Below are 55,243 nucleotides of genomic sequence, written 5' to 3'. Positions count from 1 at the left end.
GGACACTGAGTTAGTTTCTCTCCAGTTGTTGAAGGCCAGTTAATTTGGGATGAAGTGGTCCTCTCAGCGCCGCTGGATACCGTTGCTGGGGCGCTAACCCCGCACCTTGACAACCGAACAGCTCCCCCCCAGGGCCCGAGGCCGAGGGCCCGGCAGGAACAGGAGGCACCGTTCCACCCTCACTAATATGAAAAGCCAAGGGAAAGATCAAACCTGAATGAAGTCAAAGCTGCCGAACGCCCGCCTCGCCTCGCCTCAGGATCAAATCCCGCCCACCGGCGACTAGGCCGCCCACCCGCCACTGACTGACAGCCCCCTCGGCCAATAGGGAGCGCCGAACAGGATCGGTGACCAATCAGCCATGGGGGGAGGTGGGACCGCAAAGCCCCGCCCCTCAGGTCCGCTGTGAGAGACGTCCACGCCGACCAATGGACTACCGATCTTCCTGAACACCGACCAATTACCGTTGGGAAGAGGCGGGATTCCAAGTTCCGCACCTCATGCCCGCTGTGAGTGACGTCCACTCTGACCAATGGAACGCCGACGATCCTGAACAGTGACCAATCAACGTGAGGAGAGGCGGAACTCCAAGTCCCGCCCCTCACACCTGCTGTGAGTGGCGTCCACCTTGCCCAATGAATGACCGAAGATCTGAAGGGGGAACCAATCAGCATCAAAGAAGGCAGGACTTGAAGCACCGCCCCTCAAGCCTCCTTTAAGTAGCATCACCTCTGACCAATGAGATGTCGACGGGACAGAAAATTGGCCAATCGACGCCAGAGGAGGGCGGGACCACAACTCCGCCCCAGGCCCTCTCTGAGTGGCATCCAGACCAGCCAATGACGGATCGAGGTGCTGGCGGGGTAGCCAATGGGATGCTGCTAAGGGCGGGACATCCGGCGGTTGCTGGGGCCCCGGATTCTGTGCCTGACAACGGCCGGAGCGGCGGCGGCAACGGCAACGGCAACAGCAGCAGGGCCTAAGCCCAGGTGAGTCCATCCCGGATCTAGCTTGGCACCGGGCCTGAAGGAGAGACGGCGGGCCTCGGGGTCTCCAGTTCTCTCCAGTCATGGGGGTGGATGGATATGAGAGGAGTTGCATTTGTGTAGCGCCTAGCAGCCTTCTCAGGACATCCCAGTAAAGCCCCTTTGGGGTACGATGTGTGGCCGCTGCTGTAATGTAGGAAACAGCAGCCAGGGTATGCACAGCAAGATCCCACACACAACCATGGGAGAATGACTGGACAGCCTGGTTAATGCTGAGGGAGGGAGGGAGGAAGGAGGTCATTCATAGGGGGCACGGTGCCCAGCTCGGCTCCAGGACCCGACACATCCAGCCGCCTCCCACCCTCCTCAATGTACACCGAGGACAAGACAATGCAAGACCAGTGGTTAATTGGTGGGGCACAGTGGTTAGCATTGCTGCCTCACAGGGCCAGGGACCCAGATTCCATTCCCGGCTTGGGCCACTGTCTGTGTGGAGTCAGTGTTCTCCCTGTGTCTGCGTGGGTTTCCTGCGGGTGCCCTGGTTTCCTCCCACAGTCAGGAAGCCGTGCTGGTTACGGTGCATCGGATGTGCTAAATTCTCCCTTAGTGTACCCGAACAGGCGCTGGATTGTGGCAACAAGGGGATTTTCACAGTAACTTCATTGCAGTGTTAATCTAAGCCTACTTGTGACACTAATAAATAAAAACTTAAACAGTATTCAACCGATGTCAAGTCTTGAAGACTGGATGCAATGTGGTTAACATTGTTATCTCACGGTGCCAGAATGTGGGTTCAGTTCCTGGCTTGGGTCACCATCTGTGTGGAGTCTGTATGTTCTCCACGTGTCTGCATAGGTTTCTGCCGGGTGCTCCGGTTTCCTCCCACGCTCTAAAGATGTGCGAATTAGTTATTTTGGTATTGCTAAATTGCCCCTTAGTGTCCAAAGATTTGTGGGTTTGATGGATTAACCATGCTAAATTTGTGGGGTTACGGGAATAGGGAAAGACCTAGGTAACATGTTCTTGTCAGAAAGTCGATGGGCCGACTGGCCTTTCAGAGGTGTGTCTTCATGTGATGCTCCTTTCCTGATGGCTGAAGACGGCAATCTTTGAGAGGCAGGTTCTGCCACATGAATTTGCCAAGCAATGTTGTGGTTGTTGATAAGTTGGCATCTGTTGCCAAGACACTGTAACCACAGACCATCATGTTGGTGCACACCAACCCACACCAAGCGTCTCCATTTTTCTCTGGCATTGGCTCATGACTCCCATCTCGTGATAATTTAAAAAAAATTTACTCCTCTCTTAAAGTTACAAAGCCAATACTCAGAATGGACTGAGCGGACCCAAGTCCATTCCTTGCTTAATCCAAAAACTGCATTCAAATTCCAACTGAATCCAATTCAAGGTCCCCACAAGCGAGACATACAAGTTCCAAGCTGACAAGATAAGGCATTGCATCTCGCCTCGGGCTTGATCTGATGATTGATCTTGGCCATAACGTCTAGGGCTTGGGATTTGCGCATTCCACAGTCAATTGGCTATAACTACCTCACCCTACAGAAAGTCCTTGGGTATGTGACCATCTTTCATCCTGCAAACAATAGTTAGCACTGCTGCCTCAGAGCACCAGGGGCCTGGGTTCAATTCCAGCCTTGGGTGACTTTGCAGAGTCTGCATGTTTTCCCCGTATCTGTGCGAGTTTCCTCTGGGTGCTTCGGTTTCCCCTCTCAGTCCAATAATGTGCTGGTTAGGTAGATTTGCCATGCTAAATTGCCCCTTGTTGTCCAAAGATATTCAGCTTTGGTGGATTGGCGGGTAAATATGTGGGGTTATGGGAATAGGGTGAGGGAATTGGCCAGGATAAGATGCTTAGTCAGGGAGTTGGTTCGGACTCAATGGGCCAAATGGCCTCCTTCTGCACTGTAGGAATTCTATGAAACCATGAAGTATAGGAAATGTGGCAGTGAGTTTGCGTACAGCAAAATGCTACAGTTAGCAAGGTGATAATGACCAGATCATATATTTTAGTGGTTAGAAGGATATATATTTATTCTGGGGTAAATAAGGAGGAACGGAACCTGAGGACACAGATTGAAAGTAATTAGTAAAAGAAGGAGAGGGTTAAACTTTATTTATTAGTCACAAGTGGGCATACGTCCACAGTTCAAAGATGTGCAGGTTAGGTGCATTGGCCATGCTAAATTGCCCCCTAGTGTCAGGGGAACAAGCTAGAATGAATGCCTGCCGTTATGTCTGGGTGTGGTCAGTGCAGACTCAATGGGCTGAATGGCCTCCTTCTGCACTGTAGGGATTCTATGATTCTGTATTCACCTCCAGCCCCAGATCCGCATGTAAATTCACGCTGCTGTAATTCTGGTCTCTTGAATGTTCCCGATCTTAAATGCCCCACTATTGGTAGCTATGATGTCTGCTCCCTGAATTCGAAACTTTGGAATTCCCTCCTTAAGCCTCTTCAGCTCTCAACCTCTCTGTCTTCCGCGGCGACACTTTGCAAAGCTTTCCCCTCTGACTAAACTGATGCCTGGTGTCTGATTTTAGTTGGTGTCGCTTCTGGGAAGCACCCTGGCATGTTTAGTTACATTAAAGGTGCTATATCAATGCAACTTGTTGGGTTGAGGGAAGTGGAAAAATCAGCCATGGTTTCTCTGACCACTGGGCGGTGATGTGATGCGTCGCCTGGCGGTTTTGGTTCTGGCTCTGAGTGCTGTCGTATCTTTCGTCAACTGTTTCAGTTCCCACTGAGAGCTTGTGAAGAGGGTAGCCTAGAATGAGGTAGCAAACTATCTGATGTGTGCTGTTATGTTTGGATGCAATAGATCAGTAACATATGCTGCATTCTCTCCGATAGAATTGAGCGAGATTTCTTTAGGAAAGGAAGTTAATTCTGCTTTTTATTTGGTTTGAAATCAATCACTTTGTTTCGACTGGAAGGGCTGAACCGGGGGAAAGGTGTAATGTGGAAACCAACTTCTTCCATAGTTCAGTGGGTAGATGTAATAATACGTGATGTGATACTGAATCTTTTAAACCACAACAATCCTCCTTACTCTGAAAATAATTTTTAAAAATTTCATGGGATGTGGCTGTCACTGGCTGGGCCCAGCAGTTAGTGCCCATCCCTAATTGCCCCTTGAGAAGGTGGTGGTGAGCTGCCTTCTTGAACCCACTGCAGTCCCTGTGGTGTGGGTAGACCCACAGCACTGTTAGGGAGAGTTCTAGGATTTTGACCCAGTGACAGTGAAGGAACGGCCGATATATTTCTAAGTCAGGATGGTGTGTGGCTTGGAGAGGAGTGTGCAGGTGATGGTGTTCCCAGGCACCTTGTCCTTCTGGATGGTAATATCGAGCATTGGATTATGGACGGTTTGCAAATTCTGCCGGAATGCACCTCGATCATTTTATGGCTTCAGATTTTGACATTCCCATAATTTTATTATCCATTCATGGGACATGGGTGTCACTGGCTGGGCCAGCATTTATTGCCCATCCCTAGTTGCCTGAGGGCAGTTGAGAGTCACCCACATTGCTGTGACTCTGAAGTCGCATGTAGGCCAGACCGGGTAAGGATGGCAGATTCCCTTCTCTAAAGGGCATTAGCGAACCAGATGGGTTTTTCCAACAATCGACAATGGTTTCATGGTCATCAGTAGATTCTTAATTCCAGATATTTTTAATTGAATTCAATTCCGCCGCTTGCTGTGGTGGAATTTGAACCCGGTCCTCAGAACATTAGCTGAGTTTCTGGAGTAATAGTCTAGCGATAATACCAGCAGGCCATCAGCTCCCCCTAAATCCAGTGCTGCCTTAATTTTATAAGTTTTGAACAAATGACACACAGCATGTATACCAGGGAGAAAAGTCCACAGGGTTAGGAATGAGATTTGACTAATTTCTGGTTTAATAATGTTGTTTTGTGGGTTACGGGCCACAGTATATCAATCACCTGTAGGTCTTGGTGAACCTCATAGACTTTGTCATATCACAGGCAGGCTCATGAGTTTTGGAGAATATTTTAGCTTCGTTGCTAGGGTTATCGATGCTTGGTATCTTTCTGAAGCTAACCCAAGTGGTTGTCGTGAGTCTGACTGTGGCAAACAGTACAATTTGTTTAGACTTTTTTGGGCAAATCAAATGAATGAGCAAAGGGACAATTTGTTAATATCCTTACATGGGTTTCATTGGAGGCAATATTCCACGTAAATGACTCAGATCTTCTTCACCCACAAGGGGAGTGTGCGATTAAACGGATTGAGAAAGTCTCCCTTGTTATAGTTTAAGTGATAAACATGGAATAAAAACAGGAAATGCTGGAAAGAATCAGCAGGTTTGGCAGCATCTGTGGAGAGAGAAAGAGAGTTAATGTTTAGAATCCATACAAGTATCCTGTTTTTATTTCAGATTTTAATTTTGTTTTTATTTTATTGCCAGCATCCACAATATTTTGATTTTCTATAATTTTCAGACTTTCTGAAATGGAGATATTAACAACCTTTGCTTTCCTGAAAGGAATCGAGTTTATGCAGAATGGCAGAACCCGAGGTAAAGAAGGAAGATGCAGATTCCAGGCGAGTTCAAACCTTCCCAATCGTCAGGGTGAGTTTCTCTTTAAGCTGCATGAACCCCCTTCCCAGCTGAGAGAGAGGAATTCAACGGCCTATCCAACACATGGTCGAAGCCAGACGCTGCCTCTGATTGTGGAGCTGGTCCCCAACAATTTGGTGCTTAACTGTTCCTGTCTAACTGTTAACTGTCGAATGCAAGGAATCCTGTCTTGATAAATGAAACTTATCAAGACAGGTGCATTAGACGGACGCACGCTCGATATGAGTTAACCTCTTGTCAATCTCACCAAGGTCAGGTCACAGGCAGTAACTGTAATGTTCATTAATTAATTAACTGGTGCTCTCATGCTAAAAAATAATAATTTAACTTTCATTTTCAGCTTGAAGAAGTGACTTGTCCTGCCAGTTTGGGATGTTGTTCTGATTGAAGGCAGAGGGGTAAAGTGGACTAAATAAAATCATTCACTTTCAGCTACTGCCACAACATGCGAGAGGATTATCAGTAAATGGCGTTAATTGTGGTGGTGAACTTTTGTCTCACTCGCACACACATCCCTGCTGGATGTTCAGTCATTGGTTAAGCAATCCTTGAATGGCTAGTTGTCCGAAAAGAACTCTGTGGCCAGATTTTAAGTGACCCTAAAAAGTCTCACCTCTTCAATCCAACAAAGTATTTTCCTGCAGGAATTTTACATTCACTGCCATCCTCTCGTTAACAAGCTCCTGGCGAGCTTTGTCAGATGTAGCCTATGTCACTTTGTGACTCTGATCTTGTGAGGAATTATTAATCCAAATTATGGAGCCTGTGGAGGGGGGATTCCTGTGCAAGTGTCTTTGGAACGTTGCGATCCATTTTAAAATGGATATCCACCACAGTGTGAGTTGCCTCTAATCTCACTCAAAAAGGCAACCTCTTTCAGGAGATTCGGGAAGTTAAGATTTATTTATTAATCACAAGTAGACTTGTATCCTGTTTGGGTACACTGAAGGAGAATTTAGCACGGCCAGTGCTCCTAACCAGCATGTCTTTTGGACTGTGGGAGGAAACTGGAGCACCCAGAGGAAACCCACGCAGACACAGCAAGAACGTGCAGACTCCATGCTGACAGTGACCCAAGCTGGGAGTCGAACCCAGGTCCCTGGCGCTGTGAAGCAGCAGTGCTAACCACCGTGCCGCCCATGGAAAATGGGGGAATTTTCACATGAATGCACACGAATGACTGTGCTGAAGAATGTTGTTGGGACAAAGCATACGGAGCTTAACTGCATACTGTGCGAGGGTGTTGGATTCAGGAATTCTCCAGCCGTACACGCCACCGCTATAAGTGAGAATGGAGAATTTGGTGCTCAGCCAAATCTCCAATCACTGCAGTGGGACTGGAGAATCCGCCAGCTTGGACAGCTGGAAAATTCCTCACACGATGTCCAAAATTGCAAAGTTATTCCATAAACCTATACCCACATCCTTCAGATTAAATTCAGTTTGTGTAAATTACTCCTGTGTATTACGGGAAAATGTCCTCATTAACTGTAACTTCTGTAGCTCAATTTGAATACAAGTGGCATGCACAGTTCTTCATTCAGTGAAAGCTGAAAGTGTACCTTCTGTTTTCAGTATTGCGATATGCCAGAGGAAATGAAAGTGGAAACTATGGAATTGTGTGCCACAGCTTGTGAGAAATTTTCTGCAAACAATGAGGTGAGGGCATTTTGCTGAGATTATATGTCCAGCTAGTTTGTGGATGGGAGGCTGGTTGGAGATGTCTTGATCTGTGTGTGTGCGTGCGTGTGCCAAGACTGTTTCTGCACAAGTTCAATATTCTCCTTAACCTGCGTGGGTACAGTGCCATCGAACAATCCACTCACCTGATGAAGGAGCAGCGCTCCGAAAGCTCGTGATTCCAAATAAACCTGTTGGACTTTAACCTGGTATTGTGAGACTTTCTTACTGTGCCCACCCCAGTCCAACGCCGGCACCTCCACATCATGACAAAATAATCTGGAAGGGACAGCAGAAGGCAACACAGACCATCTACAACACAGGAATTGGAGGCAGTATTGAATGCAGCACAAAACTGTATAGCTCAGGAAACTAATAGGTTTCTGCTCTGTGATAGCCAGCATTCTTGTTCCTGATTAATATCTGGATATTCTGTTAGAATATATGTGTCTTTGTGTCTGTTTCGATCTTACCGAGATGCCCTTCATGATCCAATTCCTTGCCAATGCTCAGTCTCTTTAGTCTCTCAGCGGGGACAGCTATGTGTGTGAACTCAAAGAACTTCTGCCCAACAAAACCAGCCTCTTTCTGAAGAGGAGAGTGGTAATAAACAGAATTTTTTAGTGGAGTGGCTAGAGGTATGAACCTTTGTGTTCACGTACCTCTGCTGTGAAAGTCCACTTGATAACTCTTCCTGGATTCTGTGAAAAGGGAACATAGTCACTTCCTGTAATGCAACACCGCTTTACGCCTCTCAAACCTACTCCACCCTCGTGCTGTCTTTGTCTCTGTTCCTCTTCCTCTTGATAGTGGACGTGATCAGTGTTCTCTGGATGCAGGGGAAGATAACAAGGCTGAAGTAGTTGCCCATCTCCAGCTGCCTGGAAAAATACCGATGAGTCTTTTCTTTGAAGGGCTCCAGTCCTTGTGTGAAGGAGTCTTTTTCCAGAGTGTTGCGGGGTGGGAGGAGAGGTGTCCCGGTTTAACTATGAGAGTGTGGCCTGTGTGATAACACCGTAGTCTCTCGGATTTACTGTCTGCTCCTTCTGTTCCATTCAGTGGAGTAAGTAGCTTGGGGAGGAATGCATAAAGAAAAGGTACAATGTGATTGATTGTAAGACACTGCACATCTATTCTGTTGGTGTGTTTCCAATAATCTGGCAGAGGTGAGGGATCTGGAGTATTCAATATTGTAACCAGCAGCCCTCAATCTGCCAGCTCAACCAATCAATACATGACCACAATTTCCATCCCGATCAGGGAGCCCCAGCCCTGTTGGACTTGCCACTAATATAGAGATGGTCTGAATACGTAACTCCACATCTCTACCCCCTCTCCTCCAACATGTGTGTGCTCCTACGTCGCCAATCAATAACTTTGCTTGAGAGGGTGATTGTGAGCTGGTTTCTTGAATCGCTGCAGTCCCTGAGGTGTACATACAACCACTGTGCTGTTAGGGAGGGTGTTCCAGTTTCGATCCAGTGATAGTGAAGGAATGGTGATATATTTCCAAGTCTGGTTAGCAAGCAACTTGGTGGGGAGCCTCCAAGTAGTGGTAAAGTAAAGTTTATTTATTAGTCACAAGTAAGATTTACATTAACACTGCAATGAAGCTACTGTAAAAATTTCCCGAGTTGCCACTCAAGCACCTGTTTGGGTCAGTGCGCCTAGCCAGCACGTTTTTTGGATTGTGGGAGGAAACCGGAGCACCCAGAGGAAACCCACGCAGACATGGGGAGAATGTGCAGACACTTCCTGCAGGGAGTGACCCAAGACCGGGTCCTTGGTGCTATGAGGCAGCAATGCTAACCACTGCGCCTGGTGTTCCCAGGCATCTGCTGCCCTTGTCCTTCGAGATGATGTTGGTCATAGATTTGGAAAGTGCTGTGTAAAGAGCCTTGCTGCATCTTATAGATGGTACACACGGCTGCCACTGTGCGTCGGTGGTGAAGAGAGTGGGTGTTTGTGGAAGGGGTGCCTCTCAAGTGGGGCTGCTTTGTCATAGATGGTGTTGAGTTTCTTGAGTGTTGTTGGAGCCGTACCCATCCAGGCAAGTGGAGAGGGTTCTGTCACACTGACCTGCGTCTTGTAGATGGTGGACAGGCTTTGGGGAGTCAGGCAGTGAGTTACTTGCCTTAGGATTCCTATTATTGGACCAGTTCTCATACACACACACAGTATTTTTGTGGCTATAGTGATAATGGAGTTATTGACTCGTGGCAGTGATTAATCTCTATCGTTGAGTCGACAACAGACTTGGGCGTGAGGTGAGGGGAAAGTCCCTGTAGTGGAGAGCTTTGGGAACCATAGCTTCAAACTTACCCGTGCCTCTTAACCGCCACTCCCTGCAGGAATTACTCCGATGATGTTGTGTGGTTTTATTATGTTGTTATAAATGACCAAATTCTGCTGCCCAAAGGCAGAGTTCCCCTGAATTGGCAGCACCACTTCCCAGCTTCAAATAATCGTTTCATCTCTTCCACAGACTGCAGCCAAAATGATCAAGGAAACCATGGACAAGAAATTTGGGGCTTCCTGGCACGTGGTGGTCGGCGAAGGGTTCGGGTTTGAAGTCACTCACGAAATGAAGAACATTCTCTACATGTATTTTGGGGGCAACATGGCAGTGTGTGTGTGGAAGTGCACATAACGCCAGGGGCCGGTGGACAGAACAGTGACGCTGACTCTCCTCCCATCTGCCACTGTCTCTGAACCGCACAAAGAGCACTGATTCAATGCCGTCACTGCGCTGGGTTCACCCTGCAAACAGAGCACCTGCTGTTTGAAAAGGTACTAAACATTTCTCCCAGTGTTGGCCGCAGCGTGGACACAGACTGAAGAGTATTTTTAACCTCTTTTTTTTTAATAATAAAGTTCCAAATTTAAATGGTCAAACAGGAATCCCTGCCCCATTCAGTGGGATTTTGCAATATTGTCTGGAATAGTAACAAAGCGAATGAGCTGCAGTGCTTAATGTAACTTTAAAAAATCTCTCTTCCCTTACTTCCTGGCAACCAAAATAATGCATTAATTTCCGAAGGGCTTTCCCCTGGCCTGACATCAGAGTGTGAGCCTTGATTGTGTCGTCATTGACGCGGTAACCACCATTTTAGATTGAAGTGGAATGGTGCAGACATTCCTGGGTGAGGCAGGGAGAAAGCAGATTACAAGAAGAGTTTCACCAGCCCTCCAGCCCGTGGTTAGTTAGCCTCTCGTCATGAAATGTAATTGAGATTCTGTCCAGCTTATTTTTTTTTGATGCAAGTTCCAGGAAATGGGAAGGGGAGACAAGAGATTGCAGTCTATTTTAATGTTAGAAAAAACTGTTTCTCATTTCAGGATCACTTCTTACCAGCTCTGTGGATGAGCGAATCACAGGCCCTCGGGCCTGTTTCTAAATATTTGCATTTTTTAAAACAACTTTTCGAGATACTGTAACGGAAATGTTCTCACTTGTACCTTCATAGGTTTTAATAAAAAAACACTATTTGAAATGTATTCATTGTGTCATATTCCAGTTCGCAGGCCCTAACTGCCTCCTCTTCACCATGGATGTGTGATCTCGCTGCACCTCCACCCCACACCAGGACAGCCCGAGAGCTCTTCGCTTCTTTCTTGAAAAGAGGCCTGAACAATTCCCACCCACCACCACCACTCCTCCCTCCCTGGCTGAACTCGTTCTCTCTCTCAACAACCTCTCCTTTAACTCGTCCCGCTTTCTCCAAATCAAAGGAGTAGCAATGGGTACCCGCTTGGGTCCTATACGCTTGTCTTTTTATGGGGTATTTGGAACATTCCTTGTTCCAAGCCTACCCAGGTCTCCTCCCACAACTCCTTCACCGGTACATCGACTGTTTTGGTGCATCTTCATGCTCTTGTCCAGATCTGGAAAAATTCATCAACTTTGCTTCCAGTTTCCACCCCTCCATCGGATTCACCTGATCCATCTCAGACACTTCCCTTCCCTTCCCTGACCTTTCTGTCTCCATTTCTGATAATAGACTACCTATCAGCTCTTTTCTCTCCTTACAGATGCTGCCAGACCTGCTGAGATTTTCCAGCATTTTCTCTTTTGGTTTCAGACTCCAGCATCCACAGTAATTTGCTTTTATCCAGTGATTTATTTAATCTTTAATTAGGGAAAGGAGCAGATGTTAGATTGAGATCGGTGTTAGAATCAATCATGAGCTGGGCACTCAGACAAGCACAGGTAACTGGGGAGAGTCAGCATGGTTTTAAGAACATAAGAACATAAGAAATAGGAGCAGGAGTAGGCCATCTAGCCCTTCGAGCCTGCCCCGCCATTCAATAAGATCATGGCTGATCTGTCGTGGCTCAGTTCCACTTTCCCGCCCTCTCCCCATAACCCTCAATCCCTTCTCTTATCAAAAACCCATCAACCCGCTTCTTAAAAATATTTAGCGAGGCAGCCTCCACCACTTCAACGGGCAGAGAATTCCAGAGATTCACCACCCTTTGAGTGAAGAAGTTCCTCCTCAACTCCGTTCTAAACCGCCTCCCCTTTATCTTGAGGCTGTGCCCCCTAGTCCTACTGTCTTTTTTGAGCGGGAAGAGTCTCTCCACCTCTATCCTATCCATCCCATTCATCATCTTATACGTCTCAATGAGATCTCCCCTCATTCTTCTAAACTCTAACGAGTACAAGCCTAGTTTATTCAGCCTCTCCTCATAGCTCAATCCCCTCAACTCCGGTATCAGCCTAGTAAACCTCCTCTGCACTCCCTCCAGGGCCAAAATATCCTTGCGCAGGTGCGGCGCCCAAAACTGCACACAGTACTCCAGCTGCGGCCTCACCAATGCCCTATACAGCTGCAGCAAGACCTCCCTACTTTTATATTCAATCCCCCTCGCTATGAAGGCCAGCATCCCATTCGCCTTCCTGACCACCTGCTGCACCTGCAAGCTGGGTTTTTGCGACTCATGCACAAGGACCCCGAGGTCCCTCTGCACCGTCGCCTGCTGCAGTTTTTCGCCACGTAAGTAATAGTCCTTCCTACCATTCTTCCTACCAAAGTGGACCACCTCACACTTGCCAACATTAAATTCCATTTGCCATTTCCTGGCCCATTCGCCCAGCCTATCTAGATCCTTCTGCAGACTCTCCACACCCTCCGCACAATTTGCCGTTCCCCCAATCTTGGTGTCATCAGCAAATTTCGACACCCTGCACTCGGTTCCCTCCTCCAGATCATCTATATAAATGGTAAATAGCTGAGGCCCCAGCACTGACCCCTGGGGCACCCCACTAGTCACCATCCGCCAATCCGAATGCAAATCATGTTTAACCAATTTACTAGAGTTCTTTAAAGGTGTAACGTGCTGTGGATAAAGGGGGACCTGCACATGCACTGTACCTGGATTTCCAGGAAGTATTTGATAAAGTGCCACATCACATGTTTCAAAAAATAAAAAGCTCATGGTGTAGGGGACACATATTAGCATGGATAGAAGATTGGCTGGTAGTGAACAGAGAGTATGCATAAATGGGTCTTTTTTTGATTGGGATATTATACGTGGAGTTCCCAGGGGTCTGTGCTGGGGCCTCAACTCCTTACAATGTGCACCAATGACTCAAATGAGGGGAACAAAGCACGGTAGCTAAAATCGTAGATGACACAAAAATTGGTGGGAAAGTATGTTGTGGAGAAGACATTCAGAGTTTGTAGATAGATATAAATAGGTGAGTGGGGAAAAATCTGGCAGGTAGAGTACAGTGTGGGAAAGTGTGGCAGGAAAAATGAAAAAAGCAGAATGTTTCCTAAACAAGGCATGGCTGCAGATTTCCGATGTTCAGAGGGATCTCGCTGTTCTTATGCATGAGTCACAAAACTAAAGAACAAAGAGAAATATGACACAGGAACAGGCCCTTCGGCCCTCCAAGCCTGTGCTGGTCATGATGCCCTAACTCAACTTAAAAAAACCTGCCCCTATTTGGTCTCTATCCCTCTATTCCCTCCCCATTCATGTGCCTGTCCAGATGCCTCTTAAATGTTGCTAATGTGCCTGCTTCCAGCACCACCTCTGGCAGTGCGTTCCAGGCACCCACCACTCTGTGTGAAAAACCTCCCCTGCACATCTCCCTTAAACTTTTCCCGTCTCACCCTGAGCTTGTGTCCTCTTGTAATTGGGGGGAAAAAGCCTCTGACTGACCCTGTCTGAGCCTCTCATAATTTTGTAGACCTCTATCGGGTCTCTCCCCTCAGCCTCCGTCTTTCCAGTTAAGAAAAATCTGTAAAACCATAGCTACACAAACTAACTCCAGTATTTATTGTGATAAAGTTCATTTATCCACTAGATGGAGCATTTTATTAATGTTTCAGGTATTTCCCTAACATATTTTCTAACTACAGCAGCCATCATTCAGGGACTGGAATATAAACTATTTACAAACAGCACCCACCCTCGTTAACTCAATTAACGGTTTCCAAGTCAGAGGGTTGAGGGTTTGAGCCCCCACTCTGGGAATGGACCTTATAATTCAGGCAGACACTGGCCACTGAGGGAGCTCTGGATTGTCAGGTGAACAAAGTAGAGTTAAGGTTTATTTATTAGTCACAAGTAAGGCTTACATTAACACTGCAATGAAGTTACTGTGAAATTCCCCTAGTCGCCACAATCTGGCGTAATGCACCTAACCAGCATGTCTTTCAGACTGTGGGAGGAAACCAGAGAACCTGGAGGAAACCCACACAGACATGGGAAGAACGTGCAGACTCCACACAGACAGTGACCCAAGCTGGGAATCAAACCCAAGTCCCTGGTGCTGTGAGGCAGCAGTACTAACCACTGTGTCACCCCAACAGTTGTTAAGACAGTTGTCTGGGCCAACATTCTTCCCCAATTAGCCTCTTGTTAGATTGCTGTTGGTACCTGGTCAGGTGCTGAATTCATTTTTCGGTCACATTTCCGTAATTATCTCTGAATAATTGTGATTTTCTATAAACTGGGCGCAGGTTCCTCAGTGTCAGTTCCCATTGCGAGTGAATTGCGATGTTTTGATTGCTTATCCCACATCTTTCTCTGCAGTGATGGGCCGTTCATGACAAACAGAACTATAGTATTACTATAGTATTAAAATTAATATTAAAGTATTAAAGTTAGTGCGTGAACAGGGACCTGGGGCTGGATTTATCCCTTGGCTTGCAGGTATTTGCTTTGATTTATTATTGTCACACATTTTAACATAGTGAAAAGTATTGTCTCTTGCATGCTATAAAGTCAAAGCATACCATTCATAGAGAAGGAAAGGAGAGGGTGCAGAATGTAGTGTTACAGTCGCAGCTAGGGTGTAGAGAAAGATCAGCTTAATATGAGGTAGGTCCATTCAAAAGTCTGACAGCAGCAGGGAAGAAGCTGTTCTTGAGTCGGTTGATCTCAGACTTTTGTATCTTTTTTCCGACGGAAAAAGGTGGAAGGGAGAATGTCTGCGGTGCATGGAGTCCTTGATGATGCCGGCTGCTTTGCCGAGGCAGCGGGACGTGTAGACAGAGTCAATGGACGGGAGGCTGGTTTGGTGATGGATTGGGCCACGTTCATGACCTTTTGTAATTTCTTGTGGTTTTGAGTGGAGCAGGAGCCCATACCAAGCTGTGATACAGCCAGAATGAATGCTTTCTATTGTACATCTGTAAAGGTTGGTGAAAATCGTAGCTGACATACCAAATTTCCGTGGTCTTTTGAGAAAGTAGAGGTGTTGGTGGGGCTTTCTTAACTATAGTGTTGGCATGGGGAGACCAGGACAGGTTGATGGTGATGTGGACACCTAAAAACTTGAAGCTCTCGACGCTTTCTACTTCATCCCTGTTGATGTAGACAGGGACATGTTCTCCTTTACACTTCCTGAAGTCGATGACAATCTCCTTCGTTTTGTTGACATTGAGGGAGAGATTGTTGCTGCACCAGTTCACCAGATTCTCTATCTCATTCCTGTGACACCACAAGGTGAGAATATTGTTTAAAAACACACACTAGTACTCAGGGGACTGGGGGTAATATATTAACATGGATTGAGGAATGCTGAATGGATCAAAAACTAAATGTAGGAATAAACAAATTATTTTCTGGTTGACAGTCTCCACCTGGTGGTCAGAACTTGGGACTCAGCCGTTGGGAAACAAAGGGAAAACGATGTGAGGAGTCGGAGAAGAAAGGAGCAAGGACAGCAACAAGAGGTAGAAAAGGGAATAAAAAAAGTGATAGGCAGAGAAACCAAGGACAAAGTTCAAACAGGGCTATAGAGAGAAATATTGGGAGCAAGGCAAACAATGTTAAAAAGACAAGTTTAAAGGCTCTGTGCGTTAATGTGTGGAGCATTTGCAATAAACTGGATGAACTAATCGCGCAGATAGATGTAATCGGGTACGATATAATTGGGATTACGGAGACATGGCTGCAGGGTGACCGGGGTGGGAACTGAATGTTCCAGGGTTCAATCTCTTTCCTAATGATTTTCTCAGATCCCTTCTCCCCTCTCCCAATATCATTTAGAGAATGATAGACACCCCACACCCTCATTATCATCAAACTGAGACTTACTGATCCTCTCCAACTCTAACTCAGTCTTCTCCACCACCTCAAAGCGGGAAACTCTTTCACACCAACACTTCTACTTTCTCAGAGGACTAAGGAAATTTGGCATGCCCACTACACCTTTCACCAACCTTTCCAGGCATTCTTTCCAGTTGTATCACAGCTTGGTATGGCCCCTGCTCTACAAAAGGTCATGAATGTAGCCCAATCCATCACGCAAACCAGCCTCCCATCCATTGACTCTGTCTACACTTCCCGCTGCCTCGGGAAAAGCAACCAGCGAAATCAAGGACCCCACGGACCCTGAACATTCTCCCTTCCACCTTCTTCCTTTGGGAAAAAGATGCAAAAGTCTGAGGACACATACCAACCGACTCAAAAACAGCTCCTTCCCATCAGACTTTTGAATGGACCTACCTCGCATTAACTTGATCTTTCTCTACACCCTAGCAGTGACTGTAACACTACATTCTGCACTCTCTCCTTTCCTTCTCTATGAATGGTATGCTTTGTAGAGTATGCAAGAAACAATACTTTTCACTGTGTACTAATACATGTGACAATAATTAATCAAATCAAATACAGATCAGCCATGAATTGAATGGCTGAGCAGATAGGAGGGGCCGAATGGCCTACTCTCATTCCATACGTTGGTCATCTCGCCCTTTGGAGTTCTGAATAAATCGGTTTGAAATGCAAGTTATGCGCAGCCGTGTCCCATGAATAGCAAGACGATAACTGCAACATAATCTGAAGATTTAATATTGGCGAGGACACTGAGAGCACCCCCTGCCTTCCAACCTTCAACTCCAGCCGGGCCGATGGGTCAGCACCTCGTGTTTAACATCTCAGCTGAGAGACAGCACCCTCGACAGTGCAGCACTGCCCCGGTACTCAACAGGAGTGTCAGACTGGATGGTCTGAAATGATATTAAATTCCACAATTCCACCCAGTCTCGCTGACACCTGGAAATGTTGGCTCGGGATCAGCACTGGGAATCCTGTTTGGTCTTTCTCAGTATGAACTTTCCTAATGTCTCTGTAGAGTCGATGAATGAGCTGTGCGATTATTACTGTTTAAAGCGTATTGTGGAGGAATTAGGATGAGGGATTACTACACTGGGAAAACTCTGCTGCCTTTAGTGCTGATCTGCCTCATTAACACTGTAAGAAGTCTCACAACACCAGGTTAAAGTCCAACAGGTTCATTTGGTCGCAAAAGCTACCAAATAAACCTGTTGGTTTTTAACCTGGTGTTCTGAGTCTTCTTACTGTGTTTACCCCAGTCCAACACCGACATCTCCACATCATTAACAGAAAACAAAAAACGGTAGATCACAGGAACAAGCCCTTCGGCCCATCGATCCTGTGCTGATCATGATGCCCTAATTAAACTAAAAAAAAACCTCCTGCCCTCACTCGGCCCATGTCCCTCTATTCCCTCCCTATCCATGTACCCATCCAGATGCCTCTGGAATGTTGTTAATGTGCCTGCTTCCTCCACCTCCTCTGGCAGCGCGTTCCAGGCACCCATCACCCTCTGGGTGTAAAACCTCCCCCGCACATCCCCCTTAAACTTTCCCCCTCTCACCCTGAACCCGTGCCTTCCTAGTAATTGACACTTCCACCGCGGGGGAAAAAGCCTCTGACTCTCCACTCTGTCTGAGCCTCTCAGAATTTTGTAGACCTCTATCGGGTCTCTCCCCTCAGCCTCCGTCTTTCCAGTTAAGAAAAATCTGTAAAACCATAGCTACACAAACTAACTCCAGTATTTATTGTGATAAAGTTCATTTATCCACTAGATGGAGCATTTTATTAATGTTTCAGGTATTTCCCTAACATATTTTCTAACTACAGCAGCCATCGTTCAGGGACAGGAATATAAACTATTTACAAACAGCACCCACCCTCGTTAACTCAATTAACGGTTTCCAAGTCAGAGGGTTGAGGGTTCGAGCCCCCACTCTGGGAATCGACCTTATAATTCAGGCAGACACTGGCCACTGAGGGAGCTCTGGATTGTCAGGTGGACAAAGTAAAGTTTATTTATTAGTCACAAGTAAGGCTTACATTAACACTGCAGTGAAGTTACTGTGAAATTCCCCTAGTCACCACATTTCCGTGCCTGTTCAGGTCAGTGCACCCTAATCAGCACATCTTTCAGATTGTGGGAGGAAACTGGAGCACCCGGAGGAAACCCACGCAGACACAGGGAGGACGTGCAGACTCCACACAGACAGTGACCCAAGCCAGGAGTGTGAACCTGGGTCCTGGCGCTGTGAGGCACCACTACCACCGCACAAGGCAGTTGTCTGGGCCAACATTCTTCCCCAATTAGCCTCTTGTTAGATTGCCATTGCTACCTGGTCAGGTGCTGAATTCATTTTCAGTCATGTAATGCATTTCAATTCACTCCAAATAATTGTTTGTGATTTTCTACAAACTGGGCACAGGTTACTCAGTGTGAGTTCCCATCGCGGGTGAATTAGATGTCTTGATTGCTAATCCTGCACCTTTCTCTGCAGTGTTGGGTGGGTCATGACAAGCTGAACTACTTGGTATTGTATTAAAATTAGTGCCTGATCAGTGACCCCGGGGCTGGATTTATCCATCTGCTTGCAGGTAGCACCACAAGGTGCGAATATTGTTTAAAAACACACCCTAGTACAGAGAGGATTGGGGGTAATATATTAACGTGGAAGAATGTTGAATGGATCAAAAACTAAACGTAGGAATAAACAAATTATTTTCTGGTTGACAGGCTCCACCTGGTGCTAGAATGTGGGACTCAGCCATTGGGAAACTGTATTATAGAACCCTAGAAACTAGAAGGAGAAGCAGGCCATTCGGCCCTTCGAGCCTGCTCCGCCATTCATTATGATCGTGGTCGAACTCAACAGCCCGGTCCCGCCTTCTCCCCATATCCTTTCAACCCCTTCGTCCCCCAAGGGCAATACCTAACTCCTTCTTAAAAACGTACAATGTTTTGGCCTCAACTACTTTCTGTGGGACAAATACACAGGCTCACCAGCTTACGGGCGAAGAAATTTCTCCTCATCGCTGTCCTGAAAGGTTTACCCCTGATCCTCAGACTGTGACCCCTGTTTCTGGATAACCCACTATTGGGAACATTCTTCCTGCATCTACTCGTGGCCTAGTTGGGGAGACCCATGTGTTCAATGTATTGAAACTGGAAGGTCACATATGGATATTTGGTTACTTTCTCGGTGACTCAGAGGACCATAATGTCCTCACTCTAGGAGACAATAACGTCACAGTGTTTCCGCTCTGAACCTCTATTTATGAAGTCTAAGATCTAAAATGCTTTTCTCACTCCTCTCTCAAACTGCCCAGTGCTGTGTGTTGTCCCTAGCTTAAGAATTTGATGACATGGCAGGGTGACGTTATCAGCAGTTGGGCTGGGTTTACAGTCAGTCTAGTCTAGGGGCCTGTCAGAGAACGACAATGCAAGCTTTTGTTTGCTTCATACCTTTGTGGTCTGAAGAGTCTCCTTTGAAATACCACAACCACCTTCAGAGAACTATCTGTTCACAGGCATCCCCAGGTACAGAACCATAGAAAATTACAGCTCAGAAACAGGCCCCTCTTGGCTGTGCCAAAGCATTTTTCTGCCTAGTCCCACTGACCAGCACTTGGACCATATCCCTCCACACCCCTCTCATCCATGAACCCGTCCAAGTTTTTCTTAAATGTTAAAAGTGAGCCCGCATTTATCCGGCAGCTCATTCCACACTCCCACCACTCTCTGCGTGAAGAATCCCCCCCTAATATTCCCTTTAAACTTTTCTCCTTTCACCCTTAACCCATGCCCTCTGGTTTTTTTCTCCCCTAGCCTCAGTGGAAAAAGCCTGCTTGCATTCACTATCTATACCCATCAAAATCTTACACACCTCTATCAAATCTCCCCTTATTCTTCTACGCTCCAATATTTGTAAACCTGCAGGCTCAATAGAACTGCCATTAAGTCTATAATTATCCACCCCCATCCCTGCTGTCAAAATGCCTTCACCTCACACACCTCAATGTTAAATTCCATCTGTTGCTTGTTTGTCTATTCTGTCAGTCTGTCGATATCTTGTTTGAGTCCATCAATCTCCGCTCACTGTCTGCCATTCCCCAGACATGGAGTCAGTGGCAAATTTCAGCTTCTGAGTAAAACATCATAGAGACTAGAAGCAGGAGGAGGCCATTTGGCCCTTCGAGTCTGCTCCGCCATTCATTTTGATCACGGCTGACATCAAATTTAACATCCTGATACCCTCTTCCCCCCCCCATATCCCTCGATCCCTTTAGCCCCAAGAGCGATATCTAATTTCTTCTTGAAATCAGACAGTGTTTTGGCTTCAACTACTTTCTGTGGGAGTGAATTCCACACATTCCCCACCCTCTGGGTGAAGAGATTTCTCCTCACCTCAGTCCCAAAGGGTTTACCTCTCATCTTCAATCTATAGCCCCTAATTCTGGAATCCGCCCCCCCCCCCTACTCCCTCCCCCCCCAAACCACCATCAGGAACATTCTTTCTGTATCACAAAAAAAAGTTTCCTTGAGGACCAGCTCTGTCTACAGGAGTTTAGACATTCCAGCTCACTGGATGTCTGACAGGCAGCCCACACAGTGGAGTGGAGGGGAGGGGAGAGAGATGTTGGTGAGGTAGACCTGGGTGTCATTAACGTGTATTTGTAATTTGATACGTTTTCAGGTGATATCACTGAAAGGTGGGTGGTCAGGAGCCAATTCCTGAGGGTACAATAAACATAATGGCCAGGATGCAGGGAGCGAAGGCATTCCCGATATTTGGCTACAGCTGGATGGATAGGAATGGAAGCAGCTGGACGATGGAGGAGAGGGGCTGGAGGAGGACAGTGTGGTCAATGATGGCAGCGATACAACCAGGGCGAGGAAGATGAGTTTCACAAAGACCACCCCATTTATTCATGGGTTGACACTATAGGCGTGTCATACTGTGAGTGAGGACAGATTTAACTATCTCAACACATTCCAGGAACTAAATAATCTGGTGATCTTTGCCAGTGACAAACCTGTTCCCCAACCAACCAACCAGCCAATGCACTCCTGCCCCATTAGGATGTGGAATGTGAACCTCAATCAAAAAGACACAATTGACCTCATAAATCAGGGGAGAGAGATAGAAACTAGCATTTCAACATTCCAAAGATGTACTAGTAACATTGCACAAAGCAGGAAATTAGACATAAGAACATAAGAAATAGGAGCAGGAGTAGGCCATCTAGCCCTTCGAGCCTGCCCCGCCATTCAATAAGATCATGGCTGATCTGTCGTGGCTCAGTTCCACATTCCCGCCCTCTCCCCATAACCCTTAATCCCCTCTCTTAGCAAAAACCCATCAACCCGCGTCTTAAAAATATCTAGCGAGGCAGCCTCCACCACTTCAACGGGCAAAGAATTCCAGAGATTCACCACCCTTTGAGTGAAGAAGTTCCTCCTCAACTCCGTTCTAAACCGCCCCCCCTTTATCTTGAGGCTGTGCCCCCTCGTCCTACTGTCCTTTCTGAGCAGGAAGAGTCTCTCCACTTCTATCCTATCCATCCCATTCATCATGTTATACGTCTCAATGAGATCTCCCCTCATTCTTCTAAACTCTAACGAGTACAAGCCTAGTTTATTCAGCCTCTCCTCATAGCTCAACTCCCTCAACTCCGGTATCAGCCTAGTAAACCTCCTCTGCACTCCCTCCAAGGCCAAAATATCCTTGCGTAAGTACGGCGCCCAAAACTGCACACAGTACTCCAGCTGCGGCCTCACCAATGCCCTATACAGCCGCAGCAAGACCTCCCTACTTTTATATTCAATCCCCCTCGCGATGAAGGCCAGCATCCCATTCGCCTTCCTGATCACCTGCTGCACCTGCAGGCTGGGTTTTTGCGACTCATGCACTAGGACCCCGAGGTCCCTCTGCACCGTTGCCTGCTGCAGTTTTTCGCCACATAAGTAATAATCCTTCCTACCATTATTCCTACCAAAGTGGACCACCTCGCACTTGCCAACATTAAATTCCATTTGCCATTTCCTGGCCCATTCGCCCAGCCTATCTAGATCCTTCTGCAGACTCTCCACACGCTCCGCGCAATTTGCCGTTCCCCCAATCTTGGTGTCATCAGCAAATTTCGACACCATACACTCGGTTCCCTCCTCCAGATCATCTATATAAATGGTAAATAGCTGAGGCCCCAGCACCGACCCCTGGGGCACTCCACTAGTCACCAACCGCCAATCTGAATAGCACCCATTAACCCCCACTCTCTGTCTCCTTTTGACAACCAATCCTCTATCCACGCTAACACCCTACCCCCAACTCCATGCCCCCTTACCTTCTGCAATAACTTCTTGTGAGGTACCTTGTCAAACACCTTCTGAAAATCAAGAAAGACCACATCCACCAGCTCTCCTCTATCCACTGCCTTAGACACATCCTCATAGAACTCCAATGAATTTGTCAGACACGACTTCCCCTTAACGAAACCGTGCTGCGTCTGCTCTATCAAGCAATTCCCCTCCAGATGCCTCGCTATTTCCTCCTTGATGACAGATTCTAACATTTTACCTACAACAGACGTTAAACTAACCGGCCTATAATTCCCCGCCTTTTGCCTGCCACCCTTCTTAAACAACGGTGTAACATTAGCCGTTTTCCAATCTTCCGGCACTTCCCCGGAATCCAGCGACATCTGGAAAATAACCACCAAGGCATCCACTATCACCTCCGCCATTTCTTTCAGAACCCTCAGATGCATTCCATCCGGTCCTGGGGACTTGTCCACAATCAGTCCCTCCAGTCTGTCGAGCACCCACAGACTCTGAATACTGGGTTACTGACCACACTGGAATTCCTCCCAGATCCTGGTATTTATTCCATATTATCTGTTTTTATGCTCCAGGTGTTTTTCTGTGGGCTGTGAGTGTTTGGGAATCTTCCAGTGGTAATGCTGCACTGGTTACCGGAAAACAATTTAAAGAAATGATGAAGGGTCATTATTGAAACAGGTTTAACAACATCTGAGCTGCTATATACAGGAGAGAAACAGGTGGAACTACAGAGGCATTCCAACTGAAAATGGTGAGTTATCTGATTTAATATTCAGCTGTCTAATATTTACGATTCAATGCGGAGTTTTGGATTTATCTGCAGGTGTGTGTGGGATATCGGTATTAGTACCTGTTGTGACACAGTTTCGGGGAACCCCTGCACTGTCTGCACTGTTCTGTAAAGTGTCTGCAATCGCTTCCAATTTCTTTTCACCTGCTCTCCCAGGTTACTGCTGGCTGGTGTTTCTGCTCCGGGTATCCGGGCAGCGACTCGGATACCAGCCCAGGCTCCTGTGTGGGGTGGCGCCCTTAGAGAGGGCTCCATATGAAGCAGTGCCCAGTTGTTCCCCCTGTTTTCTGGGGAATGATGTGGGGGGGGGGTGTGTCAGGGCTGTGACGGGCCGAATGGTTTTCCTCGTGTTTTATGCTTCACTGAGTTGCAGTTGATGGGTAAGTTGGTGAGTTATGAGTTTGCAAAGCAGCGAAACAGATGTTTCACTGACCTCTGTGAGTGAGAATTGAGGCTGTCAGCGTGACTGGGGACCAGGGAAATGTAGCGAGAGATTCCTGACAGTTTACAAGCCACCATTCCGGAATAAAAACAAGGATTCTATGTGTAACGCTGAGTGATTTTCCTCAACGTGCTTCAATCTCTTTCCCAACAATTTTTTTCTGATTCCTTCCACCCTGTCCAAATGACATGTAGAGAATGATAGAAGCCCCCCCCACCACACCCTCAGTATCATCAAACCGAGACTTACTGATCCTCTCCAACCCTAACGCAGTCTTTTCCACCACCTCAAAGTGGGAAACTCTTTCACTCTCTGTTTCCCACATTCCCACAATGGACTCAACTGAAAACCATCAAATAATTTTCTTTACTTTCTTCCAAATTCTCAAACCTCCGTCTCCTGCTCTCTGAGCCCAATTCCCGACCTCACTGACCCACTGTGTAAACACGGTAAGAAGTCTCACAACACCAGGTTAAAGTCCAACAGGTTTACTTGGTAGCACAAGTCGCTAGCTTTCTGGCCTCTGACCCTTCGTCAGGTGGGTGGAGAGTTCTGATCACAAACAGGGGGTGTAAAGACACACACTCAGGTCACAATTCTGAGTGTGTGTAATTCTGTAACCTGAGTGTGTGTCTTTACACCCCCTGCTTGTCATCAGAACTCTCCACTCACCAGACAAAGGGTCAGAGGCCAGAAAGCTACCAAATTAACCTGTTGGATTTTAACCTGGTGTTGTGAGACTTCTTACTGGGTTTACTCCAGTCCAACGTCGACAACTCCACACCATTGTGTATATCCAGAACTTTCTATCTTTAATCACAGGCGGTTTCCTTATCATTATTTATATATTTAATAATGTCACAATGAAGTTACTGTGAAGCTCTGTTAGTTGCCACACTCCGGCGCCTGTTCGGGTACACTGAGGGAGAGTTTAGCACGGCCAGTGCACTCTAACCCACGCATCTTTCAGACTGTGGGAGGAAACTGGAGCACCCGGAGGAAACTCACGCAGACACGGGGGAGAACAACTCCATTGAGTATTGAAACCAATGTCAATCTTTGGTTCTGGCTGTACTTGGAGCATTGAGTGTTATTTTGTCCCTTTTCCCCAGTGAGTGATATTGAGTGTGTGGAATGGAAAGTGATCAGGAGAAACAGCAATATTCAGGCTCCACGTTATTCGGATCCAGTTTGACTTGTTGGACAGACACAGGCTCAGTGACGGAGCGACTGAGGATTATAAAATGCTGAAGGGATTGGATAGGTTATTTGAGATGGACACTAACGGGATTGGGAATGAGTCTAAAAGCCTGAGGGAAAGGCTGTGTGGTGTCCACAAACTCAGTGTCATCCTTTATAAAGGGGAAATAGATGTTTCCCTGAGTGAGGAGGTTACAGCCAGTTTACAAAGAAAGAGTTTCTGGTTATACCGAAAGGTTTTCTCTGAGTTTAATTAATGATCATCTCAAGGGTTTTGAGACAGAAATTGCTTCCATTTGTTTTTGCTTTATGAAACCTCCCTTTCACTGATATGTGGACAGTGGGTGAGTGAGATGTAGGAATCTGCAGGATTCTATTCCACTCTCTCACAATCTTCTTCAGGTTGACCAGTGTTAACATAGGTTCTGGAGATCAGGAATTCCTGAAATTTAAATTTCCTCAAATCCCACTCCTGCCCACCCACCCGGTGACCAGCCAGTTTGCCCCCTCTGAGTGTCCTCATGCTTCTACCTCAGTGAAGGGTGGTGGCGCAGTGGCACAGTGATTAGAGCTGCTGCCTCTCAGCACCAGGGACCCGGGATGGCACAGTGTTAGCACTGCTGCCTCTCAGCACCAGGGACCCAGGACGGCACAGTGATTAGAGCTGCTGCCTCTCAGCGCCAGGGACCCAGGACGGCACAGTGTTAGCGCTGCTGCCTCTCAGCGCCAGGGACCCGGGACGGCGCAGTGGCACAGTGGTTTACGCTGCTGCCTCACAGCGACAAGGACCTGGGTTCGATTCTGGCCTCGGGTCACTGTCTGTGTGGAGTCTCCCCATGTCTGCATGGGTTTCCTTTGGGTGCTTCGATTTCCTCCCACAGTCCGAAAGACGTGCTGGTTAGATACATCTCCCTCAGTGTAACCTGAACAGGCGCCAGAGTGTGGCGACGAGGGGATTTTCACAGTAACTTCATTGCGGTGTTAATGTAAGCCAACTTGTGACACTTAAACATTAATGAATGTTTTTATGTGTTGGTTGTTGGCGATCCAGAAATTGTCAAGGATGTTTTATAAATGCAATTTCTTGATCTTTTCCAGGAGAACGTTTTGAGCATAATCGATCCAAAAGATTGCGATTATTACTTTGTGGGAATCCCAAAGAGTACCAGAAGACGGAGAAATTTGAGAGCTGGGGGCTGCCAGCGACCGTTGAATGAAGAGGTCATTGAAGTGGAGTTGAACCAGGAGCAGGAGGAAGAAGTTCGTGACAAGCTGATGGAATATGGAGTTGGGAAAGATGTAACAAAGGACTTTGTTCGTGTCCACGAGGATGACATTGGGCAAGTCCTGACTGCACCTCTGCCCATTGAGTTGGTAAGTGTTAGTGGAACTTGGCAGCCCAGTGAGTGGCGATGGTAAAGCTGCCCCCCTCACGGTGCGGGGGGGTTGGGGGGGGGTTAAAATCAGCAACAAAGACTGTCACTGGGCTGGACTCTGCAATGTGTGTTTGTTTATTCAGCATTTGGTAATTTGAAGTAATTTTAATCCTGGGTTTATTTATCCCATGATGTGGAGATGCCGGCGTTGGACAGGGATAAACACAGTAAGAAAGTCTGACAAAACCAGGTTTTAGTCCAACCAAAATCGGCTGGACTTAAACCTGGTGTTGTCAGACTTCTTACTTTATTTATCCCAAGTCATATTTACCGGGCCCCGCCCCCAGGAATGAAAAAAAAGGCTACAGATCAGGACTTACCCACCTGAACCCTTTTCCAATCCCCCCCTCCTCCCCACCTCCAATCCCCCCTGTATGTCAGAGTTGCTCCCCCCTCGCCCCCTTCCTCTTGCATCAGTGTTTGATTTTCCTCATGTTACCACTTTGGGATGTTTGAGTACAACATGGGGATTGTTGGGAGATTGTGAAAGTTGCTGATTAAATGTAAGTTCCTTCTCTCCTTCAGACTTCATACGTCTACTTAATCCAGGAGGCCGGAACCTCATTTTACAAAGTGGGTCATTCTAAGAACCCCACAAAGCGGCTCTCTCAGCTTCAGACAGGAAACCCCCGAGAGCTGACACTTGTGTGTCAGGTAGTGGTGAGGAACCAGCACCGGATTAAAGGAGAGAAAATGGTTCGAGATAAATTGAAGGATTATAAAGTAACGCAGGCTGGAGGCACCGAATGGTTTAACCTCAACAGCGAGGACGAAGTTAATGAAGGAAAAGCAGCAGTGAAAGACCTGGAACAGAATGATGGAGATTTTGTCGATTTTACTAAATCGAGAAAAGCTGCCAATTAATGGGTGTTTGAATCAACATTGAACTGTGTCACTGAGCTGGACTTAGCCAAGAATCTTGCCATTTATATCATTCATTGAAAAATCCAAATTTGAAGTCATTTAATTGGAGATTTATTAATCATATTAATTTTATGTTTGATTTGGTGCCCTCCTCAGGGGCAGTGATATTTACCACCCGTTGGGATATAATACAATGGAAACATCAACTCCGGGGTTCATAACTCTGTGCTATGCAATGGGATCTCCCTGTGCTCTTTTAGAATCATTTTCTTGTATTAATCTGTCCAATTCTTCATGTAAAAATCCCAAAGGGTTTGCTTAGTTAGAAGGTGGCCTCTCACTAACCAGCATGCAATATATTAGCTCTGTTAATGAACTGTCTAACACTGGACGATGGGCAGCGTTTCTCTAAGTTTAGGTTCAGGGGCTGCACCCACTAAAGGAGCTGAGGTTGATTCCATTCTGAGGGTAACTCACATCCTCGATCCAGCAGCAACTCCCACTTTGTGCTTCAGTGTGGCTCCCAGAAGCTGAGCGGGTAGAGCCACCTGGTCAGACTGGGCCAGTAAGAAGTCTCACAACACCTGGTTAAAGTCCAACAGGTTTATTTGGTAGCACGAGCTTTCGGAACACCACTCCTTCACCAGGTGAGCGCTAAAACTTGGACAGAGCGACTCACTCAACCCACCCCGGCTCCCGGGACAGTGGGGAGGGGGGGAAAAGCAGTCATGCCTTCAGTTCCTGACAGCTGTCCAGTGACTCCGACAGGAATGTGTGAGGTGTGAGGACAACGTGAGCCTTTCAGAGTTATCCACCCTGTCCACACCCTGGTGACACATTGGAGGGTGCGGGGCTCAGAGTGAGGGAAGGAGGGAAGGGGATGGAGTTGTAATTTGGAGCAAGAGGAAGGCGGAGAGTTACCCACAGTTACTGCATTACTGGAAACCTGCCAGATTAGTAAAAAGAGCCTTAATTGTGATTAATTAAAGAATAAGCAATAAATCAATAGATGTATTTGAAAGGCTGGTAATATAATCTGTAACACAAAGTTTATAATCTTTTACATTTTATAATTACACATAATTAATGCTTGATTTTAAATACATTAGTCATAAATGATGAGAATTGTAAGTGGCTAAACTCCAAACTTTTACACTCTTGGCAAATTTCACTCAATTGGGAAAGAAATGGGGCCTTATTCACATTGCCTCATATTTTAGCAAGCACTTACATTAAACCATCAGGAGCTACACAGGTGGCACGGTGGCACAGTGGTTAGCATTCCTGCCTCACAGCGCCAGGAACCTGGGTTCAATTCCCAGCTTGGGTCACTGTGTGGAGTTTGCACATTCTCCCCATGTCTGTGTGGGTTTCCTCTGGGTGCTCCGAGTTTCCTCCCACAGTCTGAACGATGACTCAGGGAGTGGTGAAGAAGGCATTCAGCATGCTTGGTTTCATCAGTCAGAACATCGAGTACGGGAGTTGGGACGTCTTGTTGAGAGGCTGGGACTTTTTTCTCTGGAGTGTAGGAGGCTGAGGGGTGATCTTATAGAGGCCTATAAAATAATGAGGGGCACAGATCAGCTAGATAGTCAATATCTTTTCCCAAAGGTAGGGGAGTTTAAAACTAGAGGGCATAGGTTTAAGGTGAGAGGGGAGAGATACAAAAGTGTCCAGAGGGGCAATTTCTTCACCCAGAGGGTGGTGAGTGTCTGGAACAAGCTGACAGAGGTAGAAGTAGAGGCGGGTACAATTTTGTTTTTTAAAAAGCATTTAAACAGTTATATGGGTACAATGAGTATAGAGGGATATGGGCCAAATGCGGGCAATTGGGATTCTTCTAGAGGTTTAAAAACAAATGGGTGACATAGAACATAGAACATTACAGCGCAGAACAGGCCCTTCGGCCCACGATGTTGCGCCGACCAGCTTTTAAAAAAAAAACACTGACCCACTAATCTAAACCAATCCCTTTTCGTCCATAAACCTATCCACAGATCTCTTAAACGCCCCCAAACTAGGCACATTTACAACTGCAGCAGGCAGGGCATTCCAATCCCTCACCACCCTCTGGGTAAAGAACCTACCCCTGACATCCGTCCTATAACTACCCCCCCTTAATTTAAAGCCATGCCCCCTCGTGCTAGCTTTCTCCATCCGAGGAAAAAGGCTATCACTATCCACCCTATCTAAACCTCTAATCATCTTATACGTTTCAATAAGATCCCCTCTTAGCCACCTTCTTTCCAGCGAAAACAACCCCAAATCCCTCAGTCTCTCCTCATAGGACCTCCCCTCCATACCAGGCAACATCCTGGTAAACCTCCTCTGCACCCTCTCCAAAGCCTCCACGTCCTTCCTGTAATGTGGGGACCAGAACTGCACACAGTACTCCAAGTGCGGCCGCACCAGAGTTGTGTACAGTTGCAACATGACGCTGCGACTCCTAAATTCAATCCCCCTACCAATAAACGCCAAGACACCGTATGCCTTCTTAACTAACTTATCTACTTGATTCCCAACCTTCAGGGATCTATGTACACATACACCTAGATCCCTCTGCTCATCCACACTATTCAAAGTCCTCCCGTTAGCCCTATACTCAACACATCTGTTACTCCTACCGAAATGAATTACCTCACACTTCTCTGCATTAAACTCCATCCGCCACCTCGCGGCCCAGCTCTGCAACCTGTCTAAGTCACCCTGCAAACTATGACACCCTTCCTCACAATCTACCACACCTCCGACTTTGGTGTCATCAGCAAACTTACTAATCCACCCAACTATACCCTCATCCAGATCATTAATAAAAATTACAAACAGCAGTGGCCCCAAAACAGATCCCTGAGGCACACCACTCGTAACCGAACTCCATGACGAATATTTACCATCAACCACCACCCTCTGTCTCCTATCTGCTAGCCAATTCCTGATCCAAGTACCTAGATTACCCCCAATCCCATACATCTGCATTTTCTGCATGGACAAGTTGGGCCGAAGGGCCTGTTTCCATGCTGTAAACCTCTCTGATTCTATGACTCTATGACCTCCTCGCTCTCACACTCTACAACTGATGAAGGCAAGTGTCCCATGTGCCTTTTTAACGATCCTATTCACCTGCTCTGCCACCTTCAGGGATTTGTATAAGATAATGAAGGGGATGGATAGGGTAGAGGTTGAGAGGTTCTTCCCGCTCAGAAAGGACAGCAGGACTAGAGGGCACAGCCTCAAGATAAAGGGGGGGGCGGTTTAGAACGGAGTTGAGGAGGAACTTCTTCACTCAAAGGGTGGTGAATCTCTGGAATTCTCTGCCCATTGAAGTGGTGGAGGCTGCCTCGCTAAATATATTTAAGTCACGGGTAGATAGGTTTCTGATAGACAAGGGAATTAAGGGTTATGGGGAGAAAGTGGGAAAGTGGAACTGATCCACGACAGATCAGCCATGATCTTATTGAATGGCGGGGCAGGCTCGAAGGGCTAGATGGCCTACTCCTGCTCCTATTTCTTATGTTCTGTGGATAAGTCCCCCAAGATCCCTCTGAGTTTCCCAGTGTCCTGCCATTCATTAAATATTCCCTCATCTTTTTTCTCCTTCCAAGGTGCATCACCTTGCACTTATCAGGGTTAAACACCATCTGCCACTGCTCTGCCCATCTGACCAACCCATCCATATCCTCCTGTAACCTACGACCTTCTTCTTCACTATTAACCACCCAATCAATCTTGGCATCGTCTCCAAACTTGCTTATCATTCCCCCCACATTCTCATCTATAATTTTTATGTACATAACAAACAGAGAGGGGAATATAGGATATAGAAAAGAGAAGGAGAGGGACGGGAATGTAATGTGAGGGTGGAGATGGGGCGGGTTAACGTGAGTGTATAGACACGGGGCAGAGGAAGAGTTCAAGTATCTGCCAATCAAATGTTGTGCTTTGCATTCAGTGGTGTGACATCAGTTGACACATTTCCTGGCTCCAGTTTTGCTCAGAGTTTTACTCCGAGATTGTGACACCCTCGCTCAGAATCTCCAAACAACGGTAACGGTGAGTGCCAGATATCCCTCAGCAATGCAGGGTCATGCCCAGGGTTAGTGTTTGCCCATTTTCAGGAACATCCACCGAATAATGTTCTCCAAAAGAAAGGGGAGAATTCTTCGATGCGGCATCTCTCGCTCTGCGTGCGCCGAGGTGTTTCCTGTTAGTTTGCATTGTTGCTTCCTCTCTCTTGCAGCAGCCAAAGCTCTCGGTGTGGGCAGTTTCTCTGAAGCCCTCTGCCTTTAACTCTGTTTGATTAGTGAAGGGATCTCTCTCCAGGAGCTGGGGATTTCTGTGATGTTCCAGGTTTGCAGAGTAAAGGTCACCGGATCCCTGGTGATCTCGGGTGTTGGTGGCTCTGGGGATGGGTCTGACCCTGGATGTGGCTCTGAGTTGCTCCCTCTCTCAGTTAGAGACGGGTACAAGGTGCGAACGGGCGGGTTCATTTCATTCTGCCCTTTGACTGGGGATTCCGAGTGCTGGATCTCAATTGGCTACCGTTCTGCCCGCTTTATACTCAGGCATCTGATTGGCAGGGATTGAGTGGTTGGTGTTTTTGAAATTATGTTTTTGTCCTAAGGACATGGGCATCGCTAGCTAGGTGGGCACGAATTGCCCCTCCCGTGGCAGTGAGGTGCCTTCGCTACAGGGTTTGAGAAACTGAGAGCATAATTTTACCAGCGTGTCTGCATCGTACGATCCCACCGAGGCCAATGGAGAATGCCGTTCTCTGAGCCTTGCCCAACCCTGGAATCGGGGCGGGCGTGCCGGTAAAATGTAACCTATTGACCATTTTGGACTCACCATGAGTTGGTGTGGGTTTGGAGTCACATATCCACCCGGAGGGGGGGTCAGCTTTCAAACTCAGCTGATGAAAACTCCCACAGTTGAGTGAATTGGATAAGAAATTAAGGGGAGGTGATGGCTTGGTGGTATTATCACCAGGCTATTAATCCAGAAACTCAGCTAATGTTCTGGGGGACCCGGGTTCGAATCCCACCACAGCAGATGGTGGAATTTGAACTCAATAAAAAATATCTGGAATTAAGAATCTACTGATGATCGATTGTTGGAAAAACCCATCTGGTTCCCTTTTGGGAAGGAAATCTGCCGTCCTTACCCCGGTCTGGCCTACATGTGACTCCAGAGCCACAGCAATGTGGTTGACTCTCAACTGCCCTCCAAGGGCAAACAGGGATGGGTAATAAATTCTGGCCGGCTAGAGATGCCAGGAATGAATTTAAAAAGTTCTTAGTTATTTCTGGGTGCGCTGGAGCCTCTTTTCTCTCTGTCCCATTACCCCAATTTGTGAAATGTATTTATTGATGATTTCTTAATGAGGGGGGGTTGGGGGGGTGGTGGTGGGAGTGGACCCAAGCTCTGCTCTGAGGTTCTGTAAACTGAGCGGGCCTGAGGCAGGGACAATCATTGAGCATCACTGGCTCTTGTCGAGAATTTTATGTTCAGTTTCCAGCACAGAGTCAGGCCATTCGGCCCTGATGGGTCAGTACACCCACTGAATGTTTCTGCTTCACACGAGCCTCACCCGTCCCACTCTCATCATCTCACCCCCCCCCCCCCCCCCCACCCCCACTCCCAATCCACATAACCTTCTAATCCCTCCTTCCAAACACTGCTTGGGTTCTGGACCCTACACTCTGACCCTGCGCCCTGGGCCTAGTCAGAGCTCGCTGCCTGGGCTCTGAGATGCCGAGTATTTTTAATACATTTGATACAGATGCCACACCCAGGGTGGCCGAGCGTCCTGTTGCTTGTGTGTGTGGTATAAAACCAACTGCCATTTCACTTCCTGTCAGAGACACTTAGTCTGACTTTAGGAAATATGAGAAAGGAAATTGCAGCTCACCGTACACTACTGGGCGGGAACTGTTGCCTCACCATCTCCTCACAGCTTTCTCTCCACTCTTAAAAACAATCCTCCTCCACCCTTTACACTGTCCCGCCCGCCACGGGCAAGGGGTGGATAATGGGAGGGTCTGGTGATCTTGGGCTGGAGTTTATGGTTTCAGGACGAGTGAATCTGTAAAATCCCACCCTCTGTGACTTCTCCAACTTCAGAAAGCTCAAATCCAGAAATTTGGCAGCTCCCAGTGTGCTGGACACAGATTCTTAGACTGTGGGCCAGACCGGGTAAGGTCGGTGGGTAGTGAACGATTTGCGATAGTATCATGGTCACCATTCCTGGGTTTTTTTATATCCCAGATGGTTTTACTCAGGGTGGGATATGCAGTGTGGAGGCACAGGGGGTGAGGGTGGGGGTGGTGGGCAGGGGGGGTGAGGGTGGGGGTGGTGGGCAGGGGGGGTGGGAGTGGGGATTCTGGGGGAGGGACAGCCTGCACAGTCAGCAACCACTGAGCCCTTCGACCCGTGTTACAGGGCAGAGTCTGAGGCCATTCCCACTGTCCACCCCTCGGTTTGAAGGGGAGAATGCTGGAAAGTGATGGGGTTTAAGGCTCGGAGATCTCTGCTTGCCCTCGGGGGGTGGGGGGTGGTGGGGGTGGGGGTGGGGGGCGAGTTCAATGTCAGGATGGAGGAGGTCCCCAAGTCACTGTGTTCTAACAACCCAACATCTAGAGACAGAAACAGCAGCCGGCACAGTAAACCCATCTCCAGCTGTTCGACTTCCAGCCTCTGTTTGGGAAACACTTTGTATTCGAGCGCTGTACCCCGGTGAACCCTCGTTTTACTCAGGGGTTCATCAACAACATTTCAGTGGCTCACACAACAACAACAATTTGCATTTATGTAGAATCATAGAATCCCTGCAGTGCAGAAAGTGGTCGCTCTGCCCATCAAATCTGCACTGACTCTCTGAAAGAATGTCCCACCCAGACCCTTCCCTCTGTCCTATCCCCATAACCCCACCCATGCCCATGGCTAAACCCCTTAACCTGCACACCTTTGGACACTAAGGAGCAATTTATCATGGCCAAGCCACCCTAACCTGCACATCTTTGAAGTGTGGGAGGAAATTGGAGCATCCGGTGGAAGCTCACTCAGACATGGGGAGAATGTGCAAACTCCGCACACTCAAACCCGGGTCCCCGGCACTGTGAGGCAGCAGTGCTAACCACCGTGCCACTGTTCCACCCCTTACAGCACCCTTAAGGTGGTAAAATGCCCCAAAGCATGCCATTGAGCAAATACCGACACCCAGCCAAAACGAGATGTTTGGACAGGGGAGCCCAGTCTCTGTGAAGGAGGTGGGTTGTTGGGAGTTGTTTATAAGGAGGGGCGCAGATGCAGAGAGAGGGAGAGAGATTTCGAGAGAGAACTTCAGCGCTTAGGAGCCTCAGGCAGCTGGAGGAACGACTACCAATGGTTGAGGAAGTTCAACATGGGATGTGGAAGAGGTTGGAATTGGAGGAGTGCAGAGACCTGGCAGGGTTTCAGAGCTGGAGATTAGAGAGGCAGGGAGACACCAAGCCCGTTCACAGAAAGAGCAAAGTGCTCAGCACTAACCAGAAACTGTTGCTTTCTGCAACGATGCTGCAGATTATTTATTAATGGCTGCCCAGAGGCAGGATGGAGAATATTTTCTGTTGCTGCGCTGTGGTTAGAAGATCACTTCCTCATTTGTAGGTTTTGTCAAATCGTGAGGCCAGGTTAACCCTTCGAGTCGGCAACAGGAAGAAGAGGCAGATGCGCGAAGCATTTCTCAACCAGTTCCCACCCCAAGGCGCAGCTTTGGGCCTCACTTCCCTCTTACCAACTCACTGAGTTCAAGCATTAACATCAGGAGGAAAGCCGAGATCCATTTCCACATCGGAATACCCCAGGAAAATCTCACCCCCTCTCTTCCGCCGCCCCGCCCCACCCAACCGTGTTCAACATCTATCCTCTCTCACTCACGGCATCCTGTTCTATGTCAACAACCACCTGCATTTATATAGCACCTTTGACACAGTAAACGTTCCAAGATGTTTCTCGTGATTTGGTGCTGAGCCTCGCCGGGGTGGTGGTGGTGGTGGGGGGGTTGTGGGTGCGGTCACTGGGGCTGATGGTCAAAGGCTTGGTCAAGGAATTTAGTTATGTGGAGGGTATTAAAGGAGGAAGGGAGGACGGAGAGGTTGCAGGGGAATTCCAGAGCTTGGGGCCCAGTCAGCTGAAGGCACGACTGCCAATGGTTCAACAGTTTGTGCAAGACAGCAGAATTGGAGAAGTGTAGCGATCTCCAGGGAGCAAACCACCCGGAGATAGCGTCAGTCTGTAATTCCAGCACCAACATACAAACATTCTTATTGCACAATTAACACTGGCAAATTGTTCAGAACATTCGCTGAATTTACCCAATAATCACTGAATTTACACAGCAATCACTGAATTTACCCAGCAATCACTGAATTCACTCAGAAATAATTGAATTTACCCCAAATCACTAAATTTACCCAGGAACCACTGAATTTACTCAGAAATCATTGAATTTACTTCAAATTCACTCAATTCACCCAGAAATCACTGAATTTACTTAGGAAGCACTGAATTCACACAGGGATCACTGAATTTACTCAGAAATCATTGAATTTACTTCAAATTCACTCAATTCACCCAGAAATCACTGAATTTACTTAGGAAGCACTGAATTCACACAGGGATCACTGAATTTACACAGGAATCATTGAATTCAGCGAAGGATCATTGAGTTTACCCAGGGATCAATTGCTGCGTTTACCTGGTGGTCTTGTCCTTTCCAACTTTTCCCTTGATATAAACCTCTTTTTTCTCACTGTCACCCTTCCCACTCTCTCCCTTCACTGTGCTCCATTCTTATTGACAAAGGATGAACAAAGAACAAAGAAAATTACAGCATAGGAACAGGCCCTTTGGCCCTCCAAGCCTGCACTGGCCATGCTGCCCATCTGAACTAAAACCCCCTAGCCCGGCAGGGACCATATCCCTCTATTCCCATCCTATTCATGTATTTGTCAGATGGGTTTTTGATAGGAGAGGGGATTAAGGGTTATGGGGAGAGGGCGGGAAAGTGGAACTGAGCAACGACAGATCAGCCATGATCTTATTGAATGGCGGGGCAGGCTCGAAGGGCTAGATGGCCTACTCCTGCTCCTATTTCTTATGTTCTTATGTTCTTATGTATCCGCTTCCACTACCTCCCCCGGCAGCGAGTTCCAGGCACCCACCACCCTCTGTGTAAAACATTTGTCTCGTACATCTCCTTCAAATCTTGCCCCTCGCACCTTAAACCTGTGCCCTCTAGTAATTGACTCTTCCACCCTGGGAAAAAGCTTCTGACTATCCACCCTGTCCATGCCTCTCATAATCTTGTAGACTTCTATCAGGTCTCCCCTCAACCTCCGTCATTCCAGTGAGAACAAACCAAGTTTCTCCAACCTCTCCTTAGAGCTAATGCTCTCCATACCAGGCAACATCCTGATAAATCTTTTCTATACCCTCTCCAAAGCCTCCACATCCTTCTGGTAGTGTGGCGACCAGAATTGAACGCTATATTCCAAGTGCGGCCTCGCTAAGGTTCTATAAATTGGCAACGTGACTTGCCAATTTTTAAACTCAGTGTCCCGGCCGATGACGGCAAGCATGCCGTATGCCTTTTTGACTACCTTCTCCACCTGCATTGCCACTTTCAGTGACCTGTGTACCTGAACACCCAGATCCCTTTCCCTATCAGTACTGTTAAGGATTCTGCCATTTACTGTTATATTTCCTATCTGTATTAGACCTTCCAAAATGAATTACCTCACATTTTCCGGATTAAACTCCATCTGCCATCTCCACGCCCAAGTCTCCAGCTGATCTATATCCTGCTGTATCCTCTGACGTTCCTCCACGTATCCACAAATCCACCAATCTTAACTACAAACTTACTAACCAATCCAGTTACATTTTCCTCCACATCATTTATATATATTATAGACAGCAAAGGCCCCAGCACTGATCCCTGAGGAACGCCACTTGTCACAGCCCTCCATTCAGAAACACACCTTTCCACTGTTACCCTCTGTCTTCTTTGACCGAGCCAGTTCTGTATCCACCTTGCCAGCTCACCTCTGATCCCACGTGGCTTCACCTTCTGCACCAGTCTGCCATGAGGGACCTTGTCAAAGGCCTTACTGAAGTCCATGTAGACAACATCCACTGCCCTCCCCTCATCAATCATTGGTGCAGGAATCATCAGGATTCCTATTTCCCATCTTATCTCGGAATGAATCCTGGTGGATCACACCCAGGAAGGTGGAGATATGTCAGGATCAGACTTAGCTGTTGTCCCTGGCCAGTTTGAGTGATCAGTCAGGGTCAGTCAGGGGTCAGTCAGGAGTCATTCGGTGTCAGTTGGGGGTCAGTCGGTGTCAGTCGGCGATCAGTCAGGGCTCAGTCAGGGTCAATTGGGGATCAGTTGGGGATCAGTTGGGGTCAGCCTGGGGTCAGTCAGGGTCAGTCTGGGGCCAGTCTAGGGTCAGTCTTGGGTCAGTTGGCTGCCTATCGTGGGTCAGTCAGGGTCAGTCGGTCAGTGTAGAAGCTCACACATAAAGACTGGGCCACTTGGCTAAGGCAATGGAGAGAGATTGGGTTCCTAATCACCTCATTGAGTCGGTGTCTTTGGGAAGGGAGGAACAATAGGGTAAAGAACACGGACTGATGCTTTCTAGTTCTCCCGACGTAACCCAATTCCACCTCTGGTTCCTCAGGTACAATGTCGGAGCAGCAGCATGATGAAAAACCAGTGTGTGAAGAGGATGATGATGAAAAGCCATTAAACTACAAACCGCCAGCACAGAAATCTCTCGCTGAGATCGTACAGCTGGACCCAGAGGATGAGAGCCTGGCCAAATACAAGCGAACGCTTTTGGGAGAGGGGCTGCCCCTGGTGGAAGGTCAGATTCGAACCACAGCATCCAGATAAAAATCCAACAGGGAAGCAGGAGACAGGGAGTGGGAGAGAACTTTCCACACAAACAGTGTGGCCAAAGATGGGGCCATAGGCAAAGAGGGAATTGTGCGTGTTTCCATAGAAGGATGGCGTTGAGCGAAATGGGGGAAGGTGGGAAGATGGAGGGAGTTAGGTCAGAGGGTGAGGTTAGGGTCAGACGGTGAGGTTAGGGTCAGAGAGTGAGGTTAGGGTCAGAGGGTGAGGTTAGGGTCAGAGAGTGAGGTTGGGGTCAGAGGGTGTGATTGGGGTCAGAGGGTGAGGTTAGGGTCAGAGGGTAGTGTTGGGATCAGAGGGCAAAGTTGGGGTCAGAGAGTGTGGTTGGGGTTAGAGGGCGAGGTTGGGGCAGAGCGTGGGGTTAATGTCAGAGCGTGCGGTTGGGGTCAGGAGGTGGGGTTGAGCCAGACTGTGAGTTTGGGGGGAGAGGGTAGGGTTGGGGCAGAGGGTGCGATTGGGATTGGAGGGTGAGGTTGAGGTCAGAGGGTGTGGTCAGGGTCAGAGAGTGAGGGTGGGGTCAGTGGGTGCAGTCGGGTCAAAGGGTGTGGTTGGGGTCAGGGGGTGCGGTTGGGGTCAGGGGGTGCGGTTGGGGTCAGGGGGGTGTGGTTGGTGTCAGGGGGTGCGGTTGGGGTCAGGGGGTGCGGTTGGGGTCAGGGGGTGCGGTTGGGGTCAGGGGGTGCGGTTGGGGTCAGGGGGTGCGGTTGGGGTCAGGGGGTGCGGTTGGGGTCAGGGGGGTGCGGTTGGGGTCAGGGGGGTGCGGTTGGGGTCGGGGGGTGCGGTTGGGGTCAGGGGGGTGCGGTTGGGGTCGGGGGGTTTGGTTGGGGTCAGGGGGTGCGGTTGGGGTCGGGGGGTGCGGTTGGGGTCGGGGGGTGCGGTTGGGGTCGGGGGTTTGGTTGGGGTCGGGGGGTGCGGTTGGGGTCAGGGGGGTGCGGTTGGGGTCGGGGGGTGCGGTTGGGGTCAGGGGGTGCGGTTGGGGTCAGGGGGTGCGGTTGGGGTCAGGGGGTGCGGTTGGGGTCAGGGGGTGCGGTTGGGGTCAGGGGGTGCGGTTGGGGTCAGGGGGTGTGGTTAGGTCAGGGGGGTGTGGTTGGGGTCAGGGGGTGTGGTTGGGGTCAGGGGGTGCGGTTGGGGTCAGGGGGTGTGGTTAGGTCAGGGGGGTGTGGTTGGGGTCAGGGGGTGCGGTTGGGGTCAGGGGGGTGTGGTTGGGGTCAGGGGGTGTGGTTAGGTCAGGGGGGTGTGGTTGGGGTCAGGGGGTGTGGTTAGGTCAGGGGGGTGTGGTTGGGGTCAGGGGGTGTGGTTGGGGTCAGGGGGTGTGGTTAGGTCAGGGGGGTGTGGTTGGGGTCAGGGGGTGTGGTTAGGTCAGGGGGGTGTGGTTGGGGTCAGGGGGTGCGGTTGGGGTCAGGGGGTGTGGTTGGGGTCAGGGGGTGCGGTTGGGGTCAGGGGGTGTGGTTGGGGTCAGGGGGTGTGGTTGGGGTCAGGGGGGTGTGGTTGGGGTCAGGGGGTGCGGTTGGGGTCAGGGGGGTGCGGTTGGGGTCAGGGGGTGCGGTTGGGGTCAGGGGGTGCGGTTGGGGTCAGGGGGGTGTGGTTGGGGTCAGGGGGTGTGGTTAGGTCAGGGGGGTGTGGTTGGGGTCAGGGGGTGTGGTTGGGGTCAGGGGGTGTGGTTGGGGTCAGGGGGTGTGGTTAGGTCAGGGGGGTGTGGTTGGGGTCAGGGGGTGTGGTTGGGGTCAGGGGGTGTGGTTGGGGTCAGGGGGTGCGGTTGGGGTCAGGGGGTGTGGTTGGGGTCAGGGGGTGTGGTTGGGGTCAGGGGGGTGCGGTTGGGGTCAGGGGGTGCGGTTGGGGTCAGGGGGTTTGGTTGGGGCCAGGGGGTTTGGTTGGGGTCAGGGGGTGCGGTTGGGGTCAGGGGGTGCGGTTGGGGTCAGGGGGGTGCGGTTGGGGTCAGGGGGTGCGGTTGGGGTCAGGGGGTGCGGTTGGGGTCAGGGGTGTGTGTTTGGGGTCAGGGGGTGTGGTTGGGTCAGGGGGGTGTGGTTGGGGTCAGGGGCGTGTGTTTGGGGTCAGGGGGGTGCGGTTGGGGTCAGGGGGGTGTGGTTGGGGTCAGGGGCGTGTGTTTGGGGTCAGGGGGTGTGGTTGGGTCAGGGGGGTGCGGTTGGGGTCAGGGGTGTGTGTTTGGGGTCAGGGGGTGTGGTTGGGGTCAGGAGGGTGTGGTTGGGGTCAGGGGGGTGCGGTTGGGGTCAGGGGCGTGTTTGGGGTCAGGGGGTGTGGTTGGGTCAGGGGGGTGTGGTTGGGGTCAGGGGTGTGTGTTTGGGGTCAGGGGGTGTGGTTGGGTCAGGGGGGTGCGGTTGGGGTCAGGGGTGTGTGTTTGGGGTCAGGGGGTGTGGTTGGGTCAGGGGGGTGTGGTTGGGTCAGGGGGGTGTGGTTGGGGTCAGGGGTGTGTGTTTGGGGTCAGGGGGTGTGGTTGGGTCAGGGGGGTGTGGTTGGGGTCAGGGGCGTGTGTTTGGGGTCAGGGGGTGTGGTTGGGTCAGGGGGGTGCGGTTGGGGTCAGGGGGGTGCGGTTGGGGTCAGGGGCGTGTTTGGGGTCAGGGGGTGTGGTTGGGTCAGGGGGGTGTGGTTGGGGTCAGGCGCTGCGGTTGGGGTCAGGGGTTAGAGGTGATTTGCTGAGGGTGTGAGCTGTGGTTGGGATGGTTCTTGGCTGGGATTTAGCGACTGGTTTCCAGACGCTTTCACCCTGAATCCCGTTGCAGATCCCAACGTTCCCAATGTGGTCGTGACTCGAATGACGCTCGTGTGTGAACAAGCACCTGAACCAATCACCATGGACCTGACTGGTAAGTTGTGTGATGTCAGAGCTGGGGTCGGCACGCACCAATCGGCCGTGGTGTAGCTGCTCTCTGAGTTAGCCAATAGGGTGCGGGAGCAGTGAGTGCCAATGGGGTCCGGCAGCCCCCAATACCGACGGATCATTGGAGCAGAGAGACAGCCAATCGCAACTGGCAATGAGGCTCCGTCCGACATCCCTGACACTCACGGCCGTGAAGAGTTTAATTGGATGTTTCAGGCAGTAATAATGGCTGTGATTGGTTTACTGATTATTCGTTCAATGATTGTGGATTATAAACAGAGCATAAATTAGCATCGAATTTTACTTCAAGACTCCTTCCCTCCTGGTACCAGAGTCACGAGTTAACCGCGGTCAGTGAGACTGTTAACCAGTCACTAGTTAACCGCGGTCAGTGAGACTGTTAACCAGTCACTAGTTAACTGCGGTCAGTGTGACGGTTAACCAGTCACTAGTTAACCGCGGTCAGTGCGACGGTTAACCAGTCACTAGTTAACCGCGGTCAGTGCGACGGTTAACTAGTCACTAGTTAACCGTGGTCAGCGAGACGGTTAACCAGTCTCTAGTTAACCGCGGTCAGCGCGACGGTTAACCAGTCACTAATTAACCGCGGTCAGCGAGACGGTTAACCAGTCTCTAGTTAACCGCGGTCAGCGCGACGGTTAACCAGTCACTAGTTAACCGCGGTCAGTGTGACGGTTAACCAGTCACTAGTTAACCGCGGTCAGCGAGACGGTTAACCAGTCTCTAGTTAACCGCGGTCAGCGCGACGGTTAACCAGTCACTAATTAACCGCGGTCAGCGAGACGGTTAACCAGTCTCTAGTTAACCGCGGTCAGCGCGACGGTTAACCAGTCACTAGTTAACCGCGGTCAGTGTGACGGTTAACCAGTCACTAGTTAACCGCGGTCAGTGTGACAGTTAACCAGTCACTGGGAGGTTTGAGGTGATGAATTTTTCTCTCCTATTCTCACACTCAGTCCTGCCGATCGGTGATTGGTTGTCAATTCTCGAATTGCAGAATCCCTGCAGGGCGGATGGAGGCCATTCGGCCCATTGAAACTGCACTGACAGCAATCCCACCCCAGGCCCTATCCCTGGAACCCCATATATTCAACTGGTTAGTCTCCCTGATACTAAGAGCAATTTAGCATGGCCAATCCACCCAAACATCCGGAGCACGTGGAGGAAACCCACGCAGACATGGGTAGAATGTGTAAGCTCCACACAGACAGTGACCTGAGGCTGGAATTGAACCCGGGTCCCTGGCTCTGTGAGGCAGCAGCACTAACCACCGTGCCACCGTGCCACCCTGGTCAGATATATTCCTGGAGGTTTCACCCTATGACCCCCCCAACCCGTTGTACAGGCCTTTCCCCGACTCCATTAAGCAAAGGTGTTCATGAAACGGGATGAATCCACAATGTTTTTAACGCTCCGATATTTCCCTCCCCACCCCCGGTATTGATTCCCAGTTCTGGAGATTTTTTATCCGTTCATGGGACAGCATTTATTACCCATCCCTAGTTGCCCTTTGGAGGGCAGTTGAGAGTCACCCACATTGTTGTGGCTCTGGAGTCACATGTAGGCCAGACCGGGGTAAGGACGGCAGATTTCCTTCCCTAAAGGGACCAGATGGGTTTTTACGACAATGGGTCATCAGTAGATTCTTAATTCCAGATATTTTTTATTGAATTCAAATTCCCACTATCTGCCGTGGTGGGATTCGAACCCGGGTCCCCTGAACATTAGCTGAATTTCTGGGTTAATAGCCTGGCGATAATACCACCAGGCCATCACCTCCCCCCAAACTGATCCATCTCTGAACCCAACTTTCTGGAAGTGGGGGGATGGGAGGGGGATGTGTGTGGGTGACAAATGTTACATGGAATGAGCTAGTATTTACGGCACAGAAACAGGCCATTCGGCCCATCTGAGCCGTGCTGATGTTTGAGTTTCGCGTGAGTAACTGACTCTTGGAAATGGCGAGATGAGAGAAAGGAAGAATTGATCTGGATTGATGGAAAGCGATGATTTAACCGAGGCTGGGATTCTCCCGCTGTTCACACCCAGCCGAATATCTGGTTGGTGCAGCGGGGCTGGAGAACCCCAGGCATGGGCGAGGTTGGAGAATCCCTGCTCCTTGTGTCTAGGATCCCGATATGAGAAGCAGAACTATAACTTTAGGATGCTGGTGTAAGGGTCCCCCCCGCCGAGCTGTATCTCACCTCTGAGCCAGGGAGTCGTGAGTTCAGGACTGTGTCGAGTAGTTCAATGCTCAAAGCCAGGCTGACACTGGGTGTGCAGTACTGAGGGGGTGCTGAACAGTCAGAAGCACAGTCTTGCAGATGAGATCTTGAATCAAAGACTCATTTGCTCTCTCAGGAGATTCAAAAGGATCAGGAGGAGGTGACGTTCCCCCTGGCAACCTGCATCATATTTATCTCTCATCAACATCAGTAAAATAAGTTAGTGAGACCTTGCTGTGCACAGTTTAGCTTTGGAATTTCCTACATTTCTGCAGTGGCTGTGCAGCCAAAAGAGAAAGCATTTCTTTGTTTCTAAAGAATATAAGGTTAAAAAAAAGCTGACAGCAAAACTCAAACCATCTGGGACAATCAGAACGGATTCTTTTTAATAAAAATACATTTGTTTATCTTGCTGCAAAAAGGGTGTTTATTCAGGTCTGACAAAATGATGTTGTTAAATGTAGGTCATTTTGGTTTCACATTGCCAGGCTGTGACTGAAAGCCTGACTCCGGAAGCTTGGCCTGTGGTGGTGAGCTGGTGATAAGATCTCGCGCACTGACATCTGATGAATGCCTGGGCTGAGCTCTCAGCTTTTCCCTTAATTGGGTTTTTGTGAGCGATAGTCAGTGCGTGACGACCTGTCAGAAACCCGCAGAATTCAGAGCTTTTCACCAACACAGCCTTGCACCTGCAGCTGAGCCAATCAACATTGAGAAAGGTTCTCTAACTCCTCGTTCAAAGAAACTCCTCGAATATTCTCCCCATCGTGGCTCAGCACAGATCATCGCGCAGACACTCACTGCCCCTGCACTGTATAACAGTGTGCTGACCAGCAAGCAATTAGCTTCCATTGATTGGGAACTGGGACAGCTCCTGTTAACTATATCTTGGTATTGGACAGCCCCTGTATTAGTAATTTCACTGGATCAGCCGGTCATCGACCTGTCCCATTCAAACAAATCACATTTGGAGCCTCCTCTAGAACTCTCTGCCTCCTTCCTCTCCCACTCTAACTTTATGCTGTGGTTCAGGGGAATGTTCGCTGCTCCTATAGTTGCCAGATATGGTCTACAATCCCACTTCTGATATTTGATCACATAATTTAGGATCACACACTCGGTGCAGTGAGTGCCGCACTGTCAGAGGGTCAGTACTGAGGGAGTGCCGCACTGTCAGAGGGTCAGTGCTGAGGGAGTGCCGCACTGTCAGAGGGTCAGTACTGAGGGAGTGCCGCACTGTCAGAGGGTCAGTACTGAGGGAGTGCCGCACTGTCAGAGGGTCAGTACTGAGGGAGTGCCGCACTGTCAGAGGGTCAGTGCTGAGGGAGTGCCGCACTGTCAGAGAGTCAGTGTTGAGGGAGTGCTGCACTGTCAGAGTGTCAGTGCTGAGGGAGTGCCACACTGTCAGAGGGTCAGTGCTGAGGGAGTGCCGCACAGGAAGAGGGTCAGTACTGAGGGAGTGCCGCGCTGTCAGAGGGTCAGTACTGAGGGAGTGCCGCACTGTCAGAGGGTCTGAACTATATAAACTCAGTTGTTGCCGGTTTCACTGACAGATTGTTCTGTATTTAACAGGTGATCTCAAGGCTCTGAAGAATACAAAATTCGTTCTGAAAGAAGGCGTGTCCTACAAAGTGAAAATACATTTCAAAGTCAGTCTCACATTCTGCCACTTCCTTATCTGCTGCTGAGTTTGTTTGGAAAGACAGAGAGAGCTTAAAGTTTAAAGCTTATTTATTAGTTTGACAAATAGGCTTACATTAACTCTGCAATGAAGTTACTATTGTTATGATTCAGCTTAGAAACTCAAAAATGTTTTATGAAATCTGCCTGGATCATCAGTTTTGCTTCTTGAATATGATAAGCATTAGATGTTTCACTTCAGGTATGATTCAAAGGAACCACTAGGGAGCTTTTATCAAACCAAGTTTATTTAAGAATATAGTTAACATGTATGGAATGAAAATTAGCAATAACTTTTATCAATTACGAATATGAAACAGAACAATGACTATAATGTATAACCCTTCACAAATATATCCAATGTGTTCCAATCAAACCAATCCCATAGACAAAAGATCCTTTGCACTGGTTTAACACAGCAAAGACTAATGCTCACGTGATGCTGGACTTGAGACCTTTGGATAAAGTCTGCAGTTCTCTTGACAGAGTCAGAACAATTTGAATTCAGAACAGCTTCCCAAAACACCAGGGACTCTCAGCAAATTACCAACAGGCAACTCATCCCTTCAGAAAATCAAGACCTTGCTTTCAGCTAACCAGCAGAATTCCCAAAACCAGGGAGAGAGAGAATTTCTTTCCAGATGGATGTCCCTTCTAAAACTCAACTCTAACCGCAGCCAAAGAGAAAATGAAATCTTGAATTCCCCAGGAAGGGGAAAAAAAACCTGACCAGGGCCCATGACCTTCCTCCTACCAATGCAGGGCCATAAAACCAATCCCAGAGTAAACATTAACAACCCCCATTTAAGCTATTGAGGGAGCAGTAAAAGGATATCTCCAGTCAAGCTGGCAAAAAATGAGATCAGATAAGGATGTGAGCTAAGAAACACTGAAGTTGTGAGAACTGCAGAGATCATGATTAAAAAAAAACTTTCTTAAAGATACACTAATGTCAAACTGTGAAAATCCCCCAGTCACCACACTCCAGCGCCTGTTCAGGTACACTGAGGGAGAATTTAGCATGGCCTGTGCACCAAACCAGCATGTCTCTCGGACTTTGGGAGGAAACCGGAGCACCTGGAGGAAACCCACGCAGGCACGGGGAGAACGTGCAAACTCCACACAGACAGTGACCTGAGGCTGGAATCAAACCCAGCTCCCTGGTGCTGTGACGCAGCAGTGCTAACCACTGTGCTACTGTGCCGCCCAGAGAGACAGAGCGACAGAGCGAAGAGAGAGGGAGAGACAGATAGACAGACTGACAGAGAGGAGTGAGATAGAGGTGAGAGAGAGAGACAGAGAGAGAGAGAGACAGAGAGAGGGGAGAATGAAAAGGAGAGATGTATCCACTGCTTGTACCCAGTGTAAGCATCATCACATTTGAGAGTTTTACCTCTCACAGGGATGAATTTTGAGAACTCAGACAGTACGTGATAATTGGCCAATGCTTTGTTGACCTGCTCAATGCTGAGGTTTGAGCGTTTTCACAGTCACAGCTTTTGGGGCTTTCTGTGTTTCCACCTGATTATTGGGAAATTTCAGACCTTTGACAAATTCATCAGGAATGTGTGTGAAGGGGTGGAATTTCTGCATGTGTGTGCTGTGATAATCACCAATTGCTCACTGTCTCTCTGTCTCTCTCTCTGTCTCTCTCTCTCTCTGTTTCTCCCTGTCTCTCTCTGTCTCTCTCTCTCTCTGTCTCTCACTGTCTCTCTGTCTCTGTCTCTCTCTCTGTCTCTCACTGTCTTTCTCTCTCTCTGTCTCTGTCTCTCTCTCGGTCTCTCCCTGTCTCTCTCTGTCTGTCTCTCTCTCTGTCTCTCACTGTCTCTCTCTCTCTCTGTCTCTCACTGTCTTTCTCTCTCTCTGTCTCTGTCTCTCTCTCTGTCTCTCCCTGTCTCTCTCTGTCTGTCTCTCACTGTCTCTCTCTCTCTGTCTCTCACTGTCTCTCTCTCTCTCTGTCTCTCACTGTCTTTCTCTCTCTCTGTCTCTGTCTCTCTCTCTGTCTCTCCCTGTCTCTCTCTGTCTGTCTCTCACTGTCTCTCTCTCTCTGTCTCTCCCTGTCTCTCTCTGTCTGTCTCTCACTGTCTCTCTCTCTCTGTCTCTCCCTGTCTCTCTCTGTCTCTCTCTGTCTCTCTCTCCCTCTGTCTCTCACTGTCTTTCTCTCTCTCTGTCTCTGTCTCTTTTTCTCTCTGTCTCTCTCTGTCTCGCTGTCTCTCTCTCTCCCTCTCTATCTCTGTCCGTCTGTCTGTCTCTCTCTCTGTCTGTGTTTTTGCTCCGTGAAGCTCAGTCTGGATATCACATTCAGGTTGTTAAATATCATTGGCCAAAGTCGACAAAATGCTTCCCGTCTGTGACTGGCTCTGAATGTTTCATATCTTGAAGAGAGAATTACAGAAAATCATCGAGTCCCATGAACTTTGTCGGAAAGTTATGGGTGGAAAGCTAAAAATTCAAACACATAAAACAGAGCTTAGCATTGACTATCGCAGAGAAACGTCTCACCGATTCACAAAAACCGTCTTTCAGATAACACTGCATCCCTGTTTGCTGTATAACTTTACTAAACTATTCACAAACCTTGTTCAGGAGATAACCCGACCTTCAGGATGGAAACAATCCTTGCAGATGATCAGGATTCATCTGAAATCTAATTAAATTTCCAATGTCCTGGGAGTGTTTGATGGGGACAGTGTAGAGGGAGCTTTACTCTGTATCTAACCCCGTGCTGTACCTGTCCTGGGAGCGTTTGATGGGGACAGTGTAGAGGGAGCTTTACTCTGTATCTAACCCTGTGCTGTACCTGTCCTGGGAGCGTTTGATGGGGACAGTGTAGAGGGAGCTTTACTCTGTATCTAACCCCGTGCTGTACCTGTTCTGGGAGTGTTTGATGGGCGACAGTGTAGAGGGAGCTTTACTCTGTATCTAACCCCGTGCTGTACCTGTCCTGGGAGTGTTTGATGGGGGACAGCGTGGAGGGAGCTTTACTCTGTATCTAACCCCGTGCTGTACCTGTCCTGGGAGTGTTTGATGGGCGACAGTGTAGAGGGAGCTTTACTCTGTATCTAACCCCGTGCTGTACCTGCCCTGGGAGTGTTTGATGGGGGACAGTGTGGAGGGAGCTTTACTCTGTATCTAACCCCGTGCTGTACCTGTCCTGGGAGTGTTTGATGGGCGACAGTGTAGAGGGAGCTTTACTCTGTATCTAACCCCGTGCTGTACCTGTCCTGGGAGTGTTTGATGGGGGGACAGTGTAGAGGGAGCTTTACTCTGTACCTAACCCCGTGCTGTACCTGTCCTGGGAGTGTTTGATGGGGGACAGTGTGGAGGGAGCTTTACTCTGTATCTAACCCCGTGCTGTACCTGTCCTGGGAGTGTTTGATGGGGGACAGTGTAGAGGGAGCTTTACTCTGTATCTAACCCCGTGCTGTACCTGTCCTGGGAGTGTTTGATGGGGGACAGTGTAGAGGGAGCTTTACTCTGTATCTAACCCCGTGCTGTACCTGTCCTGGGAGTGTTTGATGGGGGACAGTGTAGAGGGAGCTTTACTCTGTATCTAACCCCGTGCTGTACCTGTCCTGGGAGTGTTCAATGGAATAGCAAATGGCAGTGATTCCCTGTGTTCCATACTTTATCTTGAAAGTTCTTCACTGCACCATCACACGGAACCTCTCTCCAACCTCAGTGAAACTTTAATTGGGAAAAGGGAAAGGAAATTGAAATCAGTAATTGCTGGGTTGAACTCACTTGTTTTATGCCATGAATGTTTTTGCTAACTTCAGTGAGAACTAACAGCTTTTCCCTCTAGGTAAACAAAGAAATTGTTTCGGGGTTGAAGTATGTGGCAAACACCTACAGGGCGGGGTTAAAAGGTGAGACAATATATAATGTGGGTGTGTTTTTTGGCCATTCCTGCAGTGTGTGACGGTGCTCCATTATAATCGATACTTATTCCCACTGACAGCACTGTGCGATATGAGGAATACACATCAGCTTTTATCCCTGGGAGCCAGTTAATAAATTTACTCCCCTGTGTGTGTACATTACTGAACTCGTTACGCTGCTGAATCAGTAACTCAATCAATTGTGAATAATCTTGGGAACAAGTGTTCCAATCCCACAGTGGTGGATTGAGAATGTGGATTACAAAACCTGCCTGAGGAACAGTCAGTGCAAAACTCTCGATCATCACCTCGATTCCTGGCTTGGGTCACTATCTGTATGGAGTTGCACATTCTCCCCATGTCTGTGTGGGTTTCGTCCGGATGCTCCGGTTTCCTCTCACACTCCAAAGATGAGAAGGTTAGGTGGACTGGCCATGCTAAATTGTCCCTTAGTGTCCAAAGATGTGCAGGTTTTGGGGATTAGCAGGGTAAATATGTGGGGTTACGGGGATAGAACCTGGATAAGATGCTCTGTTGGAGACGTGGGGTGCGAAGTCAGGAGCCGAATGGCCTCCTTCAGCACTGTAGGGATACTATCATTCTAAAAGCTTATCTGGCTCGGCTGGTCCTTTTGGGAAGGAAATCTGCCATCCTTACCCCGGTCTGGCCTACGTGTGACTCCAGATCCACAGCAACGTGGTTGAGTATTAACTGCCCCTCTGAACCAGCTGAGTGGGACACTGGACTCAGTCCTGTGGCCACGGGTTCACCGTCAGTGTTTCAGGATAACCGGGGACTATCAGCACTAGTCTGGTCAGGAATCCACCCAAATCCAACTTTGAAACGGAGGCCTGTTTTCAAACGGTGCGTCCTGTAAAGAAGGTGCAAGGACATTATTGCACTGGGAGGGAGGGGTCAGAGGTCACCATACAGGGGGGAGTGTGGGGGGGGGGGTTGGGTGAACAGCCTCAGGTCATCGCCTGGCACCCGGGTGACGAGACGCTCCTGAAAGCCTTCGCCGAGTGGGGGACAGTGAGGCCAGGCAGAGTGACACCGGCAGGGACCGTCTCCATCCCTCAGAATGGGATGAACGGAGGCCACAGGGAGACAGTGGTTTGGGATTTGTTGCAATTCATGGAGTCAGAGTGAATAAGGATGAAGGGGCTGATCTGGATAAACAGGCAGGTTTGGTCGCTCGGTTACATTACTGCAGTGTGAGGGCCTGGTACCAACAGGGTTAACATGGCATTGTACAAAGAATAAAGAACAACACAGCACGGGAAACAGGCCCCTCGGCCCAATGAGCCCGCGCCGCCGTCCCATTGTCTCAGTGACCTATTCATGATTTTAGTCTACGCCTAATGTGCGAGGATCAGGGAGGTCCAATATAGGGACAATTTGTTACCCAATCGATCAGCCTAAAAGCGCATCTTTGGGATGTGGGAGGAAACCAGAGCACCCGGAGGAAACCCACGCAACCACGGGGAGAACGTGCAAACTCCCACAGACACAGGCCCAAATCCATGTGTCCGCACAGCAACAGAGATAGTCTCTGAGCTGTCATGTTGCCCTCGAGATGGTCCAGTTTAAGCACACTAATGACATGAAGCAATAGGCAACTCCCGAAGCAACATCCAAGAGCAGCATTGTGTACAGTTCCCACCGCACTGTACGTGAACACATAACCCACACCCAGGGATCCGCCTACAGTTGGACAGAGACCTGCGCACAAGCAAGCACGGGCACAGCTCCCAGCTAGAAATTTTACTGTATATACAATATAGTTAATAAATGTTGCACTGTCAGAGGGTCAGTGCTGAGGGAGTGCCGCACTGTCAGAGGGTCAGTACTGAGGGAGTGCCGCACTGTCAGAGGGTCAGTGCTGAGGGAGTGTCGCACTGTCAGAGGGTCAGTGCTGAGGGAGTGCCGCACTGTCAGAGGGTCAGTGCTGAGGGAGTGCCGCACTGTCAGAGGGTCAGTGCTGAGGGAGTGCCGCACTGTCAGAGGGTCAGTACTGAGGGAGTGCCGCACTGTCAGAGAGTCAGTACTGAGGGAGTGCCGCACTGTCAGAGGGTCAGTACTGAGGGAGTGCCGCACTGTCAGAGGGTCAGTACTGAGGGAGTGCCGCACTGTCAGAGGGTCAGTGCTGAGGGAGTGTCGCACTGTCAGAGGGTCAGTGCTGAGGGAGTGCCGCACTGTCAGAGGGTCAGTGCTGAGGGAGTGCCGCACTGTCAGAGGGTCAGTGCTGAGGGAGTGCCGCACTGTCAGAGGGTCAGTGCTGAGGGAGTGCCGCACTGTCAGAGGGTCAGTACTGAGGGAGTGCTGAGGGAGGTGATGTGTTTGGGTCAGGTTGTGCACCAGGGCTCTTGCTGTTCACTCAGGTGGATATAAAATGATTTTAAGGATGTTACTTGGAGCTGGGAGTTTCTCCTGGGACCAACATTCATCTCCCAACCAATATCAGTAAAACAGATTGCCTGGTGATGGTCTCATTACTATCTGTGGGATCTTGCTGTGTATCGATTGGCTACTGTGACTACATTTTCAAAGCTATTCCATTAGCTGTGAAGTACTTTGGGCTGGAGCTGAATGGCAGGCGCTATATGAATGGAAGTTTAATCTCTCTTCTCTCTATCTGCAGTGGATAAGATTGTTTGTATGGTTGGCAGCTACGGTCCCCGTGCTGAGGAGTATGAGTTTGTGTCCCCTACGGAGGATGCGCCCAAGGGCCTGACGGCTCGCGGCACCTACACCGTGAAATCCGTGTTCACCGATGATGACCAAACTGATCACCTTAGCTGGGAGTGGCTTCTGCACCTGAAGAAGGAATGGAAGGAATGAACTGTAGCAGCAAGAGAGAGAATGTCAAGAGTGAGCGCTGGCCACAATGCCTGTACGATCCCCACCCCCCCACCCCTCGCTACCCGCCAAACCCCCTCAGCACCGCTCTCTAATCAGATAACTGCACCCTGCGCCAACACCCATCCCACCAATCCGGGAACGGATGGTGGGGAAGGGACCTGCGCCGCTGGGTGGAACATTGCTCTTTATTTCCTCCCTCTACCTCTTCCTGCTCTCTCTCTATCCCTTCTCCATCTCTTCTCTCTCCTTCCCTCTCTCTGTGGTTTCTCCACCTTTTTCTCTCTCCTGCCTCTCTCCTCACTTTCCACCTCTCCCTCCCTTCCACCTGGTGGCCTTCTACATCATTCTCGCTCAATCCTTCTCTGCCCTCACTCATTCTCTTTCTCTCTCATAAGAAGCAGGAGTTGGCCATCTGGCACCCCCCCCCAAGCCTGCTCCGCCATTCAGTAAGATCATGGCTGATCTTTTCATGGACTCAGCTCCACTTACCCGCCCGCTTTCCCTTTGTCCGTTCTCTCTCTCCCTCTGATGTACCTGAACCTTATTCTGCTAAGTGATGTCAGGAAGAATGTCCAGTTTGTGCAGCCGAGGATTTGATGATGTGATTGTATCGATATTGGTCAATAACAGACACCAATCTCTGTGACAATTTAATGTGGTCGCAATGATTTCTGAAGTTTATTTACCGTTGTGTCTCTGGCTGTTGGTACATTGCCTGCTCCTTTGTAAATTGCCACTGTCGCCCATTGCTGATGTTCTGTTACAAAGATATACTTACTCTCTCTATTATCTGATGTAATTTTTTTTTGACAGTAAATGAGCTAACTTCTTCTTTATCACTTGCTTTTAATCATTTTAATAATCAGGATTGAATGACCTCTTGCATTTGTTGAATCAGAATATTCAGAGGTTCGAGACGGGTGGGAGGAGATTTTCCTGGAATTGGTTTCACGGGAGTGGGACATTACTTCCTGCAGAGTGACTTTTTTTTATTCATTCATGGGATGTGGGGCAGCATGGTGGTACGACGGTTAGCACTGCTGCCTCACAGCGCCAGGGACCGGGTTCGATTCTCCCCGTGTCTGCATGGGTTTCCTCCGGGTGCTCTGGTTTCCTCCCACAGTCTGAAAGACGTGCTGGTCAGGATGCATTGGCCGTGCTAAATTCTCCCTCAGTGAACCTGAACAGGCGCTGGAGTTAGGGGGATTTTCCAGTAACTTCATTGCAGTGTTAATGTAAGCCTTACTTGTGACACTAATAAAATAAACATGACTAAGCTAAACAAGCATGTTGGCAGGGTTAGGAAAGTGTAGCCAGGAGGAGAGATTGGATTGGAGTTATTTTCTTTGGAACAAAGAAGGGGTGACTTGACTGAGGTGCTGAAAATTATGAGCAAAGAGACAGAGTGGACAGGATTAAACTGTTTCCCTTGGTGAAAAATTCTACAGTATGAAGTCTCCCAACACCAGGTTGAAGTCCAACAGGTTTATTTGGTAGCAAACGCCACTAGCTTTCAGAGCGCTGCTCCTTCGTCAGGTGAGTGGGGAGTTCTGATCACAAATAGGACATATAAAGGCACACACTCAGTTTACAGAATACCGATTAGAATGCGAGTCTTTGCAGCTATTCAAGTCTTATAGGTACAGACACTGTGAGTGGAGAGAGGGTTAAGCACAGGTTAAAGAGATGTGTAATGTCTCCAGACAGGACAGTGAGTGAGGTTTTGCAAACCCAGGCAAGTCACGGGGGTTACAGATAGTGCGACATGAACCCAAGATCCCTGTTGAGACCGTCCTCATGTGTGCGGAACTTGGCTATCAGTCTCTGCTCAGCGACTCTGCGCTGTCGTGTGTCGTGAAGGCCGCCTTGGAGAACACTTACCCGAAGATCAGAGGCCGAATGCCCGTGACTGCTGAAGTGTTCGCCAACAGGAAGGGAACAGTCTTGTCTGGTGATTGTCTCGACAGGGCTCTGGGCCAGGTGCAGGAAGGCGGGATTAGAAAGGGTGTCCTCAGGCTGGCAGGGACAAGATGGGCCAAATGGCCTCCTTCTGTGCTGCAGCTTTTCGATGGAGCAGTTTCTGTTTTAACTTCCAGATTCCCGTCGCCTCGAGGTTCCCTCCCTGTGATACACCAGGATAAGTTTCATACAAAACATTTTTTAAAAAAAATATTCAGTGGTTGATCCTCGTCCATCATTGGTGATTTATTTGTGTGATGGTGAGGGTGTTGTTAGTAATGAGAGGGAGAGTTTGCAGCTGTAATATTCTCACAGTCACAGTTTCACCTCACGGGGAGGTACCTGCCAAGGGTAAGGGTTACTCTGCTTTTATATTAGTGAGGGGCAGTTGTGTGTTGCTGTCAGCTCTCGGTGTCAGTTGTAGCGTTTGAGCACTTGGCAGTGAGTGTGCACTGAGAGACAGTATGATTGCTCACTCTGTCCTCCTCCTGTCTCTACTTACCCTCTGCCAAGTTGGGGCAGGAAGCGAGAGCTTTTCCCAGGATGAACTGAAAGGAGAAGAAAAGGAAGGAAAGCTGGAGGAGGAGATAAAACCAGCTCAGAAATCGAAAGGTACGAAATGACAAATGTTACAGCAACGGAGGAGGCCGTTCAGTCCATTGTCCTCGTGCTGGCTCTTTCTATTAGTCCCACCCTTCCACCTCTTTCCCTTAACCCCGTAAGCTCTCAAATATCTTTAAAAACTATTGATGGAATCAACTTCCACCTGCCTTTCAGGCAAAATCCCAAATCCTGGGAACTCTCCAAGGGGGAATGTCGCAGTGACCAGACAGGGTCAGACAAGGAAAGGGAAGTTTTTACATTCTGGGACTGTTTGAACAACTCTTTCTTTCTGTTTGGAGACCCTCAGTGTTTTGGTGAACGGTGTTCAGAGTGTGACCAACCTGTGAGTTAACCATTTACAGGCCAACTGAGTGGATTCACATTTTTCTGGGGGAGCGCTGTCCCAGTTTGAAGTGAATAACTTGCTCTCTGACTCAGTGGGGACTGTCCCCTTGGGGAATCTGAGGCTCACATTACCACTCCACCCAGGGCTTGCCATGTGGCACATTGCAACACAGGCACCAAGACCGGGTGTCACTGAGTCAGCACTCAGAAGCCAGGAGAGTGTTATTGAAATGGTGATAGGGTGGGAAACGTTGACGTACAAAGGGTGTCCTTGTACACGGCTGAAAGCAAGCATTCAGGTACAGCAAGCACTTAGGAAGTCTAATGGTACATTGGCCCTCATCGCAAAAGGGCTTTGATGTCTTGTTGCAGCTGCACGGGACCCCGGTGAAACCACACCCGGAGTATTGTGTGCAGTTTTGGTCTCTTTAACTAAGAAAGGATATACTTGCTGCAGAGGGAGTGCAGTGACTGTTTCCTGGGAGGGCAGGGTGAGGGGAGATTGGGTTGACCTGGCCTATAATGAGTGGAACTGAGAAGAAAGAGAGGGGATTAAAATATATAAAATTCTGACAGGTCTGGGCAGGCCGGATCCAGGGAAGCTGCTTCCTCTCAGTGGAGTCCAGAACAAGGGGTCACAATCTCAGGAAACGGGGGGAGGCCATTTAGAACAGAGATGAGGAGAAAGGTCTTCGCTCAGAGGGTGGTGAACCTCAGTAAGCTGTGGAGGCCAGGTCACTGAATGTACATTAAAAAAAAGAAATGGATAGATTTCTAGACTCGCGAGGTGTCAGGCATGTGGGGATGGTGCTTTAACATGGTGCAGAGATAGAGGATCAGTCACAAGCAAGCGGAGCAAGCTCGGAGGGCTGAGTGGCCTCCTCCCGCTCTGTTTCTATCAGAGACTGTCAGACAATTCAGCACAGGGAGAGA

At 48.8% G+C, this 55,243-nt stretch overlaps 4 protein-coding genes across 4 annotated transcripts in view; all 4 read left to right on the top strand.

Moving 5' to 3' along the window:
- The first annotated feature begins 948 nt into the window (after positions 1-948).
- Positions 949-10,790, top strand: LOC145361610 (dynein axonemal light chain 4-like). Its single transcript, XM_080217466.1, has 4 exons — positions 949-989; positions 5,517-5,603; positions 7,188-7,271; positions 9,778-10,790. The coding sequence occupies exons 2-4, from the start codon at positions 5,535-5,537 to the stop codon at positions 9,940-9,942; spliced, it is 318 nt and encodes a 105-aa protein (XP_080073592.1). The 5' UTR covers positions 949-989; positions 5,517-5,534; the 3' UTR covers positions 9,943-10,790.
- A 12,097-nt stretch (positions 10,791-22,887) lies between these two features.
- Positions 22,888-28,807, top strand: LOC145361670 (uncharacterized). Its single transcript, XM_080217564.1, has 3 exons — positions 22,888-22,960; positions 25,740-26,015; positions 26,603-28,807. The coding sequence occupies exons 1-3, from the start codon at positions 22,958-22,960 to the stop codon at positions 26,939-26,941; spliced, it is 618 nt and encodes a 205-aa protein (XP_080073690.1). The 5' UTR covers positions 22,888-22,957; the 3' UTR covers positions 26,942-28,807.
- A 1,604-nt stretch (positions 28,808-30,411) lies between these two features.
- On the top strand, positions 30,412-51,794 carry LOC145361497 (rho GDP-dissociation inhibitor 2-like). The gene is made up of 6 exons (XM_080217308.1): positions 30,412-30,991; positions 37,666-37,851; positions 40,637-40,720; positions 44,553-44,629; positions 48,466-48,529; positions 51,183-51,794. The coding sequence occupies exons 2-6, from the start codon at positions 37,671-37,673 to the stop codon at positions 51,380-51,382; spliced, it is 606 nt and encodes a 201-aa protein (XP_080073434.1). The 5' UTR covers positions 30,412-30,991; positions 37,666-37,670; the 3' UTR covers positions 51,383-51,794.
- A 2,032-nt stretch (positions 51,795-53,826) lies between these two features.
- Positions 53,827-55,243, top strand: part of erp27 (endoplasmic reticulum protein 27) — a 16,099-nt gene continuing 14,682 nt past the window's right edge. The window contains exon 1 of the mRNA XM_080217741.1: positions 53,827-53,974. Within this exon, the coding sequence (XP_080073867.1) occupies positions 53,827-53,974 (148 nt within the window). The remainder of the gene's footprint in view (positions 53,975-55,243) is intronic.

The sequence above is a fragment of the Carcharhinus amblyrhynchos genome, chromosome 35 (genome assembly GCF_965287045.1).
Source record: "Carcharhinus amblyrhynchos chromosome 35, sCarAmb.v2.hapA, whole genome shotgun sequence".
In the NCBI taxonomy this organism is placed as follows: Eukaryota; Metazoa; Chordata; class Chondrichthyes; order Carcharhiniformes; family Carcharhinidae; genus Carcharhinus; species Carcharhinus amblyrhynchos.
This window is presented reverse-complemented; position numbering and strand designations above follow the sequence as displayed.

Bases quoted from the DNA above. Each gene is read 5' to 3' on its own strand.
- LOC145361670 (XM_080217564.1), top strand. The intron at 26,016-26,602 runs GTAAGTGTTAGT...TCTCTCCTTCAG, and splicing joins CACCTCTGCCCATTGAGTTG to ACTTCATACGTCTACTTAAT.
- LOC145361497 (XM_080217308.1), top strand. From the start codon at position 37,671: ATGTCGGAGCAGCAGCATGATGAAAAACCAGTGTGTGAAGAGGATGAT. The intron at 37,852-40,636 runs GTCAGATTCGAA...ATCCCGTTGCAG, and splicing joins GGGGCTGCCCCTGGTGGAAG to ATCCCAACGTTCCCAATGTG. The intron at 48,530-51,182 runs GTGAGACAATAT...CTCTATCTGCAG, and splicing joins CTACAGGGCGGGGTTAAAAG to TGGATAAGATTGTTTGTATG.
- LOC145361610 (XM_080217466.1), top strand. From the start codon at position 5,535: ATGGCAGAACCCGAGGTAAAGAAGGAAGATGCAGATTCCAGGCGAGTT. The intron at 5,604-7,187 runs GTGAGTTTCTCT...TTCTGTTTTCAG, and splicing joins AAACCTTCCCAATCGTCAGG to TATTGCGATATGCCAGAGGA. The intron at 7,272-9,777 runs GTGAGGGCATTT...TCTCTTCCACAG, and splicing joins AATTTTCTGCAAACAATGAG to ACTGCAGCCAAAATGATCAA.